Source organism: Coregonus lavaretus, assembly GCF_964263955.1.
Source record: "Coregonus lavaretus genome assembly, contig: HAP1_SCAFFOLD_1323, whole genome shotgun sequence".
Lineage (NCBI taxonomy): Eukaryota > Metazoa > Chordata > Actinopteri > Salmoniformes > Salmonidae > Coregonus > Coregonus lavaretus.
The window spans coordinates 62,867-134,955 of NW_028159816.1; the positions used below are offsets into that span (position 1 = coordinate 62,867).

Consider the following 72,089-nt stretch of genomic DNA (forward strand, 5'->3'; position numbering starts at 1 on the left):
ATGTCATGCTGCAACAAAGAGGGAAGTGAGGGGAAGCTAGAGACCCTGTGTCATGCTGCAACAGAGAGGGAACTGAAGGGAAACTAGAGACACTATGTCATGCTGCAACAGAGAGGGAACTGAGGGGTATCTAGAGACACTATGTCAAGCTGCAACAGAGAGGGAACTGAAGGGAAGCTAGAGAAACTATGTCATGCTGCAACAGAGAGGGAACTGAGGGGAAGCTAGAGACACTATGTCATGCTGCAACAGAGAGGGAACTGAGGGGAAGCTAGATACACTGTGTCATGCTGCAACAGAGAGGGAACTGAGGGGAAGCTAGAGACACTATGTCATGCTGCAACAGAGAGGGAACTGAGAGGAAGCTAGAGACACTATGTCATGCTGCAACAGAGAGGGAACTGAAGGGAAGCTAGAGACAGTATGTCATGTAATTGTAAACAAACGCTGTCCAGCTTCAAAACACGGTCAGTTCTTGCAACTACGTATACAGTATAGCTCTGTCTATGAATTTCAGACTGGTTATACATTTATCATTTCATTTGTTGTAAAAGGATATTTATAATTGGGTCATTATTTTGTATTTGACATTGCAGGTTTACAGGACAATCCATAGGACATTGCTGAGCACTATTCATTCTACTTTACTAGATACAAACAGTGAAGGGATCTTACCTGGAGTGACAGATAGGTAGAACCATTGTATCCTGATATCTGGTCCTCCATTGATCTCCACAACACACCTGTAATTCTCAGAGTCCTGTGACTTCAGGTTAGTCATGGTCATAGTGAAGATTCTCTTGTTGATGTCATCAGAGATTGAGGCATTACTACTGGTCTTAGGATGGTCAGTGCGTACCACATAAGAACACACATCCCAGCCTAATCCTTTACACCAGTATTTCACATGGTTGATGTGATTCAGATCATAGTGACATGGGATGGTGATGGAGCCTCCTGTCTGCACAGACACATACCTCACTGTGGACACTTCAACACAAAACACATTTAAATTAGAATTAACATTTAACAGAATCTGTACAAAGGAAAAATACAAAATGAATCACATTGCTCCAACACACAGCTCGTTCATGATTGAGATTGATTATACAGTGTTTTAAGTGAATAGACCCAGGGGACTTCGCCCTTAATTCGTAGAAATAGTACCCTTACCTGCTGAGAGTACAAAGAGGATGAGGGTGAGGATGAGGAAGAGGAGGAGGAGGAGGAGGGAGAGATGAAGAGCCATGTTTATGGTTTCAGTCTGCCTGGTATATTATATGGTACCTGAGTACAAATGTGTGTCAAGGACCAAGGTACCAGCCAGAATGACTCTACTTCCTAATGTTAATAGACTTCACTGTCTGTAACTCTCTTCCTGCTTCTGTTTGTGTGTACATGGCCCCCTCAGTGGCAGATAGCAACTATTGCATCATATGGACTAGTTTAACCCAAACTCAAAGTCACTACAAAGTCCTGCATATGCTAGAAATGTATAGATTTGAGGGGTCATGTGCTACAGCGATGTAGTGATGGGTACTAGACCAAGACCTCCACAGACTCTCATTTTAAACCAGGTTCATGGTTCAGGGTCCTCCGGACCACAACCCAGTCTGATATTATTTTACGTCCAACAAGAACGCTCTCTGTCTCTCTCCCTTTTCTATACAGGAAATGTACAGCTCACAACCACAGATGTCTTCTAAGCATAAGTGTGAAAGTTAGCTCAGAATGCTGCAAGTTTAAGCTAAACTCATTCCATAATGTCATGTTAAATACTGAGCTATTCATTCTGTTGTTGGCTCCAATACAGCAAACTACTTCAGATACATCAGAATGTCACTCTCAAAATCACAAATGATCTTGAGAGGAATAAAATGTCTTTAAAAATATTCATGACATTTGTTTTGATCGCTTTCATACTATTTTCACATGTATGTGGTAACATTTCACAACTCTTAGTACAAAACTCAAAACAGATCATCAAAAAGGCTGTTTTTTCAAAACTTTAAGCACATTTTCAATTGACTAAGTACAAAACACAAAATCACACAAACCTTTTCACCAAACATGATCAGTGTTTCATCTAGAAATACCTTTCATATAAAGTAATTGCCTTTAACAATGTAATAATCACAATACTTTTCATATGATTCTCTTCACATTTGTTTAAATACATTTGACCATCATGCAATCCAACGGCGCTTAATGGTTAGTCACTTAACCGTTGGTAAACCTATTGTCACGATCGTCGAAGGAGGAGGACCAAGGCGCAGCGTGATGAGCGAACATACTTTATTTTATTAAGTATCACACGATAAACAAAACAACAAACGAAACCGTGATGTCCTAGGTCTAAACACAACCAACACAGAACAAACCAAAAGGAACAAGATCCCACAACACCTGTGGGAACACAGCCTGTCTAAATATGGCTCCCAATCAGAGACAACCAGCAACAGCTGACACTCGTTGCCTCTGATTGGGATCCACTCTGGCCAACATAGAAATACAATACTAGACTGTGAACATAGGACAAAACCACATAGAATCTACACACCCTGGCTCAACATATAGAGTCCCCAGAGCCAGGGTGTGACACCTATTGATTTTTGACTGGTTTGTCTACTATATATGTATTTTGAGAACTACATAAATACAATGTGTGTTTGTATAGTATAAACATCTAAATGACATGTATAATACATGATAACCATACATAATGAATATTCATTATTACTAATTGATTTCGCATAGTCCCCTGTAGCTCAGATGGTAGAGCATGGCGCTTGCAACGCCAGGGTTGTGGGTTCATTTCCCACGGGGGGCCAGTATGAAAATGTATGCAATCACTAACTGTAAGTCGCTCTGGATAAGAGCGTCTGCTAAATGACTAAAATGTAAAACATAGTGCAACCACTATTGGTCACCATATAAAAGGGTGTGTGTGAACACTTGCAATTTCTTTAACAAGGAGCAGGATAGACAGCAAGGGAGAGGGAGAAATCAAAGAGCTGGTGGACAAGGGGCCGTCAGAGAGGAGGGCATGGGCCCCATCAAAGAGGTCAAAGAGGTGGGCATGGGCCCCATCATAGAGGTCAAAGAGGTGGGCATGGGCCCCATCAAAGAGGTCAAAGAGGTGGGCATGGGCCCCATCAAAGAGGTCAAAGAGGTGGGCATTAGACCCATCAAAGAGGTCAAAGAGGTGGGCATGGGCCCCATCATAGAGGTGAAAGAGGTGGGCATTAGACCCATCAAAGAGGTCAAAGAGGTGGGCATGGGCCCCATCATAGAGGTGAAAGAGGTGGGCATGGGCCCCATGAAAGAGGTCAAAGAGGTGGGGAGTCATGAAGGTTTGAGTCTGTGTGTGTGACACAGTATCTGTGTACTAATGTGTAGATCAGTCAAGGACAAAGGCACCAGTCGAGAATTACTCTACTTCCCAATGTTCACAGACCTCACTTTAACTCTTCCTGCTTCTGTTTGTGTGTACATGCCCCCCTCAGTGGTAGATAGCAACTATTGCATTATATAGACTAGTTTAACCCAAACTCATAGTCACTACAACGTTGTTCATGCCCCCATGCAGTTTCATTTTATTTTTAAATCACTGTCTGTGTTCATTTCATGAAAACAAATCAAAAATACATTTTTCATGATTTATTTTCCTGAGCCTCCTTTTGCCATTGAAATGCTCTGTGTGATCATATGTGCGTGTTGATACAAATTTAAATATATTTAAATACAGAGCCCTGATTGGCGGAGAGGATTGTATAGACTAGAGCCTACCCAGCTTACCCCTTCAAAGTAGGAGGATACATATGCAAATTAAACAGAATCAGAATAATCATTTCAGATTGTGATGTCATTCTGTGGGTCAAAAACTCCATCCCACTTGAACATCTGAAAATCCTGGCGTTTTTTTCTTCAAAAAGCTCTTACACTAAAAGGGCATTATCCAAATGTGTTACAATTTCACAGTATTATTTCAACCTCATTGTGTGGAAATATAATTTAAAAACAAACAAGAAACTCACATTTTTGATTGCACTGCCCCTTTCACAAGGGCTCTTTGGGAGCAATAGTCACGATTATCCTGTTACCTTCTGCTGGAAAATAGGTCACTAATGATTACACAAAGAAATGTATAGAATTGAGAGGGCAGGTGCTGCAGAGATGGAGTGATGGCTGCCTTCTATACAGGAAATGAACCCTGTTCACAGTAGACACAACTCAAAACCTCAGATGTCCTCCAACCTAAAGTGTTAAAGTTATGTCAAGAAGTTGCAGTACCAGAAGGCTGCAGGTTCCATGACATGATGTTAACTACTGAGTTATAAATTCTATTGTTGGCTCCAACACAGCCAACTATTTCTGATACAACAATTTCATACCTAAACTCACAGAGCACATAATCTTGTAACAAATGATCTTGAGAACAGTATAATGTCTTTAAAAATGTTTATTAGCAAAGCATTTATATTTTCCATTAAAGCTGGAGAAGGTAAAGACAGAATAGTTGTCCAAGGCTCTGATTCAACAAGGAGAGGATTTGTTACAGTAAACCAGACGACCAAAAATCAACTACGAAACAACTCAAGAACTCAGGATTCATAAATCATGCTAAAAACAAACAAATTAAAATGTAACCTTGTTTTGTGTGTGTGTGTGTGTGTGTGTGTGTGTGGTTTAGTTCTACTATCCTTGTGGGGACCAGATGCCCTTACAATGACAGTAAAACAAGGACAAGTTGGGACAAGTGGGGACATTTCACTGGTCCCTACAAGGTAAAAGGCTATTTTAGGTTTAGGGGTTAGGTTTAGGGTTACGGTTAGGGTTTAGGTTAGAATTAGCATTAGGGTTAGGGAAAATAGGATTTTGAATGGGCATACTTTTTTGATCCCCACAAATACAGTAAAACAAACGTGTGTGTGTTTTATCCTGAAGAAAGCTCAAAATATTTGTGTACATGCCCCCCTCATTGAAAGATAGCAACTATTGCATTATATATACTTGTCATGAACCCTGCATCCTGAGTCGGTTCCTGCCTGTGTTGTCATTTTTCTGCTCGGAATCTCCAGTTTCCTGAGGGTTCTGGAACGCTCCCTGCCTGGTTGCCGGGCGACGTTGCTAGGCGGGAGCTCTCCTGATTAACCGCACCTGCATCTCATCAGCGATCTGCACACCTGTTCCTGATCATCACCCTTTTTAAGCTCTGACCTGACGTCCATTCCCTGCCGGATCGTTAGCCATGAACAGTATGTTTGTCAGTGTATCAGCCTTGGAGCTTCTAGCGTTAGTTTTGTTGTTTTGCACCTTGTTGGCTTGCTGTGTACTTACCTCCGTTTTGTTCTATCTGCAGTCACTCACCCGGAGCCTTCACCCAACCCCTGCCTGGTGGTCGGCGGCTGCCGAGCCATTATTGGATCTGCCACTGCACCCCCACCAACTCATCTCCGCCGCCCGCTCTGTTCCCTGGATTATTCAGCATCGTTTTTGAATCTGTTAAATAAATACTCACCTTCGTTTCAACTCACCTTGTCCTGGTCTGCTTCTGGGTTCTGGCTTTGTAACCCATGACAGAACGATCCGGCCAGTAATGAACCCAGCGGACCTGGACTCTGTTCGCCATGCCATTACCCATCAGGAGAAGATGTTGGGACAACATAGCACGGCACTACAGGAGATAGCGTTGTCAGTTCGGAACTTTTCTACCAGTCTGACGAAGATCCAGGCCCAGCTCAGTTTGCCGGTGGAGAATCCACTACCGGTTTCACCCATCTCGCCTGCCGCTTCTGGAGCTGTGTCCTTCCGTGAGCCCAAGGTTCCGACGCCGGATAAATATGAGGGGGACCTGGGAAGATGCCGTTCTTTCCTTATGCAGTGTGGATTAGTGTTCGATCTACAGCCCTACTCTTATGCCACAGACAAGGCTAGGATAGCCTTTGTTATTGAGTTGCTGGGTGGTCGAGCGCTGGAGTGGGCTTCAGCCATTTGGGAACGACAGGACACCTGCATGGCTTCATACCAGGAGTTCACGGCCGAGATGAGGAAGCTATTCGACCATTCCGTCCGAGGTATGGACGCAGCTAGGCGCCTGTTTTCGCTTCGCCAAGGAACTCGCAGCGTTGCCGACTTCGTGATCGAGTTCAGGACGTTGGCTGTGGAGAGTGGGTGGAATGAGGAGTCTCTGCAAGCGGCCTTTTACCAGGGGCTGTCGGAGCAGCTCAAGGATGAGTTGATCTCCTATCCGGAGCCTAGTGACCTGGACAGCTTGGTAGCCTTGTCTATTCGGGTGGATAACCGAGTTCGAGAGCGAAGGAGGGAGAAGCAATGGGGCCCGTCCAATCAATCAGCTTCTCAGTTCCCAGTCGGGTCGGGGGGGAACCAGAATACGTTGATCATTGTCCACCACACAGGATTAGTGGAGAGGTCCTGCCTCCCGATTCTGAACCCATGCAAGTGGGGCGGCACGGGTTAACCAAGGAGGAGCGCCAACATAGACGTAAGACCAACTGCTGCCTCTACTGTGGTAGTTCGGGACATTATATCTCCACTTGTTCCCGGCGGTCGTCAAACTGCTCGGCTCGCTAAAGTTGGGAGGACTTTTAGCGAGCCAGTTTCAACCTCTCAATACCTCTGTCAGACCCCGTTTCCCGGCTACCCTCATGAACAGGAATCAGAGCTTAGCGATTAACGCTTTTGTCGATTCAGGTGCCGATGGAAGCTTTATTGATGCCGAAGTGGTGGAACAGCTGGGGCTTTCCAAGGAGCGATTACCGGAAGCCATTGAAGCTACCACTCTGAACGGCAGTAGTCTGGCACGTATCACGATGAGGACTGAACCGGTTAAGATGCTGTTGTCAGGGAATCATTCTGAGGTGATCTCATTCTTCATTCTGCCTTCTTCCTATGTTCCTCTGGTCCTTGGATACCCCTGGCTGAAAGAACACAATCCCACGTTCGATTGGGTGACTGGCAAGGTAACTAGTTGGAGCCTTGATTGTCATGCTAACTGTCTCAAGACTGCCTGTTCCCATTCGGTTCCCAGTCAGGTGATTGAGGCTAAACCCCCAGATTTGTCCCTGGTTCCCGAGACATATCACGATTTGGGGGAAGTGTTCAGTAAGCAGAGGGCTCTGTCACTCCCTCCCCACCGACCATATGATTGTGCCATCAACCTGTTCCCTGGAGCTGTCTATCCCAAGGGACGGTTATACAGTATCTCCCGACCTGAACGTGAGGCTTTGGAGACCTACATCAAGGAGTCCCTAGCTGCTGGTCTCATTTGTCCCTCGTCATCACCCCTGGGGGCAGGATTCTTCTTTGTGGGTAAGAAGGATGGCTCTCTTCGACCGTGTATTGATTATCGGGGGTTGAATGATATCACGGTCAAGAACAAGTATCCCCTGCCCTTGATGAGCTCTGCCTTCGACTCCTTACAGGGTGCTACTGTGTTCACCAAGCTAGACCTACGCAATGCGTATCACCTGGTCCGGATCAGAGAGGGGGACGAGTGGTTGACGGGTTTCAATACACCGATGGGTCACTTCGAGTATCAGGTGATGCCGTTTGGACTGACCAATGCTCCAGCTGTATTCCAGAGTATGGTGAATGACGTCCTGAGAGATATGATCGGTCTCTTTGTGTTTGTTTACCTGGATGACATTCTGATCTTCTCGAAGGAACCTTCCAACCACGTCCAGCATGTCAGGCAGGTTCTGCAGCGATTGTTGGAGAATCGCCTGTTCGTGAAGGCCGAGAAGTGCGAATTTCACGCCCACACTACATCCTTCCTCGGGTACATCATCTCCAGGGGAGAGATTAGGATGGACCAGGAGAAGGTTAGGGCGGTTCTGGAATGGGCCCAGCCCGGTACGAGATTGCAGCTCCAGAGGTTTCTGAGGTTTGCAAGTTTCTACCGCAGATTCATCCGGGATTACAGCCGTGTGGCCGCTCCGTTAACTGCCCTGACTTCCAGTACCAGGACCTTCAATTGGAATCCGGAGGCGGACCGAGCGTTCCTGGATTTGAAGAGGCGATTCACCAACGCACCGATTCTCTCTCAACCTGACACGGCCCGTCAGTTCGTCGTTGAAGTGGATGCGTCTGATGTGGGGGTTGGCGCCATCCTGTCCCAGCGATGCTCCACTGACGGTAAACTCCATCCCTGCGCCTACTATTCTCGTCGTCTTTCGTCTGCGGAGAGGAACTACGATGTGGGTAACCGGGAGCTTCTCGCGGTGAAGCTTGCCTTGGAGGAGTGGCGCCACTGGTTGGAGGGGGCGGAGCAACCGTTTATTGTCTGGACTGACCACAAGAATCTTGCTTACGTGCAATCGGCTAGACGTCTCAACTCCCGTCAGGCCAGGTGGTCTTTGTTTTTCGGACGCTTTAATTTTTCCCTGACGTTCCGACCTGGATCTAAGAACGGCAAGGCGGACGCCTTGTCCCGGATGTTCTCCAAGACGGAGGAGAGTGGGGCCAAGACCGAGATGATTCTTCCCCGGAACTGTGTCGTGGGAGCAGTTATGTGGAAGATTGAGGAGGAGGTTATGGCGGCCCTTCGGACGCAGCCCGGTCCCGGTAACGGTCCACCCGGTCGGTTGTTTGTGCCTGAGTCGGTTCGTTCTGCTGTCCTCCAATGGTCCCACGCCAGCAAGATGGCTTGTCACCCTGGCGTGGCACGGACGATGGCGTTACTTCGCAGACGATTTTGGTGGCCTGCCATGGGAGAAGATACTCGGAGGTTTGTTGCTGCCTGTCCAGTGTGTGCGCAGAATAAGAGTGCCAATCGGCCCAGCTCTGGACTACTTCACCCCCTCCCTATTCGCCGGCGACCATGGTCGCATCTGGCCCTGGACTTTGTCACTGGGTTGCCCTCTTCTGAGGGGAACACGGTCATTCTGACTATTGTGGACAGATTCAGCAAGTTCGCCCACTTTGTGCCCATTTCCAAGCTTCCCTCTGCCTCTGAGACGTCCGAGATCCTGGTTAGGGAGGTTTTCAGGGTCCACGGGTTGCCCAGTGACATAGTTTCCGACCGTGGTCCTCAGTTTACCTCTGCTGTCTGGAAGTCCTTCTGTTTGGCCATTGGAGCTACAGTCAGTCTCACATCTGGTTTTCACCCCCAATCTTATGGTCAGGCGGAGAGAGCCAACCAGAAGATGGAATCCACGCTACGCTGCCTTGTCTCCTCCAACCCCACCTCCTGGGTCTCTCAGTTGCCTTGGGTTGAGTATGCCCACAATACTCTCCCTACATCTGCCACTGGGATGTCTCCCTTCCAGTGCCTGTATGGCTACCAACCTCCCTTGTTTCCTTCTCAGGAGAAGGATCTCTCAGTGCCCTCTGTTCAGGCCCACATTCGTCGTTGCCACCGGACCTGGCATCGGGCCAGAAAGGCCCTCCTTAGAGTTTCTGACCGGTATCAGCTCCAGGCGAATCGTCGCCGGATTCCCGCCCCCACCTATACCATCGGTGATAGGGTCTGGTTGGCCACACGGGATCTTCCTCTACGGACTGAGTCTAGGAAACTGTCACCGAAGTTCATTGGTCCGTTTGTGGTGGAGAAGGTGATCAATCCTGTTGCGGTTCGACTCAAGTTACCGAGAACGCTCAGAATCCATCCCACCTTTCATGTCTCCTGCCTCAAGCCTGTTCTCCTCAGTCCTCTGTTGCCCCCTCCGCCTCCTCCTCCTCCCCCTCGGATGATCGGAGGTGGTCCTGCCTACACGGTGCGACGCATTATTGATTCCAGACGGCGGGGCCGGGGTTTCCAGTATCTCGTGGACTGGGAGGGGTATGGTCCTGAAGAGAGGAGTTGGATTCCTCGGCGTCAGATCCTTGATGCTGACCTCCTTCGTGACTTCTACCGCCTCCATCCTGGCGCTCCGGGTAGTCCGCCCGGTGGCGTTCGTCGGAGGGGGGGTACTGTCATGAACCCTGCATCCTGAGTCCGTTCCTGCCTGTGTTGTCATTTTTCTGCTCGGAATCTCCAGTTTCCTGAGGGTTCTGGAATGCTCCCTGCCTGGTTGCCGGGCGACGTTGCTAGGCGGGAGCTCTCCTGATTAACCGCACCTGCATCTCATCAGCGATCTGCACACCTGGTCCTGATCATCACCCTTTTTAAGCTCTGACCTGACGTCCATTCCCTGCCGGATCGTTAGCCATGAACAGTATGTTTGTCAGTGTATCAGCCTTGGAGCTTCTAGTGTTAGTTTTGTTGTTTTGCACCTTGTTGGCTTGCTGTGTACTTACCTCCGTTTTGTTCTATCTGCAGTCACTCACCCGGAACCTTCACCCAACCCCTGCCTGGTGGTCGGCGGCTGCCGAGCCATTATTGGATCTGCCACTGCACCCCCACCAACTCATCTCCGCCGCCCGCTCTGTTCCCTGGATTATTCAGCATCGTTTTTGAATCTGTTAAATAAATACTCACCTTGTCCTGGTCTGCTTCTGGGTTCTGGCTTTGTATCCCGTGACAATACTAGTTTAACCCAAAACTCATAGTCACTACAATGTTTTCAGCTTCCAACATTCTCTAAGGGCTCTTTGTGACCAAGAGTCACTATTATCCTGTTACCCTCTGCTGGAAAATAGGTCACTAATGATTACACAAAGACATTTATAGAATTGAGAGGGCAGGTGCTGCAGAGATGGAGTGATGACTGCCTGCTACTTAGAGATGAAAGCTGGTCATAGACGCAGCTCAAAACCACAGATGTCCTCCAACCTAAAGTGTTAAAGTTAGCTGAGGAAGCTGCTGTACCACAAGGCAGGTTTCTGGTAAACTAACTCATTCCATGACATCATGTTAAACACTGAGCTAAACGTTCTATTTTTGCCTCCAACACAGCAAATTACCTCCTACACAGTTCATTCGGAAAGTATTCAGACCCCTTGACTTTTTCCACATTTTGTTACGTTACAGCCTTATTCTAAAATGGATTAAATTGTTTTTAACCCTCATCAAACTACACACACTACCCCATAATGACAAAGCAAAAACTATTTTTTTTGAAATGTGAGAAAATGTAAATGTAAAAACAAATTAAAAAATGAAAGCTCAGTATTTTGTTGAAGCACCTTTGGCAGCGATTACAGCCTCAAGTCTTCTTGGGTATGACGCTAAAAGCTTGGCACACCTGTATTTGGGGAGTTTCTCCCATTCTTCTCTGCAGATCCTCCCAAGCTCTGTCAGGTTGGATGGGGAGCATTGCTGCAAAGCTATTTTCAGATCGCTCCAGAGATGTTCGATCAGGTTCAAGTCCGGGCCAAGGCAGGGCCACTCAAGGAAATTCAGAGACTTGTCCCGAAGCCACTCCTGCGTTGTCTTGGCTGTGTGCTTAGGGCCGTTGTCCTGTTGGAAGGTGAACCTTCGCCCCAGTCTGAGGTCCTAAACACTCTGGAGCAGGTTTTCATCAAGGATTTCTCTGTACTTTGCTCTGTTCATCTTCACCTCGATCCTGACTAGTCTCCCAGTCCCTGCCGTTGAAAAACATCCCCACAGCATGGCGCTGCCACTACCGTGCTTCACCGTAGGGATGGTGCCAGGTTTCCTCCTGATGTGACGCTTGGCATTGAGGCCAAAGAGTTCAATCTTGGTTTCATCACACCAGAGAATCTTGTTTCTCATGGTCTGAGAGTCTTTAGGTGCCTTTTGGCAAACTCCAAGAGGGTTGTCATGTGCCTTTTACTGAGGAGTAGCTTCCATCTGGCCACTCTACCATAAAGGCCTGATTGGTGGAGTGCTGGAGAGATGCTTGTCCTTCTGGAAGGTTCTCCCATCTCCACAGATAAACTCAAGAGCTCTGTCAGAGTGACCTTTGGGTTATTGGTCACCTCCCTGACCAAGACCCTTCTCCCCCAGTTGCTCAGTTTGGCCGAGCGGCCAGCTCTAGGAAGAGTCTTGGTGGTTCCAAACTTCATCCACTTAAGAATGATAGAGGCCACTGTGTTCTTGGGGACCTTCAATGCTGCAGAAATATTTTGGTACCCTTCCCCAGATCTGTGCCTCATCACAATCCTCTCTCCAAGCTCTATGGTCCTCATGGCTTGGTTTTGCTCTGACATGCACTGTCAACTGTGGGACCTTATATAGACAGGTGTGCGCCTTTCCAAATCATGTCCAATCAATTGAATTGACCATATTATTCTTTATTTGATTTACCACAGGTAGACTCCAATGAAGTTGTAGAAACATCTCAAGGATGATCAATGGAAACAGGATGCACATGAGCTCAATTTCGAGTCTCATATCAAAGGGTCAGAATACTTATGTAAATTTGGTATTTCTGGTTTTTATTTTTTATAAATTAGCAAACATTTCTAAAAAACATTATGGGGTATTGTGTGTAGATTGCTGAGGATTTTTAAATAAATCTAGTTTCTACTCATCCTGTTTGACCTCAGAGTCGGTTTGCCATGAACTTCACCACAGCAATGATGGTGCACAGGAGGAAGAGCACTGCATTAACAGTTTTCGGAAGGTAGAAGAGTGTTCTTTCCCATCTGTAGAAGAACAACGTTGCTTTGAGGACATGACACTATGCAAATTGCAACCAGACAGTGTTAGTTGAAGACTGAGGCATACAGAAGGCATTTATTTTGATATTTTAAAACAACACAATTTATTCATCCAATAATTAAAATAAATGACCTTTTTGCTTATTGAGCACCGACTAAAGAGGTGGTAGTGTTCACCTACCCCTGGGCTCCATCGTGTGTGTTGTTGACTGGGGCCTGAGAGGTGGAAGAGGACACAGCAGGAACTACAGTTGTGGGTGAGGTCAGAGAGATGTCTTGAGGGGTCAGCTTTTCTGTCAAGGTTCAACAGTTTCTGTATTTCATTTATTAGTGTTGAAGTGACACAATTTCCAATTTTTTATCAATGTATCAAGTATGCAAAATGACTTAAGTTGAATTATGTGAATTTGAAAGACTAATTTCACTATATTTGGTTAAAACTGGTCTCTCATTACTTACTGATGATGGTGTCAGTCTGTGTTGTGGTCAGTTGATTGACAGTTGAGATGGTGATGGTGGAAGTGGGGGTAGGGGTGGTGGTGGAGGCAGGTGTGATACTCTGTGTTGTGGTCAGTTGATTGACAGTGATGTGAACAGGCATCTGTAGGTCACCTGTGGAACACCAGTACCAGCCAGTATCCCCCATATTCAATCCATTCAGAGTCACTGTTAAAATGTGTCTGTTGTTGTTATCAATGGTCTGCTGTGATGTCACTGATGTTCCAACTAAAAGACCTGAATATCTTCCCACCAAGGGGACATAGTAGAGACCCATCTTACACCACAACCACTTCTTAGCCACAGTGTTACTATAGTGACAACAGACAGTGACACTCCCTCCTTCAACTCCAGTCACCTCCTGTTGGTCCACATAGAGTCCTGGAGTACCTGAACACAGAGGTACAGACACAAATTCACCAAGGGAGAAGCAACACATGTCATTTCATAGACAATGATGTACACTGAGTGTACAAAACATTAAGATCACCTGCTCTCTCCATGACATAGACTGACCAGGTGAATCCAGGTGAAAGCTAGTATCCTTTATTAATGTCACTTGTTAAATCCGCTTCAATCAGTGTAGATGAAGGAAAAGAGACAGGTTAAAGAAGGATTTTTAAGCCTTGAGCAAATTGAGACATGGATTGTGTATGTATGCCATTAAGAGGGTGAATGGGCAATAACAAATATTTAAGTGCCTTTGAACGGGGTATGGTAGTACGTGCCAGGCGCACCGGTTTGAGTGTGTCAAGAACTGCAACGCTGCTGGGTTTTTCACGCTCAACCGTTTCCCATGTGTGTCAAGAATGGTCCACCACCCAAAGGATATCCAGCCAACTTCACACAATTGTGGGAAGCATTGGAGTCAACTGTCAGCATCTGGGTGCAGTGGGGAAACGGAATCAGGCGCAGGACACAGAACTGAGAATAAATGGCTTTACTCGACTCCAAGTAAATATAGCAAACCCTCCACGCAGGGAAGAGCAAAAACAACAGCTCAACAGACGACGTAACAAAGAACAATCACGCACACACTCAGGAGGGAAAACAGAGGTAATATAGGGAAACTAATAAGCCTAATGAGTAACAGGTGTGAACAATACAGACAGAACTAGTGAGACACAGAAACATCGATCGGTGGCAGCTAGTACTCCGGTGACGACGACTGCCGAAGCCTGCCCGAACGAGGAGGAGGGGCAGCCTCGGCTGTATCCGTGACAGTACCCCCCACCTGACGCGCGGCTCCAGCCGTGCGTCGACAACGGCCTCGGGGACGGCCAGGAGGACGCGGAGCAAGGCGAGTCGGAATAACGGCGATGGAACTCCCTTAACAAGGAGGGATCGAGGATGTCCCTCCTGGGAACCCAGCTCCGTTCCTCCGGACCGTACCCCTCCCACTCCACGAGATACTGCAGGCCTCCAACCCGACGCCTCAAATCCATGATGGAACGGACCGAGTACGCCGGTGCCCCCTCAATGTCCAATGGGGGCGGAGGAACCTCCCGTACCTCGGACTCCTGGAGCGGACCATCTACCACCGGCCTGAGGAGAGACACATGGAACGAGGGGTTAATACAGTAATCAGGGGGGAGCTGTAACCTATAACAAACCTCGTTCAATCTCCTCAGGACTTTAAAGGGCCCCACAAACCGCCGACCCAGCTTCCGGCAGGGCAGGCGAAGGGGCAGGTTTCGGGTTGAGAGCCAGACCCGGTCCCCCGGTGCATAAACCGGAGCCTCACTGCGGTGGTGGTCGGCACTCGCCTTCTGTCTCCTAATCGCCCTTTGCAGGCGTACATGGGCAGCGTTCCATGTCTCCTCCGAGCGCCCACCGCTCATCCACCGCAGGAGCCTCGATCTGGCTCTGATGCCACGGTGCCAGGACCAACTGGTAACCTAGTACACACTGAAAGGGAGACAGGTCAGTGGAGGAGTGGCGGAGGGAATTTTGTGCCATTTCTGCCCAGGGGATGTAAACTGACCAATCCCCCTGCCGGTCCTGGCAATACGACCTCAGAAACCTACCCACATCCTGGTTTACTCTTTCCACCTGCCCATTACTCTCGGGGTGAAAACCTGAGGTCAGGCTGACCGAGACCCCCAGATGGTCCATAAACGCCTTCCAGACCCTCGATGTTAACTGGGGACCCCGATCAGACACTATAGGGCAAAGGAATGAGACGACAGGACTTAGAAAACCGATCCACAACGACCAGGATCGTGGTGTTACCCTGTGACGGAGGAAGATCTGTAACAAAGTCCACCGATAGGTGTGACCACGGCCGCTGTGGAACGGGGAGAGGTTGTAATTTACCTCTGGGCAGGTGTCTAGGTGCTTTGCACTGAGCGCACACCGAACAGGAAGAAACATAAACCCTCACGTCCTGAGCTAAGGTGGGCCACCAGTACTTCCCACTAAGACAGCGCACTGTCCGACCAATGCCAGGATGGCCAGAAGAAGGTGACGTGTGAGCCCAATAAATCAAACGATCGCGAACCTCGGACGCAACGTACGCACGACCCACTGGACACTGGGGGGGAGTGGGCTCCGTGCGTAACGCCCGCTCGATGTTCGCGTCAACCTCCCATACCACCGGCGCCACCAGACAAGAAGCCGGAAGTATGGGAGTAGTCTCCCTGGTCCGATAGCCGGGACAGAGTGTCTGACTTAGCATTCTGGGAACCTGGTCTATACGATAGGGTGAACACAAAACGCGTGAAAAACATGGCCCACCTTGCCTGACGAGGATTCAGTCTCCTCGCTGCCCGAATGTACTCCAGATTGCGGTGGTCAGTCAAAATGAGAAAAGGGTGTTTAGCCCCCTCAAGCCAATGTCTCCACACCTTAAGAGCTTTCACAACAGCTAACAGCTCCCGATCCCCCACGTCGTAGTTTTGCTCCGCCGGGCTGAGCTTCTTCGAGAAGAAAGCACAGGGGCGGAGTTTGGGAGGCGTACCCGAGCGCTGAGACAGTACAGCTTCTATCCCCGCCTCGGACGCGTCCACCTCGACTATGAATTGCAAGGACGGATCCGGATGAGCCAGCACGGGAGCCGTGGTGAACAGCGCCTTCAGCTGACCAAAAGCCCTGTTCGCCTCCGCTGACCACTGCAGGCGCACCGAACCGCCCTTTAGCAAAGAGGTTATGGGAGCTGCTACCTGGCCAAAGCCCTGGATAAATCTCCGGTAGTAGTTGGCAAAACCCAAAAATCGCTGCACCTCCTTTACCGTGGTAGGAGTCGGCCAATTACGCATGGCTGAAATGCGGTTACACTCCATCTCGACCCCTGACTCTGACAAGCGGTATCCTAAGAAGGAGACGGACTGTCTGAAGAACAGACATTTCTCAGCCTTAACGTACAGGTCATGCTCCAACAGTCTACCAAGCACCTTGCGCACCAGGGACACATGCTCGTCGCGTGTAGCGGAGTATATGAGAATATCATCTATATACACCACTACACCCTGTCCGTGCAGGTCCCTAAAAATCTCATCGACAAAAGATTGAAAGACTGAGGGAGCATTCATCAACCCGTACGGCATGACGAGGTACTCATAGTGACCCGAGGTGGTACTAAATGCCATCTTCCACTTGTCCCCCTCCCGGATACGGATCAGATTGTACGCGCTCCTGAGGTCCAATTTTGTGAAGAAGCGTGCCCCGTGCAATGACTCCGTCATACTAGCAATGAGAGGAAGAGGATTGCTGTATTTTACGGTTGTCTGATTTAGACCTCGATAGTCAATGCACGGGCGTAAACCTCCATCCTTTTTCTTCACAAAAAAGAAACTCGAGGAGGCAGGGGAAGTGGAGGGCCGAATGTATCCCTGTCCCAGAGATTCGGTGACATATGTCTCCATAGCCACCGTCTCCTCCTGTGACAGAGGATACACGTGACTCCTGGGAAGTGCAGCACCATCACAGAGATCTATCGCACAATCCCCTCGTCGATGGGGTGGTAATTGAGTCGCCTTCTTTTTACAGAAGGTGAGAGCCAAATCGGCATATTCTGAGGGAATGTGCATTGGGGAGACATGGTTTGGACTCTTCACCGTGGTTGCCCCTACGGAAACACCTACACACCTTCCCGAGCACTGAGGTGACCATCCCTTAAGAGCCCTCTGTTGCCAGGAAATACTGGGGTCATGGGTGGCTAGCCAGGGAAGGCCCAGCACCATGGGAAACGCAGGGGTATCAATAAGGAAGAGACTAATTCTCTCTTCATGACCCCCCTGTGTCTCCATCCGAAGTGGAGCTGTGACCTCCCTAACCATACCTGACCCTAATGGGTGACTATCTAGTGCACGTATGGGGAAGGGCACATCTAACGGCAATATAGGAATCCCTAATCTATGCGCAACCAATCTGTCCATGAAATTTCCAGCTGCGCCGGTATCTACGAGCGCCCTATGCTGGGAATGTGGGGAAAACTCAGGCTCCATAGGTGTGGACTCGGAAGTGCTGGGGGATGGACTGGACGGACCCTGATCTGGACGTCCGCGGGTAGCCAACAGGTTATCCAGCCGGATAGATAAATCTACCAGCTGGTCCAGGTTAAGATTAGTGTCCCTGCAGGCCAGCTCCCGACGAACGTCCTCCCGTACACTGCATCGGTAGTGATCAATCAGGGCCCTCTCGTTCCATCCCGCGCTGGCTGCCAGTGTCCTGAAATCCAGGGCGTATTCCTGTGCGCTCCTCCTTCCCTGGCTGAGGTGAAACAGATGCTCCTCCGCCGCTCTCCCTTCAGGCGGAAGATCGAATACTGCCCGGAAACGAACGGACTCAGCGTCTATTCCACCCCACTCCGCGTTGGCCCTTTCCAGGGCTCTGCCCGACAGACAGGAGATGAGGGCGGACACGCTCTCGTATCCCAAGGGAGCCGGGTGGATGGTGGCCAGGTAAAGTTCCACCTGGAGCAGGAAACCCTTACACCCGGCAGCTGTCCCATCGTATTCCCTCGGGAGCGAGAGCCGAAGACCACTGGACCCAGGGTTTTAGGATCTTGATGGAAGAGAAATCGGCGAAAGAGGAGGTGTAGAAAACCCAACTCTCTCCCATCGAGCCATGGTGTTGATCACTTGATCCAGAGCCGAACCTAGTCGCTGCAGCATGGTCGCGTGCTGGTGGATGCGTTCCTCCAACGACGCGCTGGGATCGGGCGTGCCTGCTGACTCCATAACGGGTGCGTGATTCTGTCAGCGTCTGGGTGCAGTGGGGAAACGGAATCAGGCGCAGGACACAGAACTGAGAATAAATGGCTTTACTCGACTCCAAGTAAATATAGCAAACCCTCCACGCAGGGAAGAGCAAAAACAACAGCTCAACAGACGACGTAACAAAGAACAATCACGCACACACTCAGGAGGGAAAACAGAGGTAATATAGGGAAACTAATAAGCCTAATGAGTAACAGGTGTGAACAATACAGACAGAACTAGTGAGAGACAGAAACATCGATCGGTGGCAGCTAGTACTCCGGTGACGACGACCGCCGAAGCCTGCCCGAACGAGGAGGAGGGGCAGCCTCGGCCGTATCCGTGACATCAACATGGGCCAGCATCTCTGTGGAACACATTTGACACCTTGTAGAGTCCATGCCCTGACGAATTGAGGCTGTTCTGAGGTCAAAAGGGGGTGCAACTCAATATTAGGAAGGTGTTCCTAATGTTTTGTACACTCAGTGTATACAAACACTAGATTGCTGATGCTATGTATTGGCCAATGAGAGGCTTTGAAGCCACCGTCCGCCATATTGGTACTCCTCAGAAGGAGCGGTCTTCAATAAGAAGAATGGAATTCTACAGTATTTCAATTTAATGTCTCAAAGATAATTAATAAACCAGCATTTGGTTGTGATTTTGATTTCATTATGCATGGCTTATGAATGTGTTATGAAGTCCTTATGTAGAAACCCTTCATAATAAAGTGTTTCTGTTCTCCACAGTATAACAATGTCTACCCACAATGAAAACACACTCCATACATACATTGTATCTGCCTATATGTATAGCCATGTAAATACATTGTATTTAGAGCCTTAAAATAGTCTTCCCCAAGTCAATAGCTACATAGCTGTGTCATACTGAACAAATAAAAAAACCGTGTGATTGAGGAGAGGTATGGGGAGCTAACCTGTGGTAACTGACAGGTGCAAGTATGTATGTTGATCTCTTCCTGTAGTCTCCACAGCACACCAGTAATACCCAGAGTCCTCTGGCTGCAGATCAGTCATGGTAACAGAGAAGATTCTTCGGGTGACATCATCAGAGATTGACACCGTCCCAGATATCTTTGGTTGGTCTGTGCGTACTAGAGCAGAACAAGAATTCCAGTAATCTCCTTGACACCAGTATTTGACATATTCTATGTATCTCAGATTATAGCGACATGGGATGGTGATGGAGTTTCCTGTCTTCACAGACACCTTACTCACTGTGGACACACCGTACTCCCCTGCCTGGGTACCTGCAGACACAGCAATAGAAAACACATTTAGACTCAGTCCTTTCGGTCAACTGATAAGGTGGTCTACCAATTACCCATTCAGGTGGACAAGGACAACAGTCGGAGTGAGTAGTGTACAAAATGGCTGGTATGGCAGGGATGAGTGTGGGCTGAATATGTAGGCTAGCTAATATTTTGTCTGACTTCAAGCAGCAGCGCACTGAACCATGATACTTTTTCACTTCATAAAAACATTTTACCCTTACCTGAGAGTCTGGAGAAGAGGAGGAGGAGGAGGGAGAGATGAAGAGCCATGTGTGGTTTGTGTTTCTGTGTTATAGTACCTGTACACAAATGTATGTGTCAAGGACCGAGGCACCAAAGACAATGACTCCTATACACATCACTGTCTGTACCCCTCATTCTGCTTCTGTTAAAGTGAACATACCCCTGATTGGCTGGTAACAATACATTCTGTGGATCAGTCATTACAATTGATATGATTAGATTTATTCAAATTAATTGATTTCAATTCTTTATTTATGTACTTACTTTATGTACTTGTATTTGTTCCCAATAAAGTTAGACCAATATCTCCACAGACCAGACCAAAAATCAGCTTCAAAGTAAACCCATGATTAGACTTCCAGTCTATGTGATTTTAAGGTGTTTTGCCAAAATCCAGATATGAACCCTCTCTGTCTTAAAAAGAATTAGACTAGAAAGGAATAGAAATAGAAACAATAAACGTTGTCCAGGAAATAAACCCTGGTCATAGACACAGCTCCAAACCACATTGTCCTGTAAGGTAGCGAATCAGCAGTAGCTCAGGAAGCTGCTGTACCACAAGACTACAGGTTTCAGGTTAACTCAATGCATTACATGTTGATAAAAGACTGCTCTGCTAAACTGTAGGGTTGGTTGGCAGTGGCTGGTATGGTGTCACCATTGGTTTATTTGACAAAAAGGTTGTTGGAGTTCCAGAATCCAGTGAGGAATATTTGCAGTGCGGGACAAAAACAGGAAAACCACACCAAAAAATTACAAATTTGAAAAACACGAGACTAGACTTCAACTTGGTTTTCAGTCGATGCCCATATGTCTTGGGTTCTAAACGCTACATGCTTCTGCATCAAAGGTTCATTGCCGCGTTCACGTGCTGTCGGATTTCTTTGAAATTCCTAGTCCTGACTGAGAATTTTCACATGAAAAACCCTCCAAGTCGGAATTACAAGGGGATTTGAGAAAATGTTGCCGCCTGAGTTGTTGAGTTGTGAAGTTTCACCACTGACCTTTTAACCTTTTCAACCAAAGGATGACAACAAATAGATTTTTGACCACTACAGCCTCATCAATATGTATAATGTAGCTAGTTTGACCATATTGTCAATGTTAAGTAAGCTAGCTAAACTCTTATTAGTTGAAGAATTGTTCCGACCAAATCACTAAAAAGCACATGAATGAAACAAAGTTGTATTTCCGACACCACAACTAGGAAATAGGAAGTTCTGATGAGCACGTGAATGCAGCATTTCATGGTCGTCACTAGCTTCCATAGCCACAAAGTAATAAACCCCGCCCATTTCTACAATTGATGTTCTTAAAATTCTATTTTAAACCTAACCTTAACCCTAACCTAACCACACTGCTAACCTTATGCCTAACCTTAAATAAAATGTTGACTTTGTGGCTGTGGAATCTGACTCGGTGGCTATGGAAGCTAGTGGAATCTGCTTATCATGGTCTGCCCGCGACTCCAGGTCCGGGACGAGCTCTACCCCAGCCTATAAATTGCCATAGCCCCTCCTACGGAAACAATCAAATTCAATAAAGAAACTATACATTCAAAATTGCTAAATATATTCAAAAAAACATAATAAAAGGTGCCATAAATTAATCAAAGTAAATGTTTACAGAAACAAACTTAAGGTACTTAAAGAGTAACATGTGATAAACGCCCCACTGTTCATCAATTCCCCTGCCCTGTACTTTAACAGATTTGGTTTGAAGCCCGGGAACCCCTCCACAATTGTCCTTTGACTGTCACGGTGCTGTGTATGGGTGTGGTGTGGAATCAGGCGCAGGCAGCAGAGGGTAAGTCCAACAAGACTTTACTGTGCACGAAAAGTAATCCAAAACAGCCCGGAGGCAAAAGACGCACACAGGCGTAAATACTAGCGCACACACAGGTGCGTAAATCTCTCCTCACAAACACAAGGAGGAAGCTCAGGAAAATAGCGTACCGACACGGGTAGCGCAACCACGACACGAACAATCACACACAACACAAACCTAACAACAAGGAAACTAAATAGGGTGCTAAATGAGACCTAACACAAAACAGGTGTGACTAACAGACAAAACCAAACAAACACGAAACATCGAGCGGTGGCAGCTAGAACTCCGGAGACGACGACCGGCGAAACCTGCCCGAACAAGGAGGAGGAGCCGCCTCGGCCGAAACCGTGACAGTACCCCCCCCTTGACGCGCGGCTCCAGCCGCGCGCCGCCTCCGGCCTCGGGGACGACCAGGGGGACGCGGAGCAGGGCGCGTAGGATGACCACGATGGAATTCGGTCATCAGGGACGGATCCAGAATGTCCCTCCTTGGCACCCAGCACCGCTCCTCCGGACCGTACCCCTCCCACTCCACGAGATATTGGAGACCCCCCATCCGGCGTCTCGAATCCAGGATGGTCCGAACCGTGTACGCCGGAGCCCCCTCGATGTCCAACGGGGGCGGAGGAGTCTCCTCAATCTCAAAGTCCTGGAGTGGACCAGCTACCACCGGCCTGAGGAGAGACACATGGAACGAGGGGTTAATATTCTTGTAATCAATAGGTAGTTCTAACCTGTAACTCACCTCGTTCAATCTCCTCAGGACTTTAAAAGGCCCCACAAACCGCCGACCCAGCTTCCGGCAGGGCAGGCGGAGGGGCAGGTTTCTGGTTGAGAGCCAGACTCGATCTCCAGGTGCGTACACTGGCCCCTCACTGCGGTGTAGGTCGGCGCTCGTCTTCTGTCGACGTATGGCACGCTGCAGATGGACGTGTGCAGCGTCCCACGTCTCCTCCGAGCGCCGCACCCACTCATCCACAGCGGGGGCCTCGATCTGGCTCTCATGCCATGGTGCCAGAACCGGCTGGTACCCTAATACACACTGAAAAGGGGTTAGTTGGGTGGAGGAGTGGCGGAGAGAGTTCTGTGCCATCTCGGCCCAGGGCACATATCTCGCCCACTCCTCCGGCCGGCCCTGACAATATGACCTCAGAAACCTACCCACATCCTGGTTGACTCGTTCAACCTGCCCATTACTCTCCGGGTGGTAACCCGAGGTAAGGCTCACCGAGACCCCCAAACGTTCCATAAATGCTCTCCAGACTCTGGAGGTAAACTGGGGGCCTCGATCGGACACTATATCCTCGGGCACCCCGTAATGCCGGAAGACGTGAGTAAATAGAGCCTCAGCGGTCTGTAGGGCCGTAGGAAGACCCGGCATAGGAAGGAGACGACAGGCCTTCGAGAACCGATCCACAACGACCAGGATGGTGGTATTCCCCTGGGAGGAGGGAAGATCGGTAACAAAATCCACCGAGAGGTCGCCTTACACTGGGCACATACTGAGCAGGAGGAGACATAAACCCTCACATCCCTGGCTAACGTTGGCCACCAGTACTTCGTACTAAGGCAGTGCACCGTCCGGCCAATACCCGGATGTCCAGAGGAGGGGGACGTGTGAGCCCAATAAATCAGCCGATCCCGGACCTCGAGCGGGACGTACACCCGACCCACCGGACACTGTGGAGGACTAGGCTCGGTGCGTAACGCCCGCTCGATCTCCGCATCGACCTCCCACACCACCGGTGCCACCAGACAAGACTCCGGTAGTATGGGAATGGACTCCACGCACCTCTCCTCCGTGTCATACCGACGGGACAGAGCATCTGCCTTCCCGTTCTGGGACCCAGGGATGTAAGTGATCTTGAACACAAACCGGGCGAGAAACATAGTCCATCGAGCCTGGCGAGGATTCAGTCTCCTAGCTGCCCGAATGTACTCCAGGTTACGATGGTCGGTCAGAATGAGGAAAGGGTGCTGAGCCCCCTCAAGCCAATGCCTCCACACCTTTAGGGCCTGTACTACGGCTAACAGCTCCCTGTCCCCTACGTCATAATTCCGCTCCGCCGGACTGAGCTTCTTAGAATAAAAAGCACAGGGGCGGAGCTTAGGTGGTGTACCGGATCGTTGAGAAAGAACTGCCCCGATACCGGCCTCAGACGCGTCCACCTCAACTTGGAAGGGTAAAATGGGATCCGGGTGCGCCAACACCGGGGCCGAGGTAAACAGGTCCTTCAGTCTCCCAAAGGCCCTGTCCGCCTCAGCTGACCACTGCAAGCGCACCGGACCCCCCTTCAGAAGAGACGTTATGGGAGCTGCCACCTGTCCAAAACCCCGGATAAACCTCCGGTAGTAATTTGCAAAACCCAAGAACCGCTGCACCTCTTTAACCGTAGTTGGGGTTTGCCAATTACGCACGGCGGACACTCGGTCCACCTCCATTCTCACCCCTGACGCAGACAACTGGTAACCCAAAAAGGAAACTGACTCCTGGAAGAACAGACATTTCTCAGCTTTGACATACAGGTCATGCTCCAACAGTCTCCTCAATACCCTGCGCACCAGGGCTACATGCTCGGCCCGAGTAGCACTGTACACAAGAATATCATCTATGTACACCACTACTCCCTGCGCCTGCATGTCCCGGAAAAGTTTGTCTACAAACGATTGGAAGACTGATGGAGCATTCATTAACCCATATGGCATGACGAGATACTCGTAATGGCCGGATGTAGTACTAAATGCTGTCTTCCACTCATCGCCCTCCCTAATGCGCACCAAGTTATATGCGCTCCTGAGATCCAATTTTGTGAAGAACCTTGCCCCGTGTAAGGACTCCGTCATGGTCCCAATCAGAGGAAGTGGATAGCTGTACTTCACCGTCACCTGATTGAGACCGCGGTAATCAATACACGGACGCAAACCTCCATCCTTTTTCTTCACAAAAAAGAAGCTCGAGGACGCGGGAGAAGTGGAGGCCCGTATGTATCCCTGTCTCAGAGACTCGGCAATGTAAGTCTCCATTGCCCTTTTCTCCTCCTGTGACAAAGGATACACATGGCTCCGCGGAAGCGCTGCTCCTGTCTGGAGGTCTATCGCACAATCCCCTTGTCTATGAGGTGGCAACTGTGCCGCTCTGGTCTTACTGAACACGAGCGCCAAATCCTCATACTCAGGAGGAATGTGCAGTGCTGGCATCTGGTTCGGACTCTCCACCGAGGTCGCCCCTACGGAAACACCCAGACATAACCCCTCACACTGAGCAGACCACCCTTTAAGAGCTTTCTCTCGCCACGAAATAGTAGGATCATGGGTCATCAACCAGGGAAGCCCCAGTACCACCGGATACGCAGGAGAGTCGATAAGATAGAGTTGAATCGTCTCCTCATGACCCCCCTGCGTCATCATCCGAAGTGGCGCTGTGACCTCCCCAATCAACCCAGATCCTAACGGACGACTATCTAGGGCATGTACAGGAAAGGGTTTGTCGACTGGAAGGAGGGGAATCCCTAACTTAACACAGAATCTCCGGTCTACAAAATTCCCAGCTGCGCCTGAATCGACTAGCGCCTTATGCTGGGACCGAGGTGCAACCTGTGGGAAACAAACAGGTAAGGTAATGTGAACGACAGAAAGCTCTGGGTAAGTAGGGCGCCTACTCACCTGGGTGGACTCCCCACTGTACGACCTGCTCTCTCCCTCACCAGGGGACCCTCCCCAGCACCTAGCCGCGGTGTGCCCTCCGCGCCCACACTTGGTGCAGGAGACTGCCCCCCTCGGGCTCCTACCTCCTCTCCCTCTAGCGCCAGCACCTCCAAGCTCCATCGGACACTGCTCGGAGGCGCTGGAGGGTGGAATGGGGGACCCCCACCTGGGACGTCCGCGTGTCGCCAGCAGGTTGTCCAGTCGGATGGCCATGTCCACCAGCTGGTCAAATGTTAGTGTACTGTCCCTGCAGGCTAACTCCCTGCGGACGTCCTCCCGAAGGCTACATCGGAAGTGGTCTATGAGGGCCCTCTCATTCCACCCCGCATCAGCCGCTAGAGTCCGGAACTCCAGCGCGAACGCCTGAGCGCTCCTCATCCCCTGTCGGAGGTGGAATAGACGTTCCCCCGCCGCTCTCCCCTCTGGTGGATGGTCGAAGACCGCACGGAAGCGACGGGAGAACTCCGCATAGGTGACGGTGGCGGCGTCTATTCCCCTCCACTCGGCGTTGGCCCACTCCAACGCCTTGCCGGTGAGACAGGAGATGAGGGCGGAAACGCTCTCGTATCCCGAGGGCGCCGGGTGTATGGTGGCAATGTAGAGCTCCACTTGTAGGAGGAACCCCTGACACCCGGCAGCGGTGCCGTCGTACGCCCTCGGGAGCGAGAGCCGAATCCCACTGGGTTCCGGTCGATGGACGGGCTGGTTGTCCGGTGGTGAAGGTGATGGTGCGATAGGTGGGGCTATGGGAACCCCGCTGGTCTCCCATCAACGAAGGGTGTCCATGACGCCCTCCAAGGCGTGCCCGATACGGTTGATCCGGTGCTCGTGTCCAAGGAGACGCTCCTCCATGGGGTCGACGGGTGCTCCTGCTGATTCCATCTGGTGGTGTGTGATTCTGTCACGGTGCTGTGTATGGGTGTGGTGTGGAATCAGGCGCAGGCAGCAGAGGGTAAGTCCAACAAGACTTTACTGTGCACGAAAAGTAATCCAAAACAGCCCGGAGGCAAAAGACGCACACAGGCGTAAATACTAGCGCACACACAGGTGCGTAAATCTCTCCTCACAAACACAAGGAGGAAGCTCAGGAAAATAGCGTACCGACACGGGTAGCGCAACCACGACACGAACAATCACACACAACACAAACCTAACAACAAGGAAACTAAATAGGGTGCTAAATGAGACCTAACACAAAACAGGTGTGACTAACAGACAAAACCAAACAAACACGAAACATCGAGCGGTGGCAGCTAGAACTCCGGAGACGACGACCGGCGAAACCTGCCCGAACAAGGAGGAGGAGCCGCCTCGGCCGAAACCGTGACATTGACTCTCCACTCGGGTTAATAATTCATTTTGGGCAGACGGAGACCAGGACACGTGAATGTTCAATGGCGACCACAAACAGTTCTGATTTTGTACATAGGTTCAGAACCTTTATGAAACAGCAGAGTTGAAAAATATATAGCAAATATAAATCAAAACTGGATGGTCTTCAGAGATAGATAGGATGGGTTGAGGGTAGCTGAAGGATGGGACTAAAAACAAACAAAAGAGAGCTATTGTAAAATATACTGTGTCCGTAAAATGTATATAGTTTGTATAAGCTGGAAGTAGAAGCTTAAGTGTTGTTGTCCATTAGTTTACTGGAAAGAGGAGACAGAGGGTTGTGAGACAGATGTTTAATCCTTGATACATGAAAAGAGGGATGTATACGGAGGGTGCGGGGCTAAGAATCTTAGAGATGGGGAAAGGGCCGATATAACGGGGGGATAGTTTGTGGAACTCCACCCGGAGGGGCAGATCCCGAGTGGTCCGCCATACTCTCTGCCCGAGACGACAATGGGGAGCCGGAGTCCGATGGCGGTCCTCCTGTCGTCCATACCTGGAGGTGGTCTTGAGAAGAGCATACCGGGCTCTCTTCCAGGTACGGCGACAGTGTCGGACGGACATCTGGGCCGAGGGTATGCTGACCTTGTCCTCTTGCTCAGGGAAGAGCGGGAGCTGATATCCCATCGAACACCCGAAAGGCGAGAGACCAGTGACTGAGCAGGGAAGGGTGTTGCGGGCATATTCCACCCACACGAGTTGCTGGCTCCAGGAGGTGGGGTTGGCGGAGACGAGGCAACGAAGAGTCGTCTCCAGGTCCTGATTGGCTCCCTCCGACTGGCCGTTAGATTGGGGGTGAAAACCGGAGGACAGGCTGGCCGATGCCCCAATGAGGGTGCAGAACGCCTTCCAGAACCAGAACGAAAACAGAGGACCGCGATCGGAGACCACCGGAGGTCCATGGATCCGGAAGACGTGCTGCACCATGAGCTGGGCCATTTCCTTGGCTGAGGGTGACTTGGGAAGGGGAATGAAGTTGGTGGCTTTGGAAAACCTATCCACCAACGTGAGGATAGTGGTATTGCCATCTGATGGAGGGAGACCCTTGACGAAGTCCAGGGATATATGGGACCTGGTGCGGTGAGGAACGGGAAGAGGTTGAAGGAGGCCAGCCGGAGCTTGCCTTAGAATTGTATTCTGAGTACACACAGTGCAGGCGGTGATGAACATGGAGACGTCATGAACCAAGGTGGGCCACCAAAAAAGTAGTCGTACAAAGGTCAGGGTCCGACGGGAGCCAGGATGGCTGGCCAGTCGGGAGGAATGAGCCCATTCCAGAACTGGGGAACAGGCAGAGTCCGGGACAAACATCTGGGTAACCAGGCCCCCTCCCCGGGGTCCGTCTGGGAACACTGCGCCTCACGGACCTGGTTCTCTATACCCCAGACGAATGCAGCCGCAAGACAAGAGTTAGGGTAGGGCGGTCTCAGGGTCCATTGGTGTAGCAGAGGGGCTATAGAGGCATGAAAGCCCATCCGGCTTCACATTCTTGGATCCCGGGCTGAAGGAGATGGTGAAGTTGAACCGAGTGAATAGCAGGGCCTGTCGAGATTGCCTGGAGTTGAGGCGCTTGGCGGTGTGGAGATATTCCAGGTTCTTGTGATCCATCCACACTATGAAAGGGTGTTCCTTCCTCTCTAACCAGTGCCTCCACTCCTCTAACGCCATCTTAACCGTGAAGAGTTCTCGGTTACCCGCGTCATAATTCCTTTCAGTGGTGTTGAGACGATGGGAGAGGAAAGTGCAGGGATGCAACATTTGGTCTTGGGCAGAACGCTAGGACAGGACAGACCCCAATCTGATGTCCAAGGCGTCGACCTCCAACACGAACTGCCAGGACTGATCCGGATGGATTAGGATGGGGGTGGTTGTGAATCGGTGCTTGAGGTCCAAGAACGCCCGGTCTGCAGCTGGAGACCACGTGAACGGGACCTTGGGAGAGGTGAGTGCTGAAAAACATGGAGGACATGTTCTTGAGCCAAGCGGGAAAAAACAAGAATGTCATTGAGGTAGACGAACACGAACCGGTTCAACATGTCACGGAGAACATTGTTAACCAGGGCCTGGAACACTGCAGGAGCGTTGGTCAGTCCGAATGGCATAACAAGGTATTCGTAGTGCCTGCTAGCCGTGTTAAAGGATGTCTTCTACTTGTCCCCTTCCCGTATCCGTACCAGATGGTAGGCGTTCAGGAGGTCCAACTTGGAGAAGATGGTAGCCCCCTGGAGAGATTCAAACGCCGAGGCGATGAGGTGAAGTGGGTAACGGTTTTTAACCGTGATGTCATTCAGGCCCCGGTAGTCGATACGCAGACGCAAGGTTTTGTCCTTCTTCTCCACAAAGAAGAACCCTGTGCCTGCGGGGGAGGCAGAAGGACAGATACACCCTGCAGCCAGGGAGTCCTCAATGTACGTTTCCATCGCCTTGGTCTCCGGACCCGACAGGGAATAGAACCACCCCTGAGGTGGTGCAGTGCCCGGGAGAAGGTCAATGGCGCAGTCATAGGGCCGATGCGGAGGAAGTGAGGTGGCACGGGCCTTGCTGAAAACCTCCCGGACGTCCTGGTATTCCACGGGAATGGTGAAGAGGTCCGAGACTTTACCCAAGCCTGCAGGAAGACGTCCCGGGGCAGGCTGCGCCTACTTCAGGCATTGAGCATGGCAGAATGCGCTCCAAACCTTGATCGAACCCACAGTCCAGTCCACAAGGGGATTGTGTCTTTGGAGCCATGAAAACCCCAACACAACGGGTACCTGAGGGGATTCGATAAATAGAAACTGGATCGTCTCGCTGTGGTTGCCTGACACTCGCAGGTTGATAGGAACCATGTTGTGGGTGACTGCCAATAGAACGCTCATCCAGCGCTCCGACGTCCATGGGAATGGAGAGGGTTTGAGTGGGGATTCCCAACTCTGACACCAGGGTAGTGTCCATAAAACTCTTGTCGGCCCCAGAGTCAATGAGTACCGGGAGAGATTTGGACCGGTCACCGCACAGCAGGATGGCATGGAGAGGGGTACTAGTAATGGGAGACTGGACATTCTCTGTAATGGCCACCAGTGTACTCATACCTCCTGATGAGCCGGGTCTTTTTACAGGACAGGTAGAAATATAATGACAGCCCTATGTGTTCAGTCTGTGTAACCATTCGGCAGGAGACAATCTAGCTCTGCCAAGTTGCATAGGCTCCGGAGGAGGCGAGTCGGCAACCCTCTGTGATTTCTGAGAGAACTCGGGTGACATCGGATTCACTCGGAAGTGTAGACTTCGGGGATTTCCGGGATTCCTTGGAGGCGAGGTGGAAATTGAGGACGTGCGAGGGCAACCGGAACAGAAGATGGGGGAGTACTGGGAGAGAAAAGCCTGGCAGGTTCCAGAATCTCCAGCATAGTGCTCCGGAGGTAAGCAAGGTTCTCGGGACACCGTGGTAGGCTGGGAAGAAGTGCCGCTGGTGGCGGGGTTGCTGAGAGTCTGGGGGATTAAAGTAGTGGCTGCTGCCTAATAGACAATCCGCTGACTTTCTCCGGCAATGTATGGAAAGCACAGCCGTGGCGTTCAGCCAAGGTCTGGAATCCTTCCATAAGGTTGTGAAGTAACTCCTCGTGTCTTGCAATGGTGGCTCAGTGGGAGGAGACGGCGTCGCAGAGCTTGTCCGAGTCTGCTGGGTCAGCCAGTTTGTACAATCAGGAATCAGGATAAGACCCATATGCAAACAGTTCAAATTATAGATGTTTATTACAAAACAGTGGGCAGGCAAACGACAGGTCAAGGGCAGGCAGAGGTCAGTATTCCAGGGCAGAGTCAATAAGGTAGAGAATGGCAGGCAGGCTCAGGGTCAGGTCAGGCAGAGGTTTGTAAACCAGGTCAGAGTCAGATATGTCCAGGACAGCAGGCATGCTCGGAGTCAGGACAGGTAGAATAGGTCAGAACCGGGAGAACTAGAAAACAGGGACTAGAGAGAATAGAAGTACGGGAAAAACACGCTGGTAGGCTTGACGAAACAAGAAAAACTGGCAACAGACAAACAGAAAACACAGGTAGAAATGCACAGGGGATACTGGGAAATGACTTTATTAAAGTTTTCAACAAAGCCGATACCAGTCTGCAGAAGGGCACACATCCTTAAGTTCTCCCTCCATCTTATATAGTCCTCTTCAGTTTTCCCGCTCTTTTATTGCTCCGCCCACTTCCTTTGTCCCTGAGGACGGCTGAACTATTACTCCAACCAATCACCCGCTCCCCTGTCTTGCACACACACTCATGTTTAGTTTAAACATGACAAGGCCCTAAATTACACAAACCTCACCCCCTCATGCTGTAATCAATCAAGAAGATACCAAGGAGACAAAGGTCTAGCCCAAACTTTATTCAACCCTGGTGCTGCTCCCTTCACTGTGTTTGAAGAGAGAGACAAAAACAAACGGCCCAATTCAGTTAGCCACAAAGAATGTTAACTATATACCTGGGATAGGATAAAGTAATCCTTCTACCCCCCCCCCAACCCCCTCTTAAAAAAATAAAAAAATAAATTAAATAAAATTGTAAAGTGGTTATCCCACTGGTTATAGGGTGAATGCACCAATTTGTATGTCGCTCTGGATAAGAGCGTCTGCTAAATGACGTAAATGTAAATGTAAAATGATTAACTCAATTTTATCTGATAATCCATTAAAAATACACATCAGGTGTGACAGATGTCCATTGTGCAATATAGACAGTATAGTACATTTTATTATCGCAGTACAGTATTTATTATACTTAGTAGCTACTATACTATACTATCTATACTTTTGATCATGATTAGTTACAGGCATAGGACAATTAATTAGGTGACAGAAATAAGATGATGATGTAAAAAACAAGTGACAAGGGGAAAGGTGGGTGACACATAACTACTATAACAGATAGTGTATGGGGTGAACTGATCAGGCATCACAGTGCTGTACATCACGTCATGGTGGCTCTCTGGCTTTGGACCCTGAGAAATGGACAGGACAGAAGGTAAACATATGGCGACATGCATAGGAATACAGAGTATAGGAACTTCAGATACTCAGCTCAACACTGCAGGGATTGAAAATCACAGTCTACTTGAATCACAGTCTACTTGAATCACAGTCTACTTGAACAGAACACTACTCAATCATGAGGCATCAAAGCCAAAGGAACTGAATAATATTAAGAAATGCTATAGATGGAAGGAAAGTAGTGTTGAAACCTACCAAAAAACAATTAGGCAACAACAAATTCAATCCATTCTAGACAACTTCCTGGACAAAACGTTCCACTATAATAGTGTAAACTTGGCAGGAGAAAACCTAAACAGTATATTTGACCTCTCAGCATCCCTATCAAATCTAAAAATCTCTAACAGAAAACCAAAGAAAAGTAACAACAGTGATAAATGGTTTGATGAAGAATGCAAAAACATAAGAAAGAAATTGAGAAACCTATCCAACCAAAAACATAGAGACCCAGAAAACCTGAGCCTACGCCTTCACTATGGTAAATCACTAAAACAATACAGAAATACACTACGGAAAAATAAGGAACAGCATGTCAGAAATCAGCTCAATGTAATTGAAGAATCCATAGACTCTAACCACTTCTGGGAAATTTGGAAAACACTAAACAAACAACAACACGAAGAGCTATCTATCCAAAACAGAGATGTGTGGGTAAACCACTTCTCCAATCTTTTTGGCCCTATAACAGAGAACAAACAGCAAAAAAATATACATTATCAAATGCAAATCTTAGAATCTATTAAAGAATACCAGAACCCACTGGATTCTCCAATTACATTGAATGAACTACCCCAAAAGGCCTGAGGTGTTGATGGTATCCTCAATGAAATGAAAAAATATACAGACCACAAATTTCAATTAGCTACACTTAAACTCTTTAACATCATCCTTAGTTCTGGCATCTTCCCCAATATTTGGAACCAAGGACTGATCACCCCAATCCACAAAAGTGGAGACAAATTTGACCCCAATAACTACCGTGGGATATGCATCAACAGCATCCTTGTGAAAATCCTCTGCATTATCATTAACAGCAGACTAGTTCATTTCCTCAGTGAAAACAATGTACTGAGCAAATGTCAAATTGGCTTTTTACCAAATTACCGTACGACAGACCACGTATTCACCCTGCACACCCTAATTGACAAACAAACAAACCAAAACAAAGGCAAAGTCTTCTCATGCTTTGTTGATTTCAAAAAAGCTTTTGACTCAATTTGGCATGAGGGTCTGCTATACAAACTGATGGAAAGTGGGGTTGGGGGAAAAACATACGACATTATAAAATCTATGTACACAAACAACAAGTGTGCGGTTAAAATTGGCAAAAAACACACACATTTCTTTCCACAGGGCTGTGGGGTGAGACAGGGATGCAGTTTAAGCCCCACCCTCTTCAACGTATATATAAACGAATTGGCGAGGGCACTAGAACAGTCTGCAGCACCGGCCTCACCCTACTAGAATCTGAAGTAAAATGTCTACTGTTTGCTGATGATCTGGTGCTTCTGTCGCCAACCAAGGAGGGCCTACAGCAGCACCTATATCTTCTGCACAGATTCTGTCAGACCTGGGCCCTGACAGTAAATCTCAGTAAGACAAAAATAATGGTGTTCCAAAAAAGGTCCAGTTGCCAGGACGACAAATACAAATTCCATCTAGACACCGTTGCCCTAGAGCACACAAAAAACTATACATACCTCGGCCTAAACATCAGCGCCACAGGTAACTTCCACAAAGCTGTGAACGATCTGAGAGACAAGGCAAGAAGGGCCTTCTATGCCATCAAAAGGAACATACAATTTGACATACCAATTAGGATCTGGCTAAAAATACTTGAATCAGTTATAGAACCCATTGCCTTTTATGGTTGTGAGGTCTGGGGTCCGCTCACCAACCAAGAATTCACAAAATGGGACAGACACCAAATTGAGACTCTGCATGCAGAATTCTGCAAAAACATCCTCTGTGTACAACGTAAAACACCAAATAATGCATACAGAGCAGAATTAGGCCAATACCCGCTAATTATCAAAATCCAGAAAAGAGCCGTTAAATTCTATAACCACTTAAAAGCAAGCGATTCCCAAAACTTCCTTAACAAAGCCATCACCTACAGAGAGATGAACTTGGAGAAGAGTGCCCTAAGTAAGCTGGCCCTGGGGCTCTGTTCACAAACACAAACAGACCCCACAGAGCCCCAAGACAACAACAACAACAACAACACAATTAGACCCAACCAAATCATGAGAAAACAAAAAGAGAATTACTTGACACATTGGAAAGAACAAACAAAAAAACAGAGCAAACTAGAATGCTATTTGGCCCTAAACAGAGAGTACACAGTGGCAGAATACCTGACCACTGTGACTGACCCAAACTTAAGGAAAGCTTTGACTATGTACAGACTCAGTGAGCATAGCCTTGCTATTGAGAAAGGCCACCGTAGGCAGACCTGGCTCTCAAGAGAAGACAGGCTATGTGCACACTGCCCACAAAATGAGGTGGAAACTGAGCTGCACTTCCAAACCTCCTGCCAAATGTATGACCATATTAGAGACACATATTTCCCTCAGATTACAGCGATCCACAAAGAATTAGAAAACAAACCCAATTTTGATAAACTCCCTTATCTACTGGGTGAAAAACCACAGTGTGCCATCACAGATGCAAGATTTGTGACCTGTTGCCACAAGAAAAGGGCAACCAGTGAAGAACAAACACCATTGTAAATACAACCCATATGTTTATTTATTTTCCCATTTGTACTTTAACTATTTGCACATTGTTACAACACTGTATATATACATAATATGACATTTGAAATGTCTTTATTCTTTTGAAACTTCTGAGTGTAATGTTTACTGTTAATATTTATTGTTTATTTCACTTTTGTTTACTATCTACTTCACTTGCTTTGGCAATATTAACATATGTTTCCCATGCCAATAAAGCCCTTAAATTGAAAAATTGAATTAAATTGTATTGAGAGAGAGCGAGAGAGAGAGAGAGAGAGAGAGAGAGAGAGAGAGAGAGAGAGAGAGAGAGAGAGAGAGAGAGAGAGAGAGAGAGAGAGAGAGAGAGAGAGAGAACCCAAGCTCACATTGCAGAAATGGAGGAGAGAGAAAGAGAGAGAGAACCTTAGCTCCATGCAGAGATGGAGTGATTGGTACTAGTCCAAGATCTCCACAGACCTAAACCAGGTTTATTCAGTTTGTACCTGCTGTGCTGTTTCTCTGGTGTGGCTCACTGTGCTGTATGACATGTCCTGCTCAGGGTCAGCAGACTGCAAAGGAATAAACAGCAAAGAGATACAGGACTTGTCTATTTACCAACTAAACCACAGTTTGTTTCCATGATAGGATGCAGTCACAGATATATTTAGTGAACTGACAGCTTCCTGTTCTCTGTCTTTTAAACATCATTTTTCAACGTCTTGAGTGTTATAAGACCTTGGGTTCAGAATATGGGACCTTTTATGTCAACTCATTGATAACCAACTGAAGAGGTAACACTAGAGTCAAATGGTAGATGATCTGAACTCAAGAACAGAAAAGCAGATGGTTGAAAATAATAGAATATAATAAATTAAGTGTATCCTACCACTGAGTTGTTAGTTGTCTGGTCCTTGGCCTTATTGTTCTCTGGAATAAAGAGGGAGATGTCAATTACTTCTGAGTTTGTTATAGTATCGTATCTGAAGATTATGCCTTTGTTAAATGTTTTTCATGACGAAATGGAATGTTGGTTATGTTAGTATCACAAGACAATGGTTAGTATAATGTAACATATAATAGACAGGAAGTGTATTGTAAACTGGCCAGAAGAGGGAGCCCATCTTGTTGCATTGGTTATAAATAGGGGTGAACGAAGAAGATAGGACAGAGCAGACATTAGAATTGGAGGACACTGCTCTCCGGACCACGCGTGTTTGTAAACTCATGCTGAAGCTTGTGGTCTGAATAAACCTTATGATCAATGTTCAGTATGAGCAGACTCCTTTTGTTGACAGCAATAATTGCCACCATTCATCATATACGACAGAATGGCGAGCTTGCCAGGAGAGATGATGCAATCCTTCTTTGCTGCATTTGGAGTCATCAAGCTAACTCAAGCTGACTTTGGTCTGGAGTCATGACCCGACTAGACACAGCTAAGTTGTTGGTTTTGTTACTGCTTATGTACACTGGAGGAGTGTACCCTTACGACCGTGTTTCGGGTGGCGTTATGGCTGTTAACTGGGAGTCTGAACGAAAATATTCTAAATTTGGTTGATGTGTAAACGCTGTTTACAACAATGGATTGTACAAATGGATTGGTAGAGAATAATGTTGGAATACGTATGCATTTTTAGGGCACCGTGAATACGGAAAGACCTCGAAACGAGGCGACTCGTAATAATAATTATTATTATTATTGAGTGGGCTACAAATCCTGTGTGAAGTGTTAGGCTTTGGCAGGTTGATTCCTTAAGCGGGAATTATGAAGTGAATGGTTGTATTTATGTTATACTCCTCCTCTGGTCGACGGGAAATTGGTTGGGGGTAACCGCTTGATATGAGATTCATCTTTCAAGGCAGCATAAAGTTAGATGGGGAGATAATTGTGATGATGATGATTTGGCCACGGTGCGGGGTGTTCATTTGTATAGCTAGTAGGCTGCAGTTAGCTGGAGGTTGGTGTTAATGCTGGATTGTTTCAGGACACGTGGTGCCTCGTGGCTAATGCTAATGCTTAAGGCTAAAGGCTAATGTTAATACTTAAGGCTAAAGGCTAAATGCTAACTGGGTTTTGTGTCACAGTGTACCTTAGGCTAAGCTAAATGCTAAGGTTGAAGGCTAATTGTGTTGCGTGCTACATGCTAACGGATATCCTTAGAGATTCCATTGCGATGGATTAAAGTCTCTTAAACTTGTCACTGTCTGTAAGTCAGGTTGTATGTTTTGTGAGCGCTGTTAAATGTTGTTTGACTATAAGGGGGAAATGGGAAATTACAGCTGGCTGTTATTCTTTCTGTTTGGGGAGAGAGAGTAGAGAATCATTCTTTCACGGGGAAAGGTATTTTTGAATGGTTGTGCGCATGCGTTTAATTTTGCGACACTACACTACAGAAAGGGGGAGTTTGTGACACGAGATTAGGACACGTTTTGGTTTACGGCACTAAATCTACGACATGCGGTCGACGAAACAAAATGGTGGCGTAAGGTCATATGTTTGTTTGGGGTTTCCTTTTCAGGGGTTTCCTTTTCAGGGGTTTAATGGCTACCGGAAGAGAAAGGTGAACACGACTCTTTTAAAATCGTTAAAGTAACTGTTATGTGAACGTTAAACTATTTGGCGAGATGTAGTACATTTATAGATTAAATATATGTTGACGGAGTATAATTAATTAAAATAGGACGATTAAAATTAAATGTAATGGTTTGGAGCGATCTATTTAGTAAATGTATGGGGATGCGTTTAATTTTAAAATGATATTTGCGCATGCGTGGAATTCTGCAAAACAACACATTGGTTAAACTGCAGGGGGAGACAGAGGAACACAGACGACGGAACAAATAGGCACAAGGAGATTTTAACACGATGATTCTAGTTTAAACGGTGGTGGGTTAGGATGAAACTTGTTTGGGTACCTATTGAATTTATAAATTAAATGTATGGTAACGGATTATAATAGAGTGAATTAAATAATTAAATAACGAATAAAAATAAATGTTTTTGAGCGTTCTATTTAGTTCTGAGTTAAAGTCTTAGAGTGAATGTAGAACGAACGAATATGGAACGGTTGGAAATAATCAGTGATTGCATTAACTACTAAAGTCTTTTTCTGTGTATGTTCTTCTGTCATATGAGAGGAGCAATAGGACTAGACGACAGACGAGAGCAAAGGAGAGAGAGAGAGGAAGTGCTGACGTGCACGTCACGTGACGCGGCAAAAGATCAAGTCATCAAACAGGTTACTGTTACAAGATATGTGATAAAATGACGATTTTGCATAGCCTTGGCAAATACTATTTCATTAAAAATTGCATTTTGGATGCTCTGTGTATCACTGGGGTGTGATTACAGATGTGTTGGGAATCAAGGAGGGATTGAGGATTGTTCTGTAAATTTAAGATAATTAGAGCTAATAGAGCAAGGGGTTATGGGAATTGGAGTATTGGAGGGTGGTAAGGTTAGAAGGCTTTGTTTATGGGTATTTTAGTCTGAAGATGACTAACTTGCATTTACTTGCAGTTGATGGGTTGTGGTTAGATAGCCAACACTAATTGATAAATTGGTGATATAGGAATAAAAAATTGGTTTTAAATTATTCATAATTTTTAATTGAGTTTTTTAATTGGTTTTTATTTTTAATTAAAGGGTTTTTGAATAAGGCATTTAATTGAATTTTTTAATATTCATATTTTATTTAATTAGATTTTTTTTTTTGGGGAGGAGGGGGAAAAAAAAAATTATTATTATTTTTTTATTATTTTTTTTTTTTGGGGGTTGTTAGGGTTATATTAATAATTTAAGGGGGGAAGCCAGAGGCTATACAGTCTAAAATAACATAGTTCACAATAAAGGAATTTAAAAGGGTTGATATAGGGGAAAATTGACTAAAATAGTAATTATTTAACTAAGGTAGTGTTAGGAGAGACTAATGGCAGAAGTTAGTACACCTTTCTCACATACGGATTCAGCAGAAAGACATCATCCAGCAGGGTGATTATGGCATCAGAGATGAAGACGAATACGAGCAGAAACAACGATGAAGATGAATCCAGAAGACGGAAGGAAAACCGGGATGTCTGGGAACTTAAGGAGATGAGGAGGATGAAGAGGAGAGTGATTGATGAGAGGCCATGGGTGGAGGTGACTCTGTGATCAGAAGGAAGTGGCAAGAGAGGAAAGAAGGATACTGGAGACTTGATCTCTGATGAAAGTTGAACGAAGAAGGAGACAAGAGATTCGAGTTCTGATGAAGAAAGTGATGAAGATTTGGAGATTAAAGGTGTTGTATGTTCAAGAGGATTTTATCCTACAATGACTGGCAGAGAAGAAATAGGAGATATAGACCGAGGCGTATCAGGCCTGGAGGAAGAGACGACTTTGGGAGAGGTAAGGGAGCTAGAGGAACAGCTCGAGACGCTGAAGATACAGAAGAGACAAGGAGAAAACCTGCGGAGAACATTTTTAATCCCAAGAATTGGAGGAGAAGAAGAATACATTGAGGCAAAGATGCTGAAGAAAAGTAAGAAGATGATGGAAGACGATATTTCGAGGACAGAACTTGAAATATAAGCTTTTGAAGAATCCTGATATGTCAACAACAAAGAACAGGACGAAGAAACTCTGAGAAGTCAATCATACAATTGGTGGAGAAGAGAAGCTTGTGTGATGAAGAATCAGAGTGAACCAAATCAACAATCACTGTTACAGCTTCAACTGAACAATATCCGGAAGGGGGGTATCAGCTGAGAGCATCGATTAGAGGAGAAGAGAAAATAGCTAACAGTTGAAACCACCGGCCATTAGAAGTGATAGTGAATAGGGGAAAACTTATCTGGGTTCAGTCTAAAGAGGTTAAACATATCACTCTGTAAAATAAACTAATTAGGTTAGGATAGGGATTTGAGGTAGTAAAACAGTTTAAATACTCTTAGGGAATCAATTGAGCTCTGCTATAGAAGTCAAATAGGAATTAAAAGAGACAATATACCAATGACATTGTGGGAAGAGATGCATGGTGTAAATTGAAGTATTCAATCAGAGGCACAATAGACGACTGACTGTCTGGTAGACTATTTTAAGAAGTAGGGTTTTTGGGGAATCATTTGCTTAAAAGATAATATCATAGGAAGGATGATAATGTATTAGATTACCTGTTAGACAATCTGTCTGGGAAAATAAACTTAATAGGGTGACTGTTATTCGGGGTCACATTCTTACACAAAGAGATTTGAGGTTAGGCTAAAGGTGTTTAGTCGGTTTTGCCAAGTCTGTGTGTAATGAGTCAGAAGCAGGTGGGGAACTTTCCCAATCACATATTCTACAAATTTGGTGGTAAGAGATTTTGTGAAAATCAGGGGAAAAGGTTTTAAATGTTATGAGAGAAAAGATTAGATTAAAATAAGTTAGGAGTAGATTCGGGTTGGAAGAACTCTGAGACAGTAAGCTAAGTTTCAAAGTTAGTAGTAAGACAGAGAGAGAACAGTGAGGAAGGACATTTTAAAGTTTAGTGGGAAGATATGGTAGGAGTTTAAATCGGTTAGGAGCAGATGCATTGAGAAAGTATGTGTTGCTGAATGATTTGAGGGTGATTGAGTATCTATATTTACAGTTTCCAGCAGGGTGATCAAGGTCATTATAGGTGTATTTTGTGTAATCAAAAGTTTGAAAGTCAGGGATTTAGAGATAGGACTGAGATTTGGGGAAAAAGTGACACTAGTGGTGATGGATGGAAGTACAAGGACAGAGTTCAAAGTCTTAGGGGAAAACTAGGGATGAGGTAGTAACAATAATGACATCAACACGTGAGTCTATTAAAACAACAGGTAGAAGTAATTTAACTCTTTCAACATTGATAGTTATTAAAGCCATAAATATAGCGCATTTGATTAAGGGTCCAGCATCAATTATAGGGGGAAAATACTGTTATGAGGGTTAGGAGAATAATAATTATAATATGCCATTTAGGATGATGACGTTTCTTTCACAGAGAGAGAGAGAGAGATAATTAGGGAGGATAAGTATTGTTAGCAGGATCAGAAGTAGGAGCTGTTGCACCTACTCAAATAAGGGATTATTTTGCGTAAGGTTACAGATAAAGATCAGGGAGAATATGTGTACTTATCTAGTGAAAGCATAGAAATTTGTTCCGGTTAAGAATGATTGGTTAAAGGGCTATGTAATTTGTAAGGTGATGCTTATAATGGAAGATTTGAAGTCTGTAAAACTTTCCACAGTCACAGAGGGAGTTAAGGATAAGTTTATTACAGTAGTCACTCCAACAGGGAATAATCGAATAGGATGTTGGTAGTTTCCCACTAGAGGGAATTAAGGGTTTTAATTCATCAACTAAATCAACAACGTTAATGGTAACTTTGGGAAGGGATTAATGATACGATGGTAATAGCAAATGTAGGAAGGATGACAACTTTTCTGAAATTAAAGGAGGCAGCAAGAGAGACTCAGGGGTTTAGGTTACTACGAATAGGGTTAAAAAAGTAGAGCAGATAGTAGTAGAGAGTAATATAGATTAATCTGAAATGGAGAATATAGATTCATCATGGAAGCTGCAGGATGGGGTCTTTTGATTTTGATGACGGAGGGGGGGGGGCATCTGATCAGTGCTGCTCGTTCCTCTGTTGTGAAAATTAGAGATAGATTAACTCATTCTGTAAGAATCAGTGAGGAATCTTGAGGGTTGATGTCTGTTGGGGATGCCAGCCCAAGACGTGTTGGACGGTTGCGCAGCCTCTAGCGGGTCTGGGTCAGGGTTATGCTTTGTCATAACTGTGGTATCGGCAACAGTCATTGACAGATAAAATAATGTCGTTGTCAGAACAGTGGTTTAAGCTTAGGTTTAAGTAGTGTTCTTGGGTAAATGGATTACCCTATGGGAATTGTTAAATGGGAAAGGAAAATCAGGTAACAACGGAATCCTGAAGTATGCAGGTGAAACAGTAGGGATAAAAGTTGTTGTTGTTCTAATAAAACATATGAGGTAAAGGGTATGTTTATAGGAATATCATATTGGGATGTTATATGATAACTTTGGGTAAGCATGAACATAAGGTTAGAGATGACAAATATAATGTAATTTTTATGGACCAGGTAGTAAGACGAGCAGGACGTTGATGATTAAACGATTAGCTTTTGACTGACAATGTGACTATGGGGAATTTTAGAGATATTTAGGGGTTTGGGGGTGATAAAGCATATATATACTTATATTAGGGATGGACAGGATTTGGTTACATGTCAATGTTGAAGCTTCCATATGAGGTTTTACCATTATAAGAGGGATAGCATTGGACACAGCTAAATCTAGGGTTAAAAGGGTGACATGGCGACATGTCATAGTCTTCAAGCCTATCATTGAAGGGTAAGTCTAAGGGAGAAGGGGGGACTTCATTCATGGTATGGTGTAACATTTGGGAAGATAATATTGATAAATATTAGTTATACTTTGAGTCCAGATAGTTCAGATAAGATCACTGGGGTTATAGATGCATTATAAGGGATGCATTTGAAAGGATTTGGTTGCAAGATCAATTAGGCCAGTAGGGGCAGTGATGGGTCAGATTCTAGTTTAAGCTTTGATAACACTGTGTGATGTTTGTACTGACTTTTGAGAAAGTTATGAGATTGAGATAGGTTGGAGAAGTGGTGCCTGGAGACAACACTCAGATGCCGGTGTTGACTGTTCCTGATCTGGATAAAGATGGACAAGTGGAACTGATGGATAAATATCATTTTGGATTATTTGATGATTTTTCAAATTGTTTTTTCAATATTAGTATGATTTTTAGTATGATTTATGAATCAAAGGGGGGAATGGATAATGTGATTCATGCATCATTTATGTATCATTTTTTAAATTCTTAGGTGAAATGGAGGTTTAATTTGAAAATGTTGTTTTGCAAAAGATACTGTTTGGTCGTTTATTTTCTTGTCATTCCAGAAGCATTTGGGAGAACATGTGGAGATTGGAATACTCAAGCAAAGACAATATGAAGGGACAATATGACTGGAGGAGATGAAACAAGGAGGGTGTGGCTGATTCCATCATCAACAAGTCCATTGGAAGAGGACACTACAGGGAGATGAAGTGTAGTGGACTACATTCCAGTGTTGGCAATGAAATATAGACATGTGTAATACATAATTGTGTCATATTCTTAGGTATTAATTTTGGTAGAATGATGTTTGATGTTATTGAATGCAGATGAGGATCTTAGATGCTTTTGTTTATTTCGATGGGGTTTAGGGACAGAAGGTTTAAGCAGGGAGAGATTCCCTTTCAGGTCCTATGGGTTGACCAGCCTGAGAGTGGATGTTTCTGGATAGGATTTTGTTTGCAGGGGAAACATGTGTATTTAATGGCATCATAGTTTCAAATGTATTTACATGGTTAATGAGGTTATCTGGAGTACCGACGGTGGTTGCCTGGGGCAGAGGGACCGTGAGAGAATTTTACTGTCTTGATTGATATGGATGGATGGCTGCTGGACAGTTTTTCGCTCTTACACTCCATAGAGATTTCTTCATATGTCATAGTAATGTATTCACACTTCATAAACAGGTATTTCATAGGAAGGTATTTACACTCTAGAGGAGAATGTGTTTGGTTTAATGTTAAAGATACTCAAGGAGATAAATGGTTGATAGTCATAATCTTATTCTGTTTGTTTTCGAGACGTTTATTTCGTCTCGAAAGGGGGGAATATCGTATCTGAAGATTATGCCTTTGTTAAATGTTTTTCATGACGAAATGGAATGTTGGTTATGTTAGTATCACAAGACAATGGTTAGTATAATGTAACATATAATAGACAGGAAGTGTATTGTAAACTGGCCAGAAGAGGGAGCCCATCTTGTTGCATTGGTTATAAATAGGGGTGAACGAAGAAGATAGGACAGAGCAGACATTAGAATTGGAGGACACTGCTCTCCGGACCACGCGTGTTTGTAAACTCATGCTGAAGCTTGTGGTCTGAATAAACCTTATGATCAATGTTCAGTATGAGCAGACTCCTTTTGTTGACAGCAATAATTGCCACCATTCATCATATACGACAATAGTACAATAATACCTCTGAATGGATTTCTTATAGACAATTCCTCTAAATACTTTCTGTCATTCAAGATAAATCACAAGCAAGCAATATAATGTTGTTCACAATGACAATACGTTTTGTATTTTTCTAAACTATTCTCGTTTTTATATTCACCTAAAATGACTACTTACTATGCTTTGTCCACATCTTCCATGTGACTAGGATACCAGCTGTCACCACCACCAACATGCCCCAAGGAATCAGTAGGACTTTCACATCTATGGACCTGATGGATTACATAGAAAAACTTGAATCAAAAATACAATTAAAATAGATCATTATAAATTGATCATTTGTGAAAAAGTAATAACTTGTTGTTTACACTGTTGTGATAAATGGAACAATTATTTAGATATTCATATGTGTGGAAGTTGACCATACAATTGAAGAGATGATATGATTATTATTGAGATTATTACTATACAAATAATGTTTTCTTTTTTTAAGAGTACAACTTGTCCTTGCAAATGAGTGAGAATAACACAAACATTTCTGCTACTTCTCCAAATAGATGTTCTACCCTAGAGGAAGTGCTAACAGTCTCTATATGCATTTAGGGAGGGTGTTTGGTTATCTTCAGCTGTTGTAGTGTATGATGGAATTGTAACATTTCTTTGTGTTCATATTATCAAACAATTGCCATAATATGTGGGATATTACAGCTGAATGAGTGATAATAACCTCTGGTGGACGTCCTCCATGTTCCCCTCAGCTCCTTGACTTGTGTTGTCAGTCTGAACAGGCTCAGCAGTTGGAGAGACAGAGGGTTGTTGATTGGTTGGAGCTTGGGTTTCTGTGAGGTAAAACAACAATGCCATCAATGAAATTACTGGTATACCAGATAGTCAGGTTGTATAGTAACATCACATTCATAGTCAATATTCCAATTTGTTTCAGATGATGAAACAAAGTGAATCTGCTCTCAAGGATTATGAAAACAGTAGCAGATTTTCACTGACTATCATCTATGTCAAGAAGTAAATCATGGAATAAATACATATTTTCAGGGTGATACTAATGTAAGAAAATTACATCATTTTGATGTGAAGTAACTATGGATATTAAACTATTTTTGTGACCCAAACAGAAAGTACTTACTGATAGCAGTGATGTTTTGTGTTACAGTTTGTTGACTGACAGTGATGTGAACAGGCATCTCTAGTTCTCCCACTTCACACCAATACCAGTCAGTGTTCTCCATCTTCAGTCCACTCATAGTCACTGTTAAGACTGTTCTGTTGTTGGCCAGACTGATATCCTTTAATGTCACTGATGTTCCATGTAAAGTCCCAGAATACGACACACAATCACCACCCATCCTGCACCACTTTATATCTCCAGAGTTACTATAGTAACAACGGACAGTGACACTCCCTCCTTCTACTCCAGTCACTTCCTGTTGGTCCACATAGAGTCCTGGAGTACCTGAACACAGAGGTACAGACACCAAAGAAAGAACTCAGCAGCAGAACTTTATTTCTAGTAAGTATTTTATTATTAATATTATTTTAAAAAATGTTTTAAAAGCGACCACAGCGGAGTTTAAACAAAGTTTACACCACAATCTACATACAGAGAACATAAAGTATTCTTCTGGTCAACTTGAACAATAATGGTGATACCAGTTACCAGACAAGGAACCAGTTACCAGGAAATGAAATGAGAACACCAGTCATTTAGTTTGTGGAAGTAGGCTATTTCTGATTGTCTCATCATTACTGAGAACTACCTATTCTACTTTACTGAATTGTAAGAGTTGCAGGGATCTTACCTGGAGTGACAGATAGGTAGAACCATTGTATCCTGATATCTGATCCTCCATTGATCTCCACAACACACCTGTAAGTCTTAGAGTCCTCTGGCTCCAGATCAGTCATGGTCACAGTGAAGACTCTCTGGTTGATGTCGTCAGAGATTGAGGCATTACCACTGCTCTTAGGATGGTCACTGCGTACTAGAGAGGAGCAACTATTCCAATCATACCCTTTACACCAGTATTTCACATGATTTATGTAATACTGATCATAGTGACATGGGATGGTGATGGAGCCTCCGGCCTGCACAGACACATACCTCACTGTGAACACATCAACACAAAACACATTTAGGTTGGAATTCAACAGAATCTGCACTGCAGAAAAAAAATCCCATTGCTTATACACTATAAAACAGCTTGTTAATGATTGAGATTTATTACACCGTGTTAACAGTGAATTGACCCACTGGACATCAGCCCTTTATAGAAACATGTTACACATATCTGCTGATACTCTGTAGAGGATGAGGAAGAGGAGGAGGAGGAGGAGGGAGAGATGAAGAGCCATGTGAAGGTTTCAGTCTGCCTGGTATATTACATGGTACCTGAGCACAAATGTGTGTCAAGGACGAAGGCAACAGCCAGAATGACTCTACTTCCTAATGTTAATAGACTTCACTGTCTGTAACTCTCTTCCTGCTTCTGTTTGTTTGTACATGGCCCCCTCAGTGGTAGATAGCAACTATTGCATCATACGGACTAGTTTAACCCCAAAATCATAGTCACTAAAATATATTTCAGCTTTCTCTAAGGGTTTTGGAACCAAGAGTCACTACTATCCTGTTACACTCTACTGAAACATAGGCTACTAATGATTACAAATATTCAATAATTGGGCGACATACACCACATTGGCAAATTCAATATTTCAGTATATAAGAAACGATATGATAAATGTTCTCAATGTGCTAGACATTGATAGATTAGAGGGGTCATGTGCTACAGAGATGTAGTGATGGGGTCTAGAACAAGACCTCCACAAACTCTCACTTTAAACCAGGTCACGGTTCAGGGTCCTCTGGACCACAACCCAGTCTGATGTGGTTTTACGTTCAACAAGAACGCTCTCTGTCTCTCTCCCACTTATTTTAAAGATTTTTGTAGTAATTTTACCCGACCGTAGGTCGAATCATGCATCCTCTGAAACATGACCCGCCATGCCGCGCTGCTTCTTAACACCTGCTTGCTTAATCCGGAAGCCAGCCGCACCAATGTGTCGGAGGAAACACCGTTCAACTGACGACTGCTGTCCCACCACAAGGAGTCGCTAGAGCACGATGTGCCAAGGAAAGCCCCCGGGCCAAACCCTGCCCTAACCCAGACGATGCTGGGTCAATTGTGCACCGCCCTATGGGACTCCCGCTCACAGCCGGCTTTGACAAAGCCTGGGATAAAACCCCAGGCAGTAGTGACTCCTCAACACTGCGGTGCAGTGCCTTTTACCGCTGTGCCAATTGGGAGGCCTCTTTATCCCCTTTCTATACAGGAAATGAACCCTGGTCATGTACAGCTCATAACCACAGATGTCCTCCAAGCCAAAGTGTTAAAGTTAATTCAGGAAGCTGCATTACCAGAATGATGCAAGTTTCAGCTAAACTCATTCCACAACGTCATGTTAACTACTGAGCAATGCATCCAACACAGCAAACTACTTCACACTCAAACTCACACACATTGTTTTTTGCTTTGGTACAATTTTCATACATATGTGGTAACGTTTCACAACTCTTAGTACAAAACTCAAAACAGATCATCAAAAAGGTTGTTTTTTCAAAACTTTAAGCACATTTTCAATTGACTAAGTACAACACACAAAAGCACATTAAAGCATTAGACCTATCACTAAAAGCTTCAGTCATGCAATACTTAAATCTGAACTGGTTCTCTAGCAAATCAGTAAGATTGTCTCAACCAATGTTCAAGAATGGCCTTTTTCCCTTTATTCAGATTACAACCACTCACTTTCAGTTATTTGAAAAGGAAATAATCTCCCAGATATCACTATTTCTAAAACAAGCCATAGAAAGTTGGTTGCAATTTCAATTTAATCCACCAGAAACGAAAGAACAATTAATGCAACAAGTATTGTGGTTAAACTCAAATATACTAATTGACAAAAACACCTTTTTTTTTTGATAAAATGTTTAAAAAAGGTAGAATCTTTGTAAATGATATCATCGGTAGGACTGGTGGAGTTATGTCGCACATGCAGCTAACAAAGACATATGCAAATGTCTGCTCTACCCAAAATTACAACCAAATAATTGCAGCCTTACAGCAAAAATGGAAGAGGAAATGGAAGGAGGGGAAAGTAAGGAACTTGTCTGTCGGCCTTGCATTAAAGAACATAATTGGTTAAGGAAAACTGTGATAAATATAAAGGTATATCAGTTTCATTTAAGGACCAAAGGATTGACAGCCGTCCCATATAGATTGCAAAATAGTTGGGAAGAGATCTTTGACGTACCGATCCCATGGCATAGTGTTTATGAACTGATACGCAAAACGACACTGGATTCAAAACTTAGAATCTTTCAATTTAAATTATTATATAAAATTCTTGCTACCAATAGAATGTTTTTTATATGGGGGATACAATCTTCCCAGCTCTGCAGATTTTGCTGCGAAGAGAAAGAATCATTAGATCATTTGTTTTGGTACTGTCCATTTGTAGCTTGTTTTGGACACAGGTCCAGGAATGGCTAAAGGATTGCAATATTTACCTGGAGCTAACCCTGCAGATAGCACTACTGGGTGATCTGAAAAGTCATAGTCAATCGATCAATAACATAATAATACTATTAGCAAAAAAAAAAAATTCAATTCATAATCTGTAGAAACAATGAGAAAAGAAAGGTTCAGAACTTTTGTAAGACATCACAGTACAGTTGAAATACATATGGCAAATAGAAATCCTATATGGATGGTGTACTCCTGAGTGGCGCAGTGGTCTAAGGCACTGCATCGCAGTGCTAACTGTGCCACTAGAGATCCTGGTTCGAATCCAGGCTCAGAGGAGGAATGGGAGAAGGTCATGTGGTCTGGTGAGGTAAAAATAGAGGTTTTAGGTCTAAACGCCTTGGTTGGAGGATGAAGAAAGATGAGTACAACCCCAAGAAGACCATCCCAACCGTGAAGCATGGAGGTGGAAACATCATTCTTTGGGGATGCTTTTCTGCAAAGGGGACAGGACGACTGCACCGTATTGAGGGGAGGATGGATGGGGCCATGTATCGCGAGATCTTGGCCAACAACCTCCTTCCCTCAGTAAGAGCATTGAAGATGGGTCGTGGTTGGGTCTTCCAGCATGACAACGACCCGAAACACACAGCCAGGGCAACTAAGGAGTGGCTCCGTAATAGGCATCTCAAGGTCCTGGAGTGGCCTAGCCAGTCTCCAGACCTGAACCCAATAGAAAATCTTTGGAGGGAGCTGAAAGTCTGTATTGCCCAGCGACAGCCCCGAAACCTGAAGGATCTGGAGAAGGTCTGCATGGAGGAGTGGGCCAAAATCCCTGCTGCAGTATGTGCAAACCTGGTCAAGACGTACAGGAAACGTATGATCTCTGTAATTGCAAACAAAGGTTTCTGTACCAAATATTAAGTTCTGCTTTTCTGATGTATCAAATACTTATGTCATGCAATAAAATTCAAATTAATTACTTAAAAATCATACAATGTGATTTTCTGGATTTTTGTTGTAGATTCCGTCTCTCACAGTTGATGTGTACCTATGATAAAACATTACAGACCTCTACATGCTTTGTAAGTAGGAAAACCTGCAAAATCGGCAGTGTATCAAATACTTGTTCTCCCCACTGTATATAATAAATTATCAACCCTGCAAGCAATTCAAGACAATATTATTATGGTGGGGGATTATAATACTGTTTCAAATAGCTCAATGGACCGTAAAGGAAATCACACCACAAACAATCACCCACATGCTCTTAAGGAAATCGTGAATGTCATGGATACATTAGAACTAGTAGATATATGGAGGCTTAGATATCCTGATCTAGTGAGATATACATGGCGGAGATTCAATCAAGCTAGTCGTCTTGATTACTTTCTTATCTCATTCTCGTTGGCACCAAAAGTTTAAAAATTGTTGATAGGGGACAGAATGCGGTCGGACCATCATATAATTGGCATATACATTACTCTTACTTTATTTCCACATGGGCGAGGATATTAGAAATTTTATCAAAGCCTATTGGATGATAATTTATTTTTAACTAGGACAAAGGAATTTATAACTGACTTTTTCCGACATAACATAGGTACAGCAAATCCCCTTATTGTATGGGACACCTTTAAATGTGCCTTTAGAGGCCATGCAATGCAGTACTCATCTCGAAAACAAAAGCAATTTAGGTCAAAAGAGTTTATACTAACAAAGAAAATAGAAAGTCTAACAGAACAGATAGATGGCAACAAAAACTGTAACATAGAGGCTCAGAATAAATTAGAGGAAAAACAAAAAGAAATGGAGAAACTTATTCAAGAAAGATCAGGTGTAATATATTATAAAAATAAAGCAAACTGGATGGAATATGGGGAAAAATGCACCAAATTCTTTTTTAATCTTCAACATAGGAATGCTACCAAAAATAATTTAATGAAACTGGTTACAATTGATGGAGTAACCCATGATTCACCAAATTATATTTTGAAGGAGGAAACAAAGTACTTTAAGCATATGTTTTCGTTTCAGTCGCCTCCATCTCCTCTAACTGAAGCTAATTGTAGAGATTTTTTTTCTATTGATAATGCAAAATTAACAGCCATACAGAAAGACTCATGTGAAGTTGAAATTACAGAGGAGGAACTTCTGGATGCAATTAAAAACTTTAAGTCTGGGAAAACTCCAGGGTTGGATGGCATACCAGTCGAGGTATACCAAACCTTTTTTGATATACTAAGAGGACCGTTATTAGCATGTTTTAACCACTCCTATGTAAATGGTAGATTATCTGACACTCAAGAAGGTCTGATCTCATTATTAGTGAAACAGGATACAAGTGGAAAATATAAAGATCCAGTCCATATAAAAAATTGGAGGCCCCTTACACTTCAGTGTTGTGATGCAAAAATTCTAGCAAAATGTATAGCGCATAGAATTAAAAAGGTATGGTCGGATATTATTCATTCTAATCAGACAGGTTTTTTACATGGAAGATACATTGGAGATAATATAAGGCAAGTATTGGAAACAATAGAACACTATGGAAAATCTGGGAAACCAGGCCTGCTATTCATAGCAGACTTCAAAAAGGCATTTGATAAAGTACGACTGGGGTTTATATATAAATGCCTGGAGCATTTCAATTTTGGAGAATCTCTTATAAAATGGGTAAAAATCATGTATAGTAACCCTAGGTGTAAAATAGTAAATAATGGCTATTTCTCAGAAAGTTTTAAACGGTCAAGAGAAGTGAAACAAGGTTGTCCACTATCGGCATATCTATCTATTGTGGCCATCGAGATGTTAGCTATTAAAATCAGATCCAACAATAATATAACGGGATTAGAAATCCAGGGCTTAAAAACAAAGGTGTCATTGTACGCTGATGATTCATGTTTTCTTTTAAATCCACATCTAGAATCCCTCCACAGCCTCATAGAGGATCTAGATACATTTTCTAACCTCTCTGGATTACAACCAAATTATGACAGATGTACTATATTACGTATTGGATCACTGAAAAATACAATCTTTACATTACCATGTAGTTTACCAATAAAATCGTCTAATGGTGATGTGGATATACTCTGAATACATATCCCAAAGGAAATAAATGATCTCACTTCAATTAATTTTTATAGAAAGTTAGCAAAAATAGATAAGATCTTGCTAACATGGAAAGGTAAATACCTGTCAATTTGTGGGAAAATCACCCTGATTAACTCTTTAGTATTATCCCAGTTTACCTATTTGCTTATGGTCTTGCCTATTCCTAGCGAACTGTTTTTAAAATTATATGAGAAAAAAATATTCATTTTTATTTGGAACGGCAAGCCAGACAAAATTAAACGGGCCTATTTATGTAATGAATATGAATTCGGAGGACAGAAATGATTAAATATTTATGCATTAGACCTATCACTAAAAGCTTCAGTCATACAAAAGTTATACTTAAATCCGAACTGGTTCTCTAGCAAATTAGTAAGATTGTCTCACCCAATGTTCAAGAATGGCCTTTTCCCTTTATTAAGATTACAACCACTCACTTTCATTTATTTGAAAAGGAAATCATCTCCCAAATATCACTATCTCTAAAACAAGCCATAGAAAGTTGGTTGAAATTTCAATTTAATCCTCCAGAAACGACAAAACAAATAATGCAACAAATATTGTGGTTAAACTCAAATATACTAATTGACAAAAAAACTTTTTTTTTGACAAAATTTAAAAAAAAGGTATAATCTTCGTAAATGATATCATCGGTAGGACTGGAGGAGTTATATTACACATGGAGCTAACAAAAACACATGGAAATGTCTGTTCTACCCAAAATTACAACCAAATAATTGCAGCCTTACCGCAAAAATGGAAGAGGAGAGTGGAAGGGGGAGAAGGTAAGGAACTTGTCTGTCGGCCTTGCATTAAATAACATAATTGGTTAAGGAAAACTGTCATAAATAAAAAGTATATCAGTTTCATTTAAGGACCAAATGATTGACAGCCGTCCCATATAGATTGCAAAATAGTTGGGAAGAGATTTTTGACATACTGATCCCATGGCATAGTGTTTATGAACTGATACGCAAAACGACACCGGTTTCAAAACATAGAATCTTTCAATTTAAATTATTATATAAAATTCTTGCTACCAATAAAATGTTATTTATATGGGGGATACAATCTTCCCAGCTCTGCAGATTTTGCTGCAAATAGAAAGAATCATTAGATCATTTTTTTTGGTACTGTCCACTTGTAGCTTGATTTTTTGACACAGGTCCAGGAATGGCTAAAGGATTGCAATATTTACCTGGAGCTAACCTTGCATATAGCATTACTGGGTAATTTGAAAAGTCATAGTCAATCGATCAATAACATAATAATACTTTTAGCAAAAATGTTTATTTTCAATTCACAATCTGTAGAAACAATGAGAATAGAAAGGTTCAGACCTTTTGTAAGACATCACAGTACAGTTTAAATATATATGGCAAATATAAATCCTATATGAATGGTGTTAAAAGATAGATAGAAGGTGTTGAATGGAATTGAAGGATGGGACTAATAACAACTAACAACAAATAATAACAAGATAACTAATAATATAAGCATACTGTGTCCATAATAAGTATATAGGTTGTAGGTTGGGAGCTTTTGTGAAAGAGCACAGTTAGAAAGATATGGCATATAGAAGCAAACTTGATGGACATCATGAAAATGATCGGAGAGGTTGAGAGTAGAGGAAGTTCAGGAGAAAAAACAAAACAAAATAGAATTATTGTACAATTGACTGTGTCCATAAAATGTAGATAGTAGGTATAAGCTGGAAGTAGAGGCCTAAGCATTGTTGTTCACAAGTTTACTCCAAGTAGTGAAAGGGTGGCGGGGTTGGAAAGTAATAAAGGGGAATATATATATATATTTTAAAGGATATGTATGTGTATGTGTATGTATATATATATACAGTGGGGAAAAAAAGTATTTAGTCAGCCACCAATTGTGCAAGTTCTCCCACTTAAAAAGATGAGAGAGGCCTGTAATTTTCATCATAGGTACACGTCAACTATGACAGACAAAATGAGAAAAAAATATACAGAAAATCACATTGTAGGATTTTTAATGAATTTATTTGCAAATTATGGTGGAAAATAAGTATTTGGTCACCTACAAACAAGCAAGATTTCTGGCTCTCACAAACCTGTAACTTCTTCTTTAAGAGGCTCCTCTGTCCTCCACTCGTTACCTGTATTAATGGCACCTGTTTGAACTTGTTATCAGTATAAAAGACACCTGTCCACAACCTCAAACAGTCACACTCCAAACACCACTATGGCCAAGACCAAAGAGCTCTCAAAGGACACCAGAAACAAAATTGTAGACCTGCACCAGGCTTGGAAGACTGAATCTGCAATAGGTAAGCAGCTTGGTTTGAAGAAATCAACTGTGGGAGCAATTATTAGGAAATGGAAGACATACAAGACCACTGATAATCTCCCTCGATCTGGGGCTCCACGCAAGATCTCACCCCGTGGGGTCAAAATGATCACAAGAACGGTGAGCAAAAATCCCAGAACCACACGGGGGGAACTAGTGAATGACCTGCAGAGAGCTGGGACCAAAGTAACAAAGCCTACCATCAGTAACACACTACGCCGCCAGGGACTCAAATCCTGCAGTGCCAGACGTGTCCCCCTGCTTAAGCCAGTTCATGTCCAGGCCCGTCTGAAGTTTGCTAGAGTGCATTTGGATGATCCAGAAGAGGATTGGGAGAATGTCATATGGTCAGATGAAACCAAAATATAACTTTTTGGTAAAAACTCAACTCGTCGTGTTTGGAGGACAAAGAATGCTGAGTTGCATCCAAATAACACCATACCTACTGTGAAGCATGGGGGTGGAAACCTCATGCTTTGGGGCTGTTTTTCTGCAAAGGGACCAGGACAACTGATCCGTGTAAAGGAAAGAATGAATGGGGCCATGTATCGTGAGATTTTGAGTGAAAACCTCCTTCCATCAGCAAGGGCATTGAAGATGAAACGTGGCTGGGTCTTTCAGCATGACAATGATCCCAAACACACCGCCCGGGCAACGAAGGAGTGGCTTCGTAAGAAGCATTTCAAGGTCCTGGAGTGGCCTAGCCAGTCTCCAGATCTCAACCCCATAGAAAATCTTTGGAGGGAGTTGAAAGTCTGTGTTGCCCAGCGACAGCCCCAAAACATCACTGCTCTAGAGGAGATCTGCATGGAGGAATGGGCCAAAATACCAGCAACAGTGTGTGAAAACCTTGTGAAGACTTACAGAAAACGTTTGACCTGTGTCATTGCCAACAAAGGGTATATAACAAAGTATTGAGAAACTTTTGTTATTGACCAAATACTTATTTTCCACCATAATTTGCAAATAAATTCATTAAAAATCCTACAATGTGATTTTCTGGATTTTTTTTCCTCATTTTGTCTGTCATAGTTGACATGTACCTATGATGAAAATTACAGGCCTCTCTCATCTTTTTAAGTGGGAGAACTTGCACAATTGGTGGCTGACTAAATACTTTTTTCCCCCACTGTATATATATATATATATATATATATATATATATATATATATATATATGTACATGTATGTATGTGTGTATGTATGTGTGTGTATATGTGTATATATGTGTATATATATATATGTATATATGTATATGTATATGTATGTGTATGTGTATGTGTATGTGTATGTATATGTGTATATACAGTGGGGGAAAAAAGTATTTAGTCAGCCACCAATTGTGCAAGTTCTCCCACTTAAAAAGATGAGAGAGGCCTGTAATTTTCATCATAGGTACACGTCAACTATGACAGACAAATTGAGAAAAAAAAATCCAGAAAATCACATCGTAGGATTTTTAATGAATTTATTTGCTAATTATGGTGGAAAATAAGTATTTGGTCACCTACAAACAAGCAAGATTTCTGGCTCTCACAGACCTGTAACTTCTTCTTTAAGAGGTTCCTCTGTCCTCCACTCGTTACCTGTATTAATGGCACCTGTTTGAACTTGTTATCAGTATAAAAGACACCTGTCCACAACCTCAAACAGTCACACTCCAAACTCCACTATGGCCAAGACCAAAGAGCTGTCAAAGGACACCAGAAACAAAATTGTAGACCTGCACCAGGCTGGGAAGACTGAATCTGCATTAGGTAAGCAGCTTGGTTTGAAGAAATCAACTGTGGGAGCAATTATTAGGAAATGGAAGACATACAAGACCACTGATAATCTCCCTCGATCTGGGGCTCCACGCAAGATCTCACCCCGTGGGGTCAAAATGATCACAAGAACGGTGAGCAAAAATCCCAGAACCACACGGGGGGAACTAGTGAATGACCTGCAGAGAGCTGGGACCAAAGTAACAAAGCCTACCATCAGTAACACACTACGCCGCCAGGGACTCAAATCCTGCAGTGCCAGACGTGTCCCCCTGCTTAAGCCAGTTCATGTCCAGGCCCGTCTGAAGTTTGCTAGAGTGCATTTGGATGATCCAGAAGAGGATTGGGAGAATGTCATATGGTCAGATGAAACCAAAATATAACTTTTTGGTAAAAACTCAACTCGTCATGTTTGGAGGACAAAGAATGCTGAGTTGCATCCAAATAACACCATACCTACTGTGAAGCATGGGGGTGGAAACCTCATGCTTTGGGGCTGTTTTTCTGCAAAGGGACCAGGACAACTGATCCGTGTAAAGGAAAGAATGAATGGGGCCATGTATCGTGAGATTTTGAGTGAAAACCTCCTTCCATCAGCAAGGGCATTGAAGATGAAACGTGGCTGGGTCTTTCAGCATGACAATGATCCCAAACACACCGCCCGGGCAACGAAGGAGTGGCTTCGTAAGAAGCATTTCAAGGTCCTGGAGTGGCCTAGCCAGTCTCCAGATCTCAACCCCATAGAAAATCTTTGGAGGGAGTTGAAAGTCTGTGTTGCCCAGCGACAGCCCCAAAACATCACTGCTCTAGAGGAGATCTGCATGGAGGAATGGGCCAAAATACCAGCAACAGTGTGTGAAAACCTTGTGAAGACTTACAGAAAATGTTTGACCTGTGTCATTGCCAACAAAGGGTATATAACAAAGTATTGAGAAACTTTTGTTATTGACCAAATACTTATTTTCCACCATAATTTGCAAATAAATTCATAAAAAATCCTACAATGTGATTTTCTGGAAAAAAATGTCTCATTTTGTCTGTCATAGTTGACGTGTACCTATGATGAAAATCACAGGCCTCTCTCATCTTTTTAAGTGGGAGAACTTGCACAATTGATGGCTGACTAAATACTTTTTTTACATTTACATTTAAGTCATTTAGCAGACGCTCTTATCCAGAGCGACTTACAGTTAGTGAATACATATTTTTTATTTATTTTTTTATACTGGCCCCCCGTGGGAATCGAACCCACAACCCACAACCCTGGCGTTGCAAACGCCATGCTCTATCAACTGAGCTACATCCCTGCCGGCCATTCCCTCCCCTACCCTGGACAACGCTGGGCCAATTGTGCGCCGCCCATGAGTCTCCCGGTAGCGGCCGGCTGCGACAGAGCCTGGATTCAAACCAGGATCTCTAGTGGCACAGTTAGCACTGCGATGCAGTGCCTTAGACCACTGCGCCACTGTAGATGCACCTGGCCTCACCCTACTAGAATCTGATGTAAAATGTCTGTTTGCTGATGATCTGGTGGTCCTGTCACCAACCAAGGAGGGCCTACAGCAGCACCTAGATCTTCTGCACAGATTCTCCCAGACCTGGGCCCTGACAGTAAATCTCAGTAAGACAAAGATAATGGTGTTCCAAAAAAGGTCCAGTTGCCAGGACCACGAATACAAATTCCATCTAGACACCGTTGCCCTAAATGAAACAAAAAACGATACCTACCTCGGCCTAAACATCAGCGCCACAGGTAACTTCCACAAAGCTGTGAACGATCTGAGAGACAAGGCAAGAAGGACCTTCTATGCCATCAAAAGGAACATAAAATTCGACATACCAATTAGGATCTGGCTAAAAATACTTGAATCAGTTATAGAACCCATTGCCCTTCATGGTTGTGAGGTCTGGGGTCCGCTCACCAACCAAGAATTCACAAAAGGGGAGAGACACCAAATTGAGACTCTGCATGAAGAATTCTGCGAAATTATCCTCCGTGTAAAACGTAAAACACCAAATAATCCATGCAGAATAGAATTAGGCCGATACCCGCTAATGATCAAAATCCAGAAAACAGCTGTTAAATTCTACAGCCACCTAAAAGGAAGCGATTCCCAAACCTTCCATAACAAAGCAATCACCTACAGAGAGATGAACCTGGAGAAGAGTCCCCTAAGCAAGCTGGTCCTGGGGCTCTGTTCACAAATACAAACACACCCCACAGAGCCCCAGGAAAACAACACATTTAGACCCAACCAAATCATGAGAAAACAAAAAGATGATTACTTGACACATTGGAAATAATTTACAAAAAAAACGGAGCAAACTGGAATGCTATTTGGCCCTGAACAGAGTACACAGCGGCAGAATACCTGACCACTGTGACTGACCCAAAAGTTAGGAAGTGCAGCTCAGTTTCCACATTTTTGTGGGCAGTGTGCACATAGCCTGTCTACCCTTGAGAGCCAGGTCTGCCTTCGGCGGCCATTCTCAGTAGCAAGGCTATGATCAATGAGTCTGTACATAGTCAAAGCTTTCCTTACCTCCTGCCAAATGTGTGACCATGTTAGAGACACATATTTCCCTCAGATTACACAGATCCACAAAGAATTCGGAAACAAATCCAATTTTGATGAACTCCCATATCTATTGGGTGAAATACGACAGTGTGCAATCACAGCAGCAAGATTTGTGACCTGTTGCCACAAGAAAAGGGCAACCAGTGAAGAACAAACACCATTGTAAATACAAGCCATATTTATGTTTATTTATTTTCCCTTTTGTACTTCAACTATTTGCACATCATTAAAACACAGCCAACAGCTCCCGGTCCCCCACATCATAGTTGCGCTCCGCCGGGCTGAGCTTCTTCGAAAAGAAGGCACAGGGGCTGAGTTTAGGTGGCATACCCGAGCGCTGAGACAGTACAGCGCCTATTCCAGCCTCGGACGCGTCCACCTCAACCGTGAAGGCTAAAGAGGGGTCCGGATGAGCCAGCACTGGAGCCGAGGTAAACAGGTCCTTCAAATGATTAAAAGCCCTGTCCGCCTCCGCTGACCACCGCAGACGCACCGGCCCCCCCTTCAGTAATGAGGTAATGGGAGCTGCTACCTGACCAAAGCCCCGGATAAATCTCTGGTAGTAATTAGCAAAACCCAAAAATCGCTGCACCTCCTTTAGCGTGGTTGGAGTCGCCCAATTACGCACGGCCGAAATGCGGTCACTCTCCATCCTCACCCCTGACGCGGACATATGGTACCCCAAGAAAGAGATGGACTCCTGGAAGAACAGGCATTTCTCTGCCTTAGCATACAGGTCATGCTCCAACAGTCTTCCAAGCACCTTACGCACCAGGGACACATGCTCGGCACGTGTAGCGGAGTATATAAGGATGTCATCAATTTACACCACTACCCCTTGTCCGTGCAGGTCCCTGAAAATCTCATCCACAAATGATTGGAAAACTGAAGGAGCATTCATTAACCCGTATGGCATGACCAGATACTCAAAATGTCCAGAGGTGGTGCTAAATGCCGTCTTCCACTCATCTCCCTCACGGATACGCACTAGGTTGTACGCGCTCCTGAGATCCAATTTTGTGAAAAAGCGTGCCCCGTGCAATGATTCCGTCATACTAGCTATCAGAGGTAAAGGATAGATGTACTTAATGGTAATCTGATTTAGGCCACGGTAATCAATGCACGGGCGTAACCCACCATCTTTCTTCTTCACAAAAAATAAACTTGAGGAAACGGGTGAAGTGGATGGCCGAATGTATCCCTGCCTCAGAGATTTGGTGACATATGTCTCCATAGCCAACGTCTCCTCCTGAGACAAAGGATACACGTGACTCCGGGGAAGTGCAGCTCCTACCTGGAGATTTATCGCACAATCCCCCGGACGATGGGGTGGTAATTTAGTCGCCCTCTTTTTGCTGAAGACGATAGCCAAATCGGCATACTCGGATGGAATGTGCATGGTGGAAACCTGGTTTGGACTTTCCACCGAAGTTGCCCCCAAGGAAACTCCTAAACACCTCCCTGAACACTGACTGGACCATCCCTTGAGAGCCCTCTGTTGCCATGAAATAGTGGGGTCATGAATGGCTAACCAGGGAAGTCCCAACACCACAGGATGCGCAGGAGAATCAATCAGATAGAGGCTAATCCTCTCCTCATGACCCCCCTGCGTCATCATCAGCAGTGGAGCGGTGACCTCCCTGATTATGCCTGACCCTAACGGGCGACTATCTAATGCGTGAACAGGGAAAGGTTTATCAACAGACACTGTGGGAATCCCTAGGCTACGTGCATACTGGCGATCAATAAAATTCCCAGCCGCGCCTGAATCTACTAGCGCCTTATGCTGGGAATGGGGAGAAAATTCTGGAAACAAAATGTCGATACACAAATTAGCAACAGGGAATTCTGGGTGAGTCGGGTGCCTACTCACCTGAGACGGTCGACCAGTGCTCTGCCTGCTGCCTCGACCTCCTGAGAAACCTCCCCTGCACCGACCAGCAGTGTGTCTTCTGCGGCCACACTTGGTGCAGGGGACAGTCTCTCTCCCAGTCTCCCTACCTGCAGCACCTCCTAGCTCCATAGGCTCGGAGGTGCTGGGAGATGGAATGGACAGGCCCCCATCAGAACGTCCGCGGGCTGCCAACAGGTTATCCAACCTGATGGACATGTCCACCAGTTGGTCCAGGTTGAGATTGGTGTCCCTGCAGGCCAGTTCCCGACGGACGTCCTCCCTTAAGCTGCGTCGATAGTGGTCGATAAGGGCCCGCTCATTCCATCCCGCGCTGGCTGCGACAGTCTTAAACTCCAGCGCAAACTCCTGCGCGCTCCTCATCTCCTGTCTTAGGTGGACCAGACGTTCTCCCGCCGCTCTCCCCTCAGGTGGATGATCGAATACCGCCCGGAAGCGGCGGGGGAAATCCTCGTAGTGGACAGTTCTCGAGTCTATATTTCTCCACTCGGCGTTAGCCCACTCAAGCGCCTTCTCCAAAGGACAGGAGATAAGGACTGACACGCTCTCGTATCCCGAGGGCGCCGGGTGAATGGTGGCCAGGTAGAGCTCTACCTGGAGGAGAAATCCCTGGCACCCGGCAGGTGTACCGTCAAATGCCCTCGGGAGCGAGAGCCGAATCCCACTGGACCCAGGTGGCGAAGTGGTAGCCAGTGTAGCAGGTGGTGGTGTGGTTGGACATGGTGAAGGGATACCACCTCTCGCCAATCGCTCCATCATCTGGAAAACTCGTTCCATCGTCTCACCGAGATTCTGGAGGATCGTCCCTTGACGTTGGACTCGTTCCTCCATCGTCTCGGTAGATCCAGTCGTTCCTGCTGACTCCATATGTGCGTGTTTCTGTCATGATGTCGGTGTATGCGGTAGACTGAAGTCAGGTGCAGGACACAGAACTCAAGAGAAAAAACGTAGCTTTACTAAAGCTCGTAAAGAAACAAGAAGCCTCCACGCAGGGAGGATCAAATCCGCTCACCAACGACATACGAGTACAAGCAACAAACACGCACAGAACACAATGGGAGCCACAGGGTTATATAGGGGCGGAGTAATCACAAGATGGACAACAGGTGTGAAACAATCTGACACAACAGGTAGAACATAGAAACATAGAACATAGATCGGCAGCAGCTAGTACTCCGGTGACGACGAACGCCGAAACCTGCCCGAGCAAGGAGGAGGGGCAGTCTCAGCAGAATCCGTGACAGGACCTGATGGATTACTTAGAAGAACTTGAATCAAAAATACAATTAAAATAGGTCATTATAAATTGATCATTTGTGAAAAAGTAATAACTTGTTGTTTACACTGTTGTGATAAATGGAACAATTATTTAGCTATTCACATGTGTGGAAGAAGACATTATTATTATTGAGATTATTACTATACAAATAACGTTGTTTTTTTTAAGTGTGCAACTTGTCCTTGCAAATGAGTGAGAATAACACAAAAATTGATGCTACTTCTCCAAATAAATGTTCCACCCAAGAGGAAGTGCTAACAGTCTCTATATGCATTTAGGGAGGGTGTTTGGTTAGCTTTAACTGTTGTATTGTATGATGGAATTGTAATCTTTCTTTGTGTTCATATTATCTAACAATTTGTGGGATAATACAGCTGAATGAGTGATAATAACCTCCGGTGGACTTCCTCCATGTTCCCCTCAGCTTGGGTTGCTGTGATGTAAAACAACAATGCCATTAATGAAATTACTGGTATACCAGATAGTCAGGTTGTATAGCAACATCACATTCATAGTCAATATTCCAATTTGTTTCAGATGATGAAACAAAGTGAATCGCTGTCAAGGATTATGAAAACAGTAGCAGATTTTCACTGACTATCATCTATGACAGGAAGTAAATCATGGAATAAATACATATTTTCATTGTGATACTTATGTAAGAAAATTACATAATTTATATGTGAAGTAACTATGGATATTAAATCGTTTTTTGGGGGGGTCTCTGTGTTGCAGTTTGTTGACTGACAGTGATGTGAACAGGCATCCCTAGTTCTCCCACTTCACACCAATACCAGTCAGTGTTCTCCATCTTCAGTCCAATCATAGTCACTGTTAAGACTTTTCTGTTATTAGCATCACTAGTCCGGTTTAATGTCAGTGATGTTCCAAGTAAAGTCCCAGAATACAAACTCACACAATCACCACCCATCCTGCACCACTTCATATCTCCAGAGTTACTATAGTAACAACGGACAGTGACACTCACTCCTTCTACTCCAGTCACTTCCTGTTTGTCCACATAGAGTTCTGGAGTAGCTGAACACAGAGGTAAAAAAACAAGAATTCAGAGAAGAAAAAAGTGTTTTTACAACAGGCTCCATACAAATTCCTTAAAGCTGCAGTCTGTGATTGGTACATCCATTGTTGGTCTTTTGAATTCATAATAATTATATATAGCCATTGATTATTAAAGAATTTAAAGAGTTCAACTGTTACCCCATCATGACCCCAAATAGAATCTTGTTTTACTCATTGGTTTGTAAAGAATAGAATTGTAAAAAAACACTGTACACCTTAAAAACATGGTCAGTTCTTGCATCTACACATACAGTATATCTCTGTCTATGAATTTCAGACTGGTTACACATTTCTCATTTCATTTGTTGTAATAGGCTATTTACCTGGAGTGACAGATAGGTAGAACCATTGTATCCTGATATCTGGTCCTCCATTGATCACCACAACACACCTGTAATTCTCAGAGTCCCATGACTTCAGGTTAGTCATGGTCATAGTGAAGATTCTCTTGTTGATGTCATCAGAGATTAAGGCATTACTACTGCTCTTAGGATGGTCAGTGCGTACCACATAAGAACATCCGTGCCAAAGGAATCCTTTACACCAGTATTTCACATGGTTGATGTGATTCAGATCATAGTGACATGGGATGGTGATGGAGCCTCCGGCCTGCACAGACACATGCCTCACTGTGGACACATCAACACAAAACACATTTAGGTTAGAATTCAACAGAATCTGCACAGCAGAAAAGAAATCCCATTGCTTATAAACTATAAAATAGCATGTTAAAGATTGAGATTTACAGTGGCTTGCAAAAGTATTCACCCCCCTTGGCATTTTTCATATTTTGATGCCTTACAGCCTGGAATTCAAATTATTTTGGGGGGGGTTTGTACAATTTGATTTACACAACATGCCTACCACTTTGAAGATGCAAAATATTTTTTCTTGTGAAACAAACAAGAAATAAGACAAAAAAACTGAAAACTTGAGCGTGCATAACTATCTCCCCCCCAAAGTCAATACTTTATAGAGCCACCTTTTGCAGCAATTACAGCTGCATGTCTCTTGGGGTATGTTTTGTATAATTTTGGCACATCTAGCCACTGGGACTTTTGCCCATTCTTCAAGGCAAAACTGCTCCAGCTCCTTCAAGTTGGATGGGTTCCACTGGTGTACAGCAATCTTTAAGTCATACCACAGATTCTCAATTGGATTGAGGTCTGGGCTTTGACAAGGCCATTCCAAAACATTTAAATGTTTCCCCGTAAACCACTTGAGTGTTGCTTTAGCAGTATGCTTAGGGTCGTTGTCCTGCTGGAAGGTGAACCTCCGTCCCAGTCTCAAATCTCTGGAAGACTGAAACTGGTTTCCCTCAAGAATTTCCCTGTAGTTAGTGCCATCCATCATTCCTTCAATTCTGACCAGTTTCCCAGTCCCTGCCGATGAAAAACATCCCCATAGCATGATGCTGCCACCAGGGGTGATGAGAGGTGTTGGGTTTGCGCCAGACATATCGTTTTCCTTGACAGCCAAAAAGCTCAATTTTAGTTTCATCTGACCAGAGTACTTTTGCAAGGCACTGTGGTCCTCTGTAGCTCAGCTGGTAGAGCACGTCGCTTGTTATGCCAAGGTAGTGGGTTTGATCCCCGGGACCACCCATACACAAAAAAAAATGTATGCACGCATGACTGTAAGTCGCTTTGGATAAAAGCGTCTGCTAAATGGCATATTATTATTATTATTATTATTATTATTACCTTCTTCCATATGTTTTGGGAGTCTCCCACATGCCTTTTGGCGAACACCAAACGTATTTGCTTATTTTTTTCTTTAAGCAATGGCTTTTTTCTGGCCACTCTTCTGTAAAGGCCAGCTTTGTGGAGTGTACGGTTTAAAGTGGCCCTATGGACAGATATTCCAATCTCCGCTGTGGAGCTTTACAGCTCCTTCAGGGTTATCTTTGGTCTCTTTGTTGCCTCTCTGATTAATGCCCTCCTTGCCTGGTCCGTGAGTTTTGGTGGGCGGCCCTCTCTTGGCAGGTTTGTTGTGGTGCCATATTCTTTCCATTGTTTAATAATGGATTTAATGGTGCTCCGTGGGATGTTCAAAGTTTCTGATATTTTTTTAATAACCCAACCCTGATCTGTACTTCTCCACAACTTTGGCCCTGACCTGTTTGGAGAGCTCCTTTGTCTTCATGGTGCCGCTTGTTTGGTGGTGCCCCATGCTTAGTGGTGTTAGAGACTCTGGGGCCTTTCAGAACAGGTGTATATATACTGAGATCGTGTGACACTTAGATTGCACACAGGTTTACTTTATTTAACAAATTATGTGACTTCTGAAGGTAATTGGTTGCACCAGATCTTATTAAGGGACTTCATAGCAAAGGGGGTGAATACATATGAACTCACCACTTTTCCGTTATTTATTTGTTAGAATTTTTTGAAACAAGTAACTTTTTCATTTCACTTCACCAATTTGGACTATTGTGTGTATGCCCATTACATGAAATCCAAATAAAAATCAATTTAAATTACAGGTTTTAATGCAACAAAATGAATATTTTGAATACTTTTGCAAGGCACTGTATTAAACAGTGTTTACAGTGAATTGACACAATGGACTTCAGCCTTTATAGAAACATGTTACACATACCTGCTGAGACTCTGCAGAGGATGAGGATGAGGAAGAGGAGGAGGAGGAGGAGGAGGGAGAGATGAAGAGCCATGTGAAGGTTTCAGTCTGCCTGTTATGTTATATGGTACCTGAGCATAAGTGTGTGTCAACGACCAAGGCAACAGCAATAATTACTACTTGTTCACAGACCTCACTATAACTCTTCCTGCTTCTGTTTGTGTGTACATGGCCCCCTCAGTGGCAGATAGCAACTATTGCATCATATGGACTAGTTTAACCCCAAAACTCGTAGTCACTACGACGTATTTCAGCTTTCTCTAAGGGTTTTGGGACATAGAGTTCTGCTGCTCTCTACTGGAATATAGTAGAAACAAAGATTCGATAATTGGGCGACATGCACCACATTTCCATTGACAAAAATCAACATTTCAGTATATAAGAAACTATATGGTAAATGTACTGCATATTCTAGAAATGTTTAGATTTGAGGGGTCATGTGCTACAGAGATGTAGTAATGGGTACTAGACCAAGACCTCCACAGACTCTCATTTTAAACCAGGTTCATGGTTCATGTCACGATCGTTCACGGAAGAGACGGACCAAGGCGCAGCGTGATAAGCGTCCATTATTTATTAAGTACTTAACACACGAACCAAAACAACAAACAAACGATACGTGAAGTCCTGAGGTTACACAAAACAAACCTTTACGGAACAAGATCCCACACCGACTAGTGCCAAACAGGCTGCCTAAGTATTGGCCCCAATCAGAGACAACGAGCTACAGCTGCCTCTAATTGGGAACCACCCTGGCCAACATAGATCAACACGATCTAGAACAAAAACATAGAAAACTAAACATAGAACATACACACCTTTGCTCAACATTTAAGAGTTCCCAGAGCCAGGGCGTGACAGTACCCCCCCCCCCCCCCCCCCCCCCCCCCCAAAGGGTTAGGGTAGGGGCCGGGTGGGCATTCCGCCTCGGAGGCGGATCCGGCTCCGGGCGTGACCACCACTTTCTCACCACCTCCCCGTTGCGCCCCTGGTCTGGTCTGGCACCGCTGACTGGAGCTGGACCCGACGACGGTGTATCAAACCTTACAGGCTCCGGACTGGAGCCGCTGGCAGGAGCTGGACTGGACACCGGTGGAGCGGATTGCTCTGCCTCCGGAGTGGATCCGCTGACTGGAGTTGGACCGGACCCCGGTGGAGCGGATTGCTCTGGCTCCGGAGTGGAGCAGCTGACCGGTGCCGGACCAGGCACCGGTGGAACAGGCACGGGCCGTGCCGGACTGGACACATGCAACACTGGCTTGGTGCGGGGAGCGGGAATGGGCCGGACCCGGCTGACGACGCGCACCACTGGCTTGGTGCGGGGAGCAGTAACGGGCCGGACCGGGCTGACGACGCGCACCACTGGCTTGGTGCGGGGAGCAGGAACGGGACGGACCAGGCTGACGACGCGCAGCACTGGCTTGGTGCGGGGAGCAGGAACAGGCCGGACCGGGCTGACGACGCGCACCACTGGCTTGGTGCGGGGAGCAGGAACGGGACGGACCGGGCTTACGACGCGCACCACTGGCTTGGTGCGGGGAGCAGGAACGGGACGGACCGGGCTGACGACGCGCACCACTGGCTTGGTGCGAGGAGCAGGAACAGGCCGGACCGGGCTGGCGACGCGCACCACTGGCTTGGTGCGAGGGACAGGAACAGGCCGGACCGGGCTGGCGATGCGCACCACTGGCTTGGTGCGGGGAGCTGGAACGGGCCGGACCGGACTGGCGACACACACCACTTGCTTGGTGCGAGGAGCGGGACTGGGTTCCTTTATAAACCTCCGCTCCTTCTGCTGCCTAACCAGCTCCTTTCGCCGTGCCCCTACACTCTCCTTCTCCCTTGTCGCCTCCTGTAGCCTCGTCGTCCACGGCGTGAGCCCCCCCCCTAAAAAAATTCTGGGCTTGTCTCTCCCCCGTGATCATGGCCTCCATCCCTCTAGCCAGACTCTCTCTCATCTCCTCCAAAGTCCATCCTCTCTCCTCGTCACGCTGCTTGATCCAGGCTTGGTGGGATCTTCTGTCACGATCGTTATTAGATGAGACGGACCAAGGCGCAGCGTGGTAAGCATGCATTTTATTTGTAGTACACAACACGAACAAAACAACAAACGATACGTGAAGTCCTGAGGTTACATACAACAAACCTTTACGGAACAAGATCCCACACCGACTAGTGCCAAACAGGCTGCCTAAGTATGGTCCCCAATCAGAGACAACGAGCTACAGCTGCCTCTGATTGGGAACCACCCTGGCCAACATAGATCAACACGATCTAGAACAAAAACATAGAAAACTAAACATAGAACCTACACACCCTGGCTCAACATTTAAGAGTCCCCAGAGCCGGGGCGTGACAGTTCAGGGTCCTCCGGACCACAACCCAGTCTGATATTATTTTACGTCCAACAAGAACGCTCTCTGTCTCTCTCCACCTTCGATACAGGAAATGTACAGCTCATAACAACAGATGTCCTCTAAGCAAAAGTGTGAAAGTTAGCTCAGAATGCTGCAAGTTTCAGCTAAAATCATTCCATAATGTCATGTTAAATACTGAGATATACATTCTGTTATTGGCTCCAACACAGCAAACTACTTCAGATACATCAGCATTTCACTCTCAAAATCACGGAGCTCACATCATGTTGTGCAAATGATCTTGAGAAGAATAAAATGTCTTAAAAATATTCATGACATTTGTTTTGATTGCTTTCATACTATTTTCACATGTATGTGGTAACATTTCACAACTCTTAGTACAAAACTCAAAACAGATCATCAAGAAGGCTGTTTTTTCAAAACTTTAAGCACATTTTCAATTGACTAAGTACAACACACAAAATCACACCAACTTGTTCACCAAACATAATCAGTGTTTCATCTAAGAATACCTTTCATATGAAGTAATTGCCTTTCACAATGTAATAATCACAACACTTATCATATGATTCTCTTCTCATTTGTTTAAATACATTTGACCATCATGCAATCCAACGGTGCTTAATGGTTAATCACTTAACCGTTTGGTAAACCTATAGATTTTCAACTGGTTTGTCTGCTATATATGGATTTAGAGAACTACAGAAATACAACGTGTGTTTGTATAGTATAAACATTTAAATGACATGTATGATACATGTAACCATACAAAATGACCATTCATTATTACTAATTGATTTCACATAGCGTCAACCACTATTGGTCACCATATAAAAGGGTGTGTGTGAACACTTCCTGGCACCATCCCTACGGTGAAGAATGATGGTGACAGCATCATGCTGTGTTTTCTCTTTTTTTCATTGGCAAGGACTGGGAAACTAGTCATGATCGAGGCAAAGATGAATGGAGCAAAGTACAGAGAGATCCTTGATGAAAACCTGCTCCAGAGCAATCAGGACCTCAGACTGGGGCGAAGGTTCACCTTCCAACAGGACAGTGACCCTAAGCACACAGCCAAGACAACGCAGGAGTGTCTTCAGGACAAGTCTCTGAATGTCCTTGAGTGGCCCAGCCAGAGGCCGGACTTGAACCCGATCTAACATCTCTGGAGAAACCTGAAAATAGCTGTGCAGCAACTCTCCCAATCCAACCTGACAGAGCTTGAGAGGATCTGCAGAGAAGAATGGTAGAAATTCCCCAAATATAGGTGTGCCATGCTTGTAGCGTCATACGCACTGTATATTACTGTCACTATTTGATGCACATGCTACTTCACAATATCATATTGGAACAATACTGTATAAATAACATTTACATTTACATTTGAGTCATATAGCAGATGCTCTTATCCAGAGCGACTTACAGGTGCAATTAGGGTTAAGTGCCTTGCTCAAGGGCACATCGACATATTTTTCACCTAGTCGGCTCGGGGATTAGAACCAGCGACCTTTCGGTTACTGGCACAACGCTCTTAACCATTAAGCTACCTAACCAAAATATATTTCAGAGGGTGATGGTGATTGATACTGCTGTTAACCATCACAAGTATATATTTGTTGATGAAGCGGGCTTCAACCTGGCCAAAACTCAGCGCCGTGGGTGGAATCTCATCGGCCAACCGGCGACCGTCCAAGTTCCTGGACAACGTGGGGGAAACATCTCCATGTGTGCAGCTTCCTCTGAAGATGGTGGTGTAGGACGTAGGCCATTACTTGGATCCTATAAAGCTGCACACCTCATTGTGTTTCTCAATGAAATTGAGCAGGCCTGTCAAGGTGAAGGGGTCACCTATGTCATTGTGTGGGACAATGTCAGGTTCCACCATGCAGATATGGTTCAGGCATGGTTTAGGGCCCATCCCCGATTCATGACCCTATACCTTCCCCCATACTCTCCTTTCCTCAACCCTATTGAGGATTTTCTTTCAGCATGGGGGTGGAAGGTGTACGATCACCATCCCCATGAGCGTGTCCCCCTCCTTCTGGCCATGGATGAGGCATGCCACGACATCAATTCAGACCAATGTGTTCATTGAATGTCTTCATTGATCACACCTTTGATTATACATTGGATAAATGTTATGGAAGTTATACATTTTCTGTCAATTCTGTTGGGTAATGTAAGTGTATTGCCTAATGTGAAAACAGTGTAATCTACTGTAATTGACAGTACTGTAGCATATTACTTTCAGCACTTCTAAGGGCGATTTGAAACACGTATCCTGCATTGTTTGCTATTGGATTAACTGGTAGTTAAAACTACTAAATTCATTATGTTGCGTTTTGGTGATTAAACCAATGTTCTCATTACATTTCACAATAAACTTATATTTTGAATCAATGGTTGTGTGATGATAGATGTTTATAATCCAAATGAATGCACAACGACAGGTTTGGAATGAAAGACTGGCTGCGTTACAGGTGTGACCAGTTTGGAGTTCTGTACTAAGAGTTGTGAAAATGTTCCACATACTTGTGAAAATAGTACCATAGCGATAAAAAAAACTGCAGCAAAGCATTTATATTAAAGTTGGAGAAGGTAAAGACAGAATAGTAGTCCAATGCTCTGATTCAACAAGGAGAGGATTTGTTGCATGTGTTTGTGTATGTGTGTGTGTGTGTGTGTGTGTGTGTGTGTGTGTGTGTGTGTGTGTGTGTGTGTGTGTGTGTGTGTGTGTGTGTGTGTGTGTGTGTGTGTGTGTGTGTGTGTGTGTGTGTGTGTGCGTGTGTGTTTTATTCACCCACCAGTGGAAAACATTTACAAATCTATTTAAAAAAATCAAAATCTTTCTTCTATCGCTCTGATATAGGACAGACACTTCAAAACATAATTCCTTTTAATGCATTTTTTGATTAGCTAGATTCGCCATTTATGAACATGTTATTCAATGTGTTTCTATGAGATAATAGCAGCAAGACCAAATTTAATTTTTAATCAAATCATTTTGTTATACTTTTTTAAATACTTACAAATACATATTTTGTAACGTTACAGCCTTATTCTAACAATTATTACATAGTTTTTCCCCCCCTCATCAATCTACACACAATACCCAAAACTGACAAAGCAAAACCAGGTTATAAATTGTTGCAAATCTATTAAAAATGTAAAACTGAAATATCAAATTTACATAAGTATTCAGACCCTTTTCTCAGTACTTGGTTGAAGCACCTTTGGCAGCGATTACAGCCTCGAGTCTTCTTGGGTATGACGCTACAAGTTTTGGACACCTGTAATTGGGGAGTATCTCACATTCTTCTCTGCAGATCCTCTCAAGCTCTGTCAGGTTGGATGGGAGCGTCACTGCACAGCTATTTTCAGGTGTCTCCAGAGATGTTCGATCGGGTTCAAGTCCGGGCTCTGACTGGGCCACTCAAGACTTGTCCCGAAGCCACTCCTGCATTGTCTTTGCTGTGTGCTTAGGGTCGCTGTCCTGTTGAAAGGTGAACCTTCGCCCCAGTCTGAGGCCTCTGTACTTTGCGCCGTTCATCTTTACCTCAATCCTGACTAGTCTCCCAGTCCCTGCCGCTGAAAAACATCCCCAGAGCATGATGCTGCCACCACCATGCTTCACCATAGCGATGGTGCCAGGTTTCCTCCAGATGTGACACTTGGCATTCAGGCCAAAGAGTTAAATCTTGGTTTCATCAGACCAGAGAATCTTGTTTCTCATGGTCTGAGAGTCCATTAGGTGCCTTTTGGCAAACTCCAAGCGGGCTGTCATGTGCCTTTTACTGAGGAGTGGCTTCCGTCTGGCCACTCTACCAAAAAGGCCTGATTGGTGGAGTGCTGCAGAGATGGTTGTCCTTCTGGGAGGTTCTCCCATCTCCACAGAGGTACTCTGGAGCTCTGTCAGAGCGACCATCACGTTCTTGGTCACCTCCCTGACAAAGGCCCTTCTCACCCGATTGCTCAGTTTGGACGTTATAAAAAATAAAAGAGCATAACTCTACGTCCTAATGTTCATAGATCTCACTGTTTTTAACTATCTTCTTGCTTCTGTTTGAATGTACATAACCCCCTCAGTGGTAGATAGCAGCTATGGTATTCTATGGTCTAGTTTTAACCTAAAACATATTCATTTCAACACATTTTGTATTCAGCATCATCATCATATTTATTTTGTTACACAGCTTGTACATTTAATTTACACTCTTGATCATGATTAGTTACAGGTGTTGGACATTTGACTAGATACATAAGATAAATAAGATGAACATGTAAAAAACAAGTGACAAGGGTAAAAGGTGGGTGACACATAACTACTATAACAGATAGTGTATGTGGTGACAATGAAAACTAACACAGCAGACTGTCTTCAGTAGTTTATGGACACAAAAGGATAGAGGGGTCTTTCTGGCGTGGGTTAAGAGGTATGACAGAAGCATATTGGAGGCAGATAGATGTTGAGACCCAGGAGCGGAGAGTGGGCTGTCCTTCCAGGATAAGGACTCCACCAAGGTCACTCAGTCAGTCACTGCTGTGCTGCTGCTGCCCTCTACTGGAGAGGAAGTGAAACATTCAGTCACAATCACAAAACTGTCATCTCATGGATAGACAATGATAACAATAAGGTCAGTTTCTCAGAAAGTGGTGATACAGGATTAAGTGCAGCAAACTAAAAAGACTAAGAAAGATGTGTGTGGTTAAAGAGTGAAGTTTACTACACATAGCAATGTGGTGGTGTCTGTATCTTAGTTGAGAAATCAGCATCATCTGGTACAACAGACAGAGGAGACACCAACACTGACCTGTTTGGTCACCTGTAGAGCTAGTGAGCTGTAAACCACATTATCATCTGGTTCTGCTGCCTACAGAGGAGGAACAGGTAGAGAGGTGAACAGGGACATTTTGTCAAAATGGAGAGTACAGTTTAAAACACAGTTCTCTGTGAAAGACAGTTGTAATTGTGATATGTGAC

The 72,089-nt window shown here is 44.8% G+C and overlaps 1 protein-coding gene across 1 annotated transcript; it reads right to left on the minus strand.

Moving 5' to 3' along the window:
- Positions 1 to 28,835: 28,835 nt before the first annotated feature.
- On the minus strand, positions 28,836 to 60,562 carry LOC311122409 (uncharacterized protein; the record flags this gene model as incomplete). Its single annotated transcript, XM_084196769.1, has 8 exons — positions 28,836 to 29,018; positions 34,936 to 35,001; positions 35,319 to 35,359; positions 43,675 to 43,769; positions 44,225 to 44,336; positions 44,642 to 44,968; positions 45,315 to 45,497; positions 60,517 to 60,562. The coding sequence occupies 8 exons, from the start codon at positions 60,560 to 60,562 to the stop codon at positions 28,836 to 28,838; spliced, it is 1,053 nt and encodes a 350-aa protein (XP_084052895.1).
- Positions 60,563 to 72,089: the final 11,527 nt, after the last annotated feature.